Raw genomic sequence first — 71,856 nt, 5'->3', positions numbered from 1 at the left:
GTGAGGTTCCATTTTACATTCTGAGCTCCTTGGTCAGTGATCAAATGCCCTGATATTTATGTATTTTCTGTATGTTTGTAGGATCGGCAGACTTGGGTGTTTGCCTGCATACTTCTTCATCTGGATTAGACCTTCCGATGAAGGTACTAGTTCTTCGTTTGTACAGGACATAAAGCAGAATCTACCTAGAAGCTCTAATTAATTCTAATAATGCCATTCTAGTGGTACCTGATTAGTTCTCGTGCTTCTTAAAATTTTTGGCTTCAGGTTGTGGATATGTTTGGATGTGGGCTTCCAGTTTGTGCTGTTTCCTTCTCATGGTAAGCATGTGTTAGTGTTACATACTGGTAACCTTCATAATATCCAATAAATGAGTTTTCTGTTAATATGATATCTTATTATCGTAGTAATTTTTGCTATTTCATTATTTCAAAGCATTGAAGAACTTGTTAACGTTGGCAAAAATGGCCTCCTCTTTTCTTCATCTTCTGAGCTTGCTGACGAACTCTTGGTAATTTCTTCCTTCCATTGTGTCTGTTAAGTTTAATCTTCATTGAGAAGAACGTTGGTATTACTTCTGATTTAGAACAAATAAGAATGAGTAAGAGCACATTAAGCCGTCATGTCTACTTATCGTTTGTTTTTTAACTTCACCCAGATGCTCTTCAAGGGCTTCCCTGGCGAATGTGATGATCTGAAGTCCCTAAGGAACGGTGTGTTGGAAAGAGGGTCATCTGCCAGGTGGGCTGCCGAATGGGAAAAACACGCAAAACCACTTATTTCCGAGGCAAGTTTCATTAGTTAAAAGTCAGTCTACTCAACAGACACAGCACAGGATACACTGATTGCGCCATACTGGTGTTTAACAAAAACAATCAAAACTACGTATAAGGCTGTAGTTACAATTCCATATTATTTCAGTTTCTAATTTCCATCTGGGAGCTCATGACCTTGATCTAGAGCTGAACACGATGGAATATGTCAAAAAGTACAAGTAGATACCTTCAACCTGATGAGTTGTGTCAGAATCAGACAACCAACAACCATCAAGTCCCATAGCTTTTTAACAGTGGATTTCTTTTGTTCAGTTACTGCACATTGATATGCATATAGGAGTACTAATCATGGTGGGTTGAATTTGTTTTCCAGGTGATTTCTAGGAAATTTGATTGATTTCTGCCGAAATGAAGGAACTTCCCTGTTATCACTTCAAATAGGAGCAGAGTTCTCGCTTTCCTCGTTATAGTTGGAACTTCTCGATTCTCAAAATACAAGTCTGATATCAAGCTTTGCAGAGTGAATGGCAGGTGACATGGGGCTTCTGCAAACAGGAAAGAAAAATTTATATTCATATATATGGAGTCTCATGTTATTGCTTGCACTGTCGCGATCAAAGAATAAAGTGAATTATTTGTTTTATCTCTTAAGATTATGGATAGCTGCACACCTGCATATAATGGAAAGGGGAAAACGGAACGTTTTCAATAAAATTGTTTTACTCGCCCAATCCTTACCTAAGAAACTGAAGCCTGAGACAAGTTGATGGGTAATTTCAACAAAAAAGATCCCCTGGGAGTTCGGCCATTCTTTCCCAATATTTCAGAATTCAGAGTTTAAGATGACTAATGCTTTTCCATTCCCTTGTTTGAGAAAATTAGTCATTGGTTTGTAACGCCCCCAAGTCCCTGACTTAGTAGGTATCAAGATTTATTCCACTTTTGATACCTAGGTCCAAATCCGACGGTACGAGGTTTTAATCTTGGCAAAGACTCTATGAATCCACCGAAAAGCCTTCACATTTGCTAACCTTGACCCTACCCATTTATAGGTATTTGTCAATTTTTTTCTTCTTTTTAATGTTTACAAAATCTTCTGCTTTCTTTCTTGTCCAATTTGACGATGTCAATTCGGTCAGGAGACAGACAAGCAGGAAGGGAGCTAGTCGCGAAAACCGATATTTGCTAAAGAGGCGAAGCCAGAGAGCGAACTACCGTGCACACTTAATGCCCGACGACTGCCCCCATTCGTGCTCCATCAGAGTCGGCGCGCATTTAGCCCTCCCTGAAAACAAAAAATCACTCCAAATGAGCTAACTACTCACCAAGCCGACTGCTCCAGTTCGTGCTAACCTTGACAATACAAGACTATCACTCTCGTAAGAGATGTGAGACTACTAAAGATATTTGGAATGCTCCATGCCTTTATAGTTATTGATGTTGTCTCTTTTGGACCAAGCACAATTGGTACTTGATTTTTTTGTTTCTGAAAAGGCTCTAAGAACCCAATAAAAAGACCTAGATACTTACTAAGTTTGAACATGCATATATAATTCTGGTCCTGAAGACGCTCTCCCAAGCGATGTAGGATTTTGAAAATCTTCACGTTTGGAGACAAGTCTCCTCTCCTTTGATACTGCTTGTAATGTTTGAAGCCTTAGCAATTGTCAATATTTTGTCGACTTTTGATACACATGCCTAAGCTCAATAATTACAAATTTTTGTTCTTAGCTAAAGCTTCAATAATCCACCTAAAAGGTCTCGCCAATTACTAAACTTGAATATATATCCTAGGCTCTTGACGCTCTCCCCAGAGGGCTATCACAATGTGCAGGAAAGTTTATCTTCCCTTGAAGTTGTCAAATATACAAAGAAGTAGAATATATGGAATGAATTTTTCAGTCCTTGAAGAGAAGGTTATCTGTAGGTATTAGTAGCCTAGTAGGTTGATGTTCCTTTATGAAAAAGTCTCATTTCTCTTGTTATTTTGTTTGTCTTTGCTGTTGGAACTTTGTAATGGATCCCAGAAAGAATCCATTTGAAACTCCCCAAAAGTAAAAAAGAAAACAGACCTGCAATCAAGCAAAATTCTTTTGAGAAAGAAAGGGTTCTTTAAAAGTTATGTTTCATAGTAAGTGATGTCAAAATCATGAAAAGGGGTATCTTCTTGTTTCGTTTGTGGCAAAAGTATTCATGTAATTGTAACGGTACTTTACTCTCCTATAAACCAAGAGGCAGGAATCTGGAAAGCACTGTGGGCCAATCCACTCTTTTAATCAAAATATAATGAAGTCTTCTATCGTAGGGGTAATACTGTCGGTAGTTTTTAGCCAAACACGATCTAGGATATTGAAAGTTGTAAGTTCTTTATTATTGTTAAGTTTGTGGTCATCCAACTCGAAATCAATTGACAATGAGTGAAGATGACCTAAATATTATATTCTTCGTTGTTAGATAGACCTTTTCTCATGTGGGAACTATATTTTTTGTTACTTCATCACTTTCTTGTTCTTGTGAGATTATTTCGACACATCTCTTCATGTGTGGGTTCTCGATCAGTATTAAACGTGTTTTTTTGGGACAGTGTGTAACAAGTGTGATTTTTAAATCCTGTGATAAAGCTTCAGTGTCTAACTCAAAACAAATTAGTAACGAGTGGAAGTGGCTTAAACATTAGTATATTCTTAATTAGTGATCGCCATCTCGTCCGACTATTGTCACACGAAACATTAGATCTCTCCTAGGATAGACTTGGGCACTAGGAAGAAGAAAAAAAAGACTAGTAATGTTGATGACCAGAAGTATTTATGTAATCTGGGTACATATTTGCATCTTAGGCTAGAGTAAAGCAGAGGAGTTGAGGATATCATCATCAATTCTTACATCAAATATATTTTCAAACTCAAAAACTTCAAAAGAAAAAGTGAAGAGAGAGAGAGAGAGGGATTCGTGGTTTTGATTGAATACATGGAAGGAAGAGCCAAACAAAGACTGAAACCTGAGAGAATCTTATAGAAGCTGGTTAATTGTGGGTTTGAGGGAAAAGGCCGGTTCAAGTTCCAATCTCTGAAATGCTCTCTAATGCTGGTCTCCACTGATAATGATGTTGCCTTCCACCTCTATTGCTGTTACCTTCTACCTGTCCTTGAACATCTTCTTCTACCTGTAGTCATTAACTTAATTGTTTTATACTTAATCATCCTACTAATTATACTCATTATGTCGCAAAAAGTTGCAGCTTTTGTGTGGGATTTCACTAACAAAGATAACATTTAATGTAAAAAATTCACATCAGCTATGGTGCTCATAACAATAGTGATTAGTATAATGGTGTCACAAAAAGTTATAACTTTTAATAAGAATCAATGCATAGTTTTTTTTTTCCATATAGTAAGCTTGTCTCGACCCCTTGACCTCTAAGGTGGAAGAGTAAACCTCTAACTGCCCCAACAAAGGATTGTCGACAATTCGAAACATAGTTTCTCCAGCATAGAGAGAGAAACATAATTGAAATCAATTTCACAATTTTTAGTTAAAAGTGTGACTGGAGTAGAAAGACAAACATATTACAACTCTTATACCAGTAAATCATAAGTTTTCACTATTTTGCAGGAAATGAATCGGTAACAACTACCTAACCAATCTAGAACATAGTAAATTTCTGTCTGCTCCATCTATGGTTACTCAAGACATGGAAACATTTTTAATTCTACATTTTTTGTATTTAAATTGATTATGTTTGATTGAGAACACCATATCGATTAAAATCCTGGTAGTGGGGACTACAAATATTTTTTAGTGGTCACACTATTAGTTAAAAGACTCACCACCTTCCCCCTAGAAGAAAGATGCTTTCTAATGGACTTGAAGATTGATTACCAAACAAAAAGATTAGAATATACACCCCCCTGTCCAACCCGGATAAAGACAATATAACCTCCACACTAAATCACATAAAAACCCTCTCTCAACTCTCATAAACAGAATAGTCCCACATCAGAAGTGTAATCTAGTAACTAAGTATATAATGTTTAGGTTTCCAATTAGTTTTGAGTTAGATGACTACAAATTTAACATAACCTGCCCAAGAGATAATTTACTCCTAGTGGTAATGGGGTTTTTTCTAGTTACGTGTTTTTTTCATCATTTTGATATACCAATTAGTTGCATTTCTAGAATGTGAAATTCCATACCTTAACCAAAGTAGATGTCTCCGTTTTCGTTGACAATGATTGCTTAGAATCTCTTCCTTCTCTTCCTCTTCGTAAATGTTTTCCTTTGTCTCCCATGTTCCATTCTTTATCCTTAAGCAGCAATTTCCCCAACTTCACACACTTCTTTGCAGCAAATTCTTTTAATACCTCTGCCAAAATTAGTCACAACTTATCAAGTTAATTAAGTATATACTTAGGTTGTGTTTGAATTCTTAAGTCAGATATAAAATACGAGATTCTGAATTGATTCAGATGACTCAGATTCAGATTCAGATCCAGATGCTAGAATTTATACAAGTAATGTTTTTTCAAAGTTTACTACCTTCAAAACTGACGAGACGATAAACCTGACCGATATGTAACGTATCATCAGGGCGAATAAGCTTTAACTGCTTTAATGGAGTTCCTCCAGTTTCAGATCTTGAGATGACAATGAGAGCAACGTAATGACCTGGATTTGAATTCATTACTTCTTTTGCACTCACTGATTTATAAATCCTTTCTATTCTTTTTCCTTCTCCTGGATGTTGAATCAATACTGTCGCTGCTTCTGCTGCTTGACAGTTTCCCATTTTCTCTCTCTAAAACTTTATGAATTTTTTCTCCTACCTAGTGAAAGGCCTTATGAATTTGATTAGTTTCTCTCTCTAAAAACAAGTTGTTACTTGCACGAAACAAAAATAAGCGTCAGAACTGACAAAGTATTAATCTCTTTCTGTGAAATCAATAATTAAAGCTCTGGATGACAGAGAAAGAGGTTTTAGGTAAAGAAAACGATCGATTAAAACTTTGAAACTGAAGAACAAACAGTTCACTGTTCATTGAATAAATACGATCACCGATTTCGATTACGGATATGAAAAGGATCTTCCGAAATGTCTTGATCTAGTACTGATCGATCAAAAATGAAGAAGAAAGATGAAGAAATGAAATTAAAATCGCAGAATAGGATAAAGAAACAAGAGATGAAAATGAAATCATCATCAAAACACACAAAAAAAAAAGTAAAATAGAAGAACGGATTAGATAAACTGGAATAGTAATAATATGATTAGATGAAATTTACCAGAATATGATTCTTTCTAGTTCTCTGTTTGAACTTGAGGTGTTTGAAGGCGATCATCAACCTTTCATGGCGACTTAAACGAAGTAGAATTTAAAGAGAAATTTGACAACGATGAATAAGAAGAAGAAGAAAGAAAAAGATTTTAGAGAGAGAGAGAGGATTTTTGTGAATTTATATAAGCTGAGAATGAGTATAATGAAGTTTGTAAGGAAAGTTGGGTAAGAGAAGAAAAAAAAACTGGGGTTACTTTTAGAGTTAATTCCTATATGGCCCCCTACTTTGTGACCAGCTTCCTTTATGGCCCCTTTTTTTCGTAAATTCAAATATGACCCCCTATTTTCAAGTAAATGTCAATACTACCCTTCTTAATTCTAAATTTAAAACATTTAAAAAAACTTATTTCCACCTCACCCCTCTCTCTCCACCTCATCTCTCTCTACAACTCAACCCTCTCTCTCTCTCCAATTCACCTCTCTCTCTCCAATTCACCTCTCTCCTCTCTCTCTCCAACTCACCTTCATCTTCTCTGATTAAAGTCGCCGGCCGGAAAATTTTCCGGCCGGCGACCTCCAAAAAAAAAAAAAAATTTTTTTTTTCCTCTCATCTCTCTCTCTCTCTAAAAACTCCGGCGAAGGGGCCCTTCGCCGGAGTTTTTAGAGAGAGAGAGAGAGAGATGAGAGGAAATTTTTTTTTTTTTTCTGGAGGTTGCCGGCCGGCGACTTTAATCGGAGAAGATGAGTTGGAGAGATAGAGGAGTGAGTTGGAGAGAGAGAGAGGTGAGTTGGAAGAGAGAGAGGTGAGTTGGAAGAGAGAGAGGTGAATTGGAGAGAGAGAGAGAGGTGAGTTGGAAGAGAGAGAGGTGAATTGGAGAGAGAGAGAGGTGAGTTGTAGAGAGAGATGAGGTGGAGAGAGAGAGGGGTGAGGTGGAAATAAGTTTTTTGAAATGTTTTAAATTTAGAATTAGGAAGGGTAGTATTGACATATACTTGAAAATAGGGGGCCATATTTGAATTTACGAAAAAAAGGGGCCATAAAGGAAGCTGATCACAAAGTAGGGGGCCATATAAGAATTAACTCTTACTTTTATGTGAAAAAAAAGGTAATTGAGCGTCAATCTTGATCCCGAATTATTTCCCGAATCATGATCCAAGGTTCTAATTCATAGATAAAAACTCCTCGAGATTTCACTTACCCAAATCGACCGACCCGAATTGATATTATCCCGTACGGGGATATATAATGGGTAATAATAGTTGTAGTTTTTGTAACAGTATCCACAGATTCTGTTTTGGTGTTATTGGTCCTAATCTTACTGACCTTGGTTAAAATATCTCTTCAACCTCTTGGGCATTCTTCCCTCTTTGCGCCCCACGGATTGGAGCAATCCGAGGCCCACGAGGAGTGCCAAAAGAAGCATAAGCTTAGAGCAAAAGGATAGCGCGTCTTTAGAGGCGACCTTAATCTGCTAACCTGGAACCAACTAAGGAAATTGAGAACAAGTTTTGCTTAGATGCATGGAGGAGAAGAACTTGTTGACTCTAGCCTGATGGCTGACATAGTTGAGCAAGGGCCAAGGTGGACTCGTGCATTAGCTAGATAAAAGTTATGGCCGACCACGGACCCAAATCGGACTGAGATTAACCAATTTTTCCATACGAAGTATCGCATTAATTTATTAAGGGAGTTTATGAATATCAAAACAAAACGACCCTACTCACAGGAGCTAAACTTTAGAAACAATAAGAAAAATTGGGTTCAATTATCATGAATTAAGAAATAAAGATAAAATAGTTTATGCAAATCTACTATGAAGTATTCTACTGTAAAGTATAAATTTGACTTTCATTCGTTAAAATCTTTTTCATCTCTAATTCAACCGTATCATGAATTCCTGAAAGAAAGTATATCGATATGTGATCGAGTTGCATATAACAGATTAACAAGGTAGTTTTCTATTCTTTTGTACTTGTCCAATGTTTGTTATTATTAGATCAATTATAAGCTTTAGAGTGTTTAAGCAATATCTTTAGTTGGCAGTTCTTTATAATCTGAACTATAAAGCGAAAAGAGCATTACGGTCAACCAAAGCAATAAGCGCCACCAACCCATAGAGACAAACATTAATATACTCCATATTATATATTACATATTACATATTACAAATGACAAATTCTCCTCTATCATATTTTAATAATCAATTTACTAAATTGCAGCCCTCGTGCGAAAGTTAAGTTTAGAAAAGTAAAACATTAGCTTCTAAACTTTTCATAATTTTGGGTTGAGCTATTGAGTTGTAGTGCAAAATGAACAACCTTTCTGAATCCTGAATCAAACACAACCGCACTAGAACTGTGAACATTAAGTGTTGGATGAAATTATAACTAACTCATCAGTGGAATTGTAACTACTGTCTCTCTTCTCAAATTTCAACAGTTGGTGATTTTGTTCAAAGTTCCAAAATATTGGTAGTGAACTGGTTATGTTACTGTCGTTCTTTCACATAATATCAGCAGAAAATAAGTTTAATAAACAAATGCAAATTGTGATCAATATAACAATGACATAGTAAATAATTGAATATTTGTAAATAATTGTAGACCATCATAAGAAATCACGATTATATTTTCTATAACTGCGGTTCATTTTTTTAAATTATCGTTTATCCCTTTATGGCTTTATCTGATGAGTTACCGCAACCACGAGAGGAAATGTCTTTACGGAATCTTAGAAAAGGATTTAAGTTGGAGACCCACTGGCTTAAAACTTAAAAGATAAAACAATGGAGCTGCATCGATTTTGTTGGGTTGGAGGCTGATTTTTATACTTTTAACTAAAGGAAGGATCAAATTATTCAAAAGTGACATAAAACCCCACTTTTGACTCATAAATTAATGCATTGAAAACTTATCTTATTACCATTACTCAAGTTGGACGTCTAAATCTCCTATATTTTTGTACATGTGGGACTATTACATTATCTATATAATAAAATAAATGGGACAAACACCATCTTTTAATATAGGGCTAGGGTATATCCCGTGTCCTAAGGCACAAACACCTGTATCAATCAAATGTTACGAAATTTATTGTTAAATTTTATTGAGAGAGAAATATTTTTATTAGTTATTATCTTTTGTATTATTTTGATAACCCAAATTTACACTTTTTGTAGTGATACAAGTGATTTACCGATGTAGCAAATAAATCATTTTTTTAGTAGGAGAAGAAAAATACCGGGAGAAACCAATGAGTTGGTTCTAACTCAAATATTTGTTGAAAGAATGCAGATCATTTTTTTTCAGGGACTTAACCGTAAACATGGTATGGTTGTGGACCGAAGTGTAAATTAAGGGTTTTTGAGCTAGTATTAACGGAGGGACTCAACCGTAAACACGGGATAGTTGTGGACCTAGGTGTAAATTACGTGAAAGAATTTGGCAGCTATATTTTGCGGAGGGACTTAACCGTAACCAGGGTATAATTGTGGACCGAAGTGTAAAATCCAAACTATCTTACTAAAATAACGTGAAAAGACTTCTAAATTAAAAGGAATCGTATCACTTTGTAAATAATGAAGGGTTTCTAAGTAACATGCATAATTACATAAGGATGTTTGTCCCAGTCATCATTTTCCCTTCTGTTTTATTATATAGATATTGTTTGGAAGTCTTTTCCAAAATTTAAAATATAGTCATTCTTAAAATAAAATAATTTATGTAAAGAAAATAATAACAGTGTCTTTCTTAGCAATAAAATAACTAATTTAAGAAAAAAATGAAACAAAAGAAATTGCAAGGGTTAAAAAAGAAATATTATTTCTTAAATGGCCCCCTACTTTATGACCAGCTTCCCGAGCCCTCTACTTTATCGAAAATACCCAGATGACCCCCTTTGACCGTTACCGTCCATTTGACTGTTAACTTTTCTTCTGTTTTTTAAAAAATACCATGATTTTTAAATGTGCAATCAACTCTCCCTAAAATCTCTCACTCTCTCTCACTAAAACTTTCCCTCCCTGTCAAAAAATTGATTCTTCCTCTCTTCCCAAAAATCTCTCTCTCTACAAAATCTCCTTATCTCTTTCTTCAAAATCTCTCTCTGTAAAAAATCTCTCTCGAAAATCTTCATCTCTCTCTGTAAAATCTCTTTCTCCCTCGAAACAAATATCTTTTTCTCTATAAAATCTCTTTCCCTCTATCTCTCTGTAAACTCTCTCTCCCCCTCTATCGAAAAAGAGACCCCTTTGTGAGGGTAAGAAATCGCGGGTCAAGAAGTCAGCTGGACCGGGTCGTTGATCGGATGTCGAACCTCCACCTGTTAATATTTTTGCGGGCACCGACGACGTCTTTGGGTTCAACCTGTGAGAAAAGAGACAACAACGCACGTGACCGTGAGGTCTTAGGGGACACCGTGATGGTGCCGGTCTAAGGGGGCTCCGACGGTCAAGTCAGTAAGCTTGCAAGAGAAGTAGTCGAGGCATAAATGGTATCCTTAGAAATATTACCGTTGGTTGGATAATGGTCGGAGCTTAGGCACGGCTCGTAGAGTGGCCGGAACTCGCTCTCTACGGATGACTGACTTGTTTGGAGAGAGAATATGACAGCCTATGATGTTTGTCCTTGAGTGAAGCAGCCCTGGAGTGGTTTGCCTTATCCAGGGGTATGTATCGTAAATAAGTGGGAAGCTTTAAGGACCTGACCTTGTAAATATCGGAGAGCCTGACCTCCAAGAGAGATAAAGTAGCCTGCCTACTTGATCGTCAGGTAGGTCACCCTTCCTGGGTTGTTAAGTCGCCCAAGAAAGAGAAAGTAATGGTCGACCTTCCTTGGTTGTCTGGTAGCCTTAGAGAGAGAGAAAGTAATGGTCGACCTTCCTTGGTTGTCAGGTCGCCCAGGAGAGAGAAGCGTAGGCAGAACCTTGAGAAAGCCTTGTACTAGAAAGGGTCCTGCATCTAACGGGGGTCTTGTACTTGGAAGGGTCCTGCACGGTACCCAGGGACGGAACTAGGAGTAGTAGTCACGGGGGGCCGAACAAAAAAAAAAGTGAAAAATTTAAGTCTACCAGTGCTCGAACCCAGGTGTCTCACGTCTGAAACTCTGACCTCTACCATCTCACCCACGCTACATACATGTAATAAGTATGACTCGAACTTTATTTATACGAAAAACCAGAGAGCAATAAGTATTTCTAAAACAATTTACGGCAAGTCAAGGGGGGCCATGGCCCCCTTTGGCCTGCATGTAGATCCGTCCCTGCCTGCACCCGAATATCACATTGTAATTGTATTTAGGTGAGAGGAAGGAAGCTCGATGGTTGCTCAGCTCGCTCCGTGTGCGAGAGAAATTGGTGGGGTATGTTCGGCGATAATCAGGTGATCGGGTGTATTCGTCGGGTGTTGTTAGTATTGAGCCTGTACTCGATGTGTTTGCCTTGAATCAGATGCCCCGTATCATCTTTCTCTCGGTCTTTTTATAGTGTTTGTGGTCGATCGTCACCTGTCGTGAGCTGTCACCTTCAACGGGGTAACGCTTGGAGCTGTCACCATTAATACGAATATTGTAACTCTTTAACGGGTATATTCGGGATCTTCAGTGATCGTAACGTCTCCCAACGGATACGCGAAGGGAGGTCTGCTGGTGAGGACAGACCTCTACTTTCAGGGCGGAAATACTCGCGTGTCTTAAAATTGCTTCGGGGTGCCCGAAGATTAAATGGGTCGGGCCCATTAGCCATTAATTGGGCTTGGTCACCATGTCAGCCAATTAATCGTGAATTTCTGAGGACGCTCCTGGTGACGTATTTTGGCCCATACACCCTTCACCTTCTTTTTTTTCATCTCCTTTTCCTTCGCATTTTCCTTTTCCTTCTCTTTTCTGCTTCTTCTCTCATCCTTCTTTCTCTCTTCTTCACCTCTCTCTCGAAAAAGAGATTTTACAAAGATCGAGAGAGAGAGATTTTCGAGAGAGAAAGAAAGAGATTTTCGAGAGAGAAAAAGATTTTTGAGAGAGATAGAAAGAGATCTTACAGAGAGAGATTCCAAAGAGACCCAATCAAATATGGATTATGTCGATTGTTGAGACCCATGGATCGGAGCTGGAGATAGATCTAGTGATAATGGTTTAGGGCGATTGTTGTCTAATCGAACTAGATCTTGGGCTTGATGTCCATTAATGGAGGTTATATTGGAGTTTCATCCTCTATTTTTTTTTCTATGTTTTGTTGTGAGACGACATTGCTAGCTAGAATTGCGTAGGAACTTTTCCAATCAGATCGGCTACGACCAACTGCACCTGAGTTGGTATAATTTCCTAAATCGGATTTGGAAATGCATTGGATGAATCGAATTGGGGATCAATTAGATTGGAGTAAAGGTTGTCTAGTTTGAATGAATGGGGTGAGGTCTGAAATTGGGGATTTTAGGGTTTTGGATGGGTTAGTGGGATTAGTTGTTGCATAATTGATTGGGTCATTTCTAGAAAGAGAGAAAGTTAAAGAGAGAGAAAGAGATTTTACTGAGAGATATTTTCGAGAGAGAGTGAGAGAGAGATTTTACATTGAAAGCGAGATTTTACAAGTGAGAGATTTGACGGAGACTTGATTACACATTTGAAAAGGAAGGTATTTTTGGAAAATCAGAAGAAAAGTTAACAGTCAAATGGACGGTACCGGTCAAAGGGGTCATCTGGGTATCTTCGATACAGTAGGGGGTTACTCGGGAAGCTGGTCATAAATTAGGGGGCTATTTGGGAAATAACCAAAAAAAGAAAATGAAATCTCTCTCTCTCAATAAAATAACTAATTTAAGGAAAAAGCAACACAAGAAAATAAAGAATAAGTAGAACCACAAAAAAAAAATTAGAGTATCCAAAGTATATCAATAATAAATATGGAAAGTCGGGTGACATGTTTGGGGAAATCGCCTAGAACAATACCATGGGGAGCCTATAGAAGCACTGGGTTAAAAATTTGTCACATTTGATTGATACAACTGTCCTGCATATGCCCATGTTGTTTATGCATGACAATCATAGTAGAATTAGTATTGGAATTGATTAAAGCTACATTTCATGTCATGGAGTGGTTCTTTTATTCTTTTCTTTTTTTAATTTATGAAGGTCACTTGCCGGAGATTACCGATCTAGCTACAACTTAACGGTGTCAATTTTGTCGTCAGGTCAAACATTATTTAGAACATTGCCTCCTATACACACGCTGTGCTTAACCATTTTAATGATTGCCTTTATCAAATTTGTCTTTGATAACTTTGGACAAAGCCTAAAAAATCTTCTAAGTAAAGATGGTATTGTTTTTGTTGCAACTTCAAAATGATATTGTTGGGATGATGTATGTGCTTTTGGCCAAACTTCACTCATCTAATTTCACAATTGAGATCTTAAGATGATGTGGAAGCATTAAGTTTTAAGATGTCTCAACTAGAAACTCTATTTTTCAAATCTCTTTTGAGAGTCTTAAGTGTCCTAGTCATCAAATTTAATTTTTGGATCAATAGAAAACCTTTCTTTCTCAACTACTTTTTCCTATTAAATGTATGTGTGACATGTGTATCTGTTAGAAGTTTTTTAGAGTGTTGCATTGGAGAAAGACTTGAATTAGAGACACTCAAGTTAGTCACATAGGAAATATAATCTCAATTGAGACTCACCACATAAGAAAATTAGAGTTTTTTTTAAGTTTTGCATTGGAGATGCTCTTAGTTAGAGAAGCGAATTCTTGAACCCACTCCTAATGAATTGGATGCTAATGACTAGGATGCTAATGTATTGCATATGTTTGTATTTATTTTTATATTCAAAGGTAAAAAGTGTACATTGTAGTTTTTTTTTTAAGTTGTGTACATTGTAGTCGCTTCTCCTTATTAAAAATACATTAATACCCTACAATTTAGGCTATTTTTTTTTGTTTTCTTGCATTGATGAGCAGGTTCAATGGTCACGACAAGTTAGAAAGCAACAATAAAAATAAGTTATGGTATTTTTTTTTGTTGAACTAGCTTTCATATATTAAATAACAGCGTTATTACAATATTTATTAACTAAAATACAAGGTACATTCTTCCGAATTTTGCTCGCGTTTTTATTCCTTGCCCATTTAGCTAATCTGTCTGCACTGGAATTGAGTTCTCTTTTTGTATACTTGAATTTCACCACTTTGAATTCTTTTCTGCTTTCACGAATTTTGCGGATGTGGATTAAAGGTTGCCAGTGTACCGTGTGATGTTTATTGTGGAGATGTTTGATGAGATTGATATTGTCACTTTCTACGATTATATTCTTGAGTTATTAGCTGTCGCCCATTCGAGGCCGAGTAAGATTGCCATCGCCTCTCCTTCTTCACTGTTTCTAGCTCTAGTGGATTTTACATTCGCTTTTATGAATTTTGATTCTGCATTGTGAACAATCAAGCTAATTCCCACATTGGATGTTACATTAGTAAACGATGCATCTACATTCACTTTAATAAAATGTTTGAACTGAAATTTCATCTGGTCTCTCCAGACTGTTCCGCGCATCAAAATGTTCATCTGGAAAATCTGCACCAAAGCTCTCCCAGTTAGGGAAAGAATCGGTAAATATATCGACAATAATAATACTTGTCCCAACTGCACTAGTATAGAATCTATTGAGCATGCTCTCTTACACTGCGCTTTGGCTAAAAATATCTGGTTTAACTACAGTATCATATCTGAAAATATTACGTCCATATCTGACTGGATCTTCTCGTGGAAAAATCATAGTCATCTCTGCTACACCAGAGAAAATATTCACTTTGCGACCATTTTATGGATTTTATGGAAAGTGAGGTGTGACCACTGCTTTCAATATGAAATCAATGACCTTAGTGAAATTATCAGATGAAATTCCAGTCGGGAGAGACCAGATGGGTCTGGAATCATCTAATAAGTTATGGTATCTTGAGTTTTTTTTTTGATGAGAATGGTATCTTGAGTTCAAACATTTAAATGATATCAAGAGCTAATTCCCAAAAATATTCTGATATCGATGTTATATGAAATACACAATTGTTTCCTAAAGACTGTGCAAGTCCTTGTAAATCTTCCCCAACTAATTATTTGTGAAGACTAATATAAGAAACTCAAAAGCATCTCGGACAAAATACATTTTTCCAAAAATGTACAAGTATTAGAAACAAAATTTGCATTAAATTCAAGTCATATCATTAACTTATAAGGCCTTCTTCTTCACCAAAAAAAAAACTTACAAGGCCTAAGGATCATCCTTATATATTCTAGGGTGCGTCTATAGACGCCCTTTCCTTTTATTTTGGGCCTCCCTCTCGCCTAGCCTGATTGAGACAGTCGGATGGGCACTCAGACTGACTCAATCTGCATGCCTCAGAGTGATTAGTGTGAAGCCCATCGAGAGTGCCAAAAAAGGATGGCTAGATTAAGAGAAAACAGGCAGCCTTTAGAGGCACTCTATATTCCGTGTAGGCAAAAAAAAAGTGATGATGCATTTGGGTCCAATCTGATAAGAAACAGTAACCATGAGGGATGAAGTCAGTGAATTGTCAAATCTGAAGGTAAATGGAGTGTGGAAACAGAGAAACTCAGAAGTCGGCTTGAGTCGTCATGTCATTTCATATCTAAAATAAAGATTTGATGCATCGTACTTCGTGTACCATCAGATGAGCTCATCACATGTACTTTTTTCTTGACAACATTTCATCTATAAATCTAACTTAATATCACACACAGAAGAAACACTCTCTATCTCCTCTCTTCATGTAAACTTCTCTCTACTACTCTCTGCTCTCTACTCAGGACTTCACTTAATTGATTATATGATGCTGAGTGGAGTGATTGGAAGTTCTTGCTTGAAGGACACACAATTCCCTTCCCCGCTTGTAAGTGATCTTTCTCCCATTTCTACTACTTCTCATGACTTGAATAATACAAGTATATCAACTTTGTCTTAAGATCTATTTTAGTCGCTTAATCTAGGTTTCCTTTTCTCTTTGAACTATGATGTCTGAAAAATCCATTTGTTTTGAAATAATTTGTCAAAATATCCAAAGATAGACTTGTCACCCTAAAATGTATGTAGATATATTAGATTTTTTTTTTTTTTCAATTAGTGGTTGTTGGGTTAGGACTGAACTACATTGAAAGGAGTTGGTCATAATCAACCACTATTTTCAGTCCGACAGGAATACTCCTCTTCAGTGAACATTTGGAGTCAATTCAACAATTTTAAATGAATATTCATTTCATGCTGTGAGTGGCCGAATTTTATCCATTTCAATGATCTAAAGTCTTATTTTTCAGGATAATTTGACTATAATGATTTACTCTCTCAACTATTTCGCCTCGCCTACAGGTACGTCGTACACATTCTTTTCATTAACTATTTTTTTTAATTTAAATATTTAATGTTAATATAAGGGTGGAAGGATATTGTCTCTAAAATTATGAGAGGATAAATCTAAGGCCCAAAAAAGGAGTCCAAATAGAAAATCCAACCCATGTTTGAACATTAGTGTTTGTGTTGCAGCATTTTTATTCGCTTACTGTAATGTCCCAGCATTCCTTGAAATGTCCTAACATTAGAAAAGGTGACACTGTTTATTCTAAATTTTGCAGTACGAAGGTCTGGTTTAGTGACGAGATTAACGACATCTGTGGGAAGCAGCTCGATATGTTAATGATGAATCTCGAATGCGATTCACAAATAATTAACTGGGCGAGTTCCTTCCTCACTAATCACCAGAAATTGAAAGAAAAAAGTCTGTTATGCCTCCCATCCGAAATCTATGTAAGTTAAGTGATTAGGATGTTTTCCTATCATCTTTTATATGAGTGAACATTTTGATAACTTTGTGTTTATGGTACAGACAATGATAAAGGCTGAGGTAAATCAAGCTTCCATCGAACAAATGTTCAATCGTACATTGAGCAATAATGCTGGGAAACCGGAAATATTATTTGTGTGTGCACCCATCTGTCATCAAACAACGGGAGACACCGCAAAGGGGGGGCACTGGACACTCTTGATATATAATGTATTTCTCCATCGGTGGACCCATTATGATTCGATGTCATTTGATAAGAAGATGGCCAAGAAGTGTTTCGAAAATGCCAGGGAGTATGCGGCATATGTGGAGGATGTAATGGAAGAGGTGAAATTCATAATGTTTGGAACCCAACAAAAATATGCAGATGTTCTTGGGGAGCCAAAATTCCCTACACAGGGAGAAAAGTAAGTGTTATCAATCTTTATTTGTTCCAACATTATGATTAAATGTGAAAAAATAACTGAGTAAACTTAAAGTGTGTCGATAACAGGGTTAATGGTGTTTCAACATTTCAACTGAAAAAAAGTAAACAAAATACCTATCCCCTGGGAAAAAAGAATCGGCCCATGATTCCGGATTAAGGGATTGGAAAAACCTCTCCACATTGGTTCGTTCCACCCATCTCAACCATTTGTTCAATGGTTGCGTGATACTCACTCTCGGGTAATGCCCGTGCCGCCGTAAACATAAGACTCTGAAAATAACGTGACTGGCGCGCCCCGTTCCGTATTCTCAAGTTCAGATTACATCGTAAGTGCAAAGCACAGAATGAGTGATGAGCTGTGGGAAAAACATTCTTCACGCCTTTTAGAATTCCAGCATGTCTATATGAAATAAAGGTGTAACGTTTTATCGGATCCACCACTAATTTCAAATTTTCCAGAAACCAATCCCAATTATGATCATTCTCAATGTCCACAACTGCGTAAGCAATGGGGAAAAGACCTAACAAAATAAGAAAGAAATACAAAATTAGTTATGTTGATGCATAAAGCAATATTGCATTAGCATTTTCAGAAATGTCGACACATAATTGACGAATGAAAATTGACATATATAAATGATGCAGCATCGCACCGTCTGCCGCGACATTTTTGATAAACCAGATAAAATCTTGTGAAGTGTTAGCAGGAACATTAGAATGTTAACGTAAGATGTGAAAATGAAAACATATCGTCGTTTCCGTCCTTGGTAACCGCAGCTAAAATGCAGCCATTAAAACGAGTTTTTGCGAATGTTCCATCAGGGCGACAGTGTTGAAACCCAAGGATAGATGCGTGAAGGGCAATAAAAACTTGAACAAATCTGTTGGTAGTGGGTTCGATTTGCAAATCAATTCTGCTATTGGGATTAGTAGTCGCCAAAGCATCTACGCACCACTTCAACTTTGCATAGGAATCACCCTCCTGCCCAAATACTTTGTCCATCGCAACCTTCTTACCACCGTAAGAGAAGTAATAACTCAACTCAACACCGTAATCGTCTTGGAACTTTTCTTTAACTTCAGCCGTACTCCAATCTGGGTGTTTTCTGATGTCTTGATCAATTAGGCTGCCAACAAGTTTACTAGACAACTTGGGATCCGCAGGTTTGAGAACAATATCGGAACAATCGTGTTTCGGTTCGTACTCTTTCAACAGAAACACAGATTTACATCCCAATGGTGCAACCGCGTGGACTCTCCAATTACATCCGGGTTTGGAACAAACGGCAGTCACACGACCTGGTTCATTCTTGATATATTTATAGTTATTCTTTGTTGCAATGGTATATCGACCAAGAGCGTGTCGAAAAGCTTTGACACCACTGGGAAATATTTGCCCAATCTCAGTAAATACGTCGCCCCATGATTCACATACTAACTTCTTATCATTATTTTGAGATGTAGAAATTGACCTATCAGTTTTCATACTGCAAAATTGAATAAAATGTTATGAAAATATCGTCAAATGTCTTAACAGGTTGACAAATGTTAATATCAAATCGGAAATGTCGTATCATTCGGGTGAATGTTCACACATTCCTTTCACTGTCCTAAAAATTGGAAGAATGTTTTACCATGGTAAAAAATAGGGGTAAGCAACGGTCGATTTTTTTCGGTTTTGGCTCGAGCCGAAGCCGAACCAATAAGTGACGGTTTGACTAAATCGTCGGCTGAAGTCGAGCCGAACATTCGGCCGGTCGACATGGTTCGACTCGGTTTGGTTCGGCTCGGTTGAGTTCGATTGATCGGTTTAACCGATCACAATTTAGAGAAAATTGTAAACTAATGTCGTTCATTTCATTGCATACACCGAAAATACAAATTAAGAACTTATCATACTTTTCCACCATTACATATGCTGAAAATAAAAATTAAAAATTCATCGTACTTTTCCACGATTACAAAAATAAATAAATAAATAAATAGAAGTACGAATAGAAAATCTATAATTGTAAGTTATTAACTAAGAATAGGTTGTGGTAAATAGAAAATCAGTGAAGACTTACCTTCAAAACTTTTCAATCAAGTTGAATAGGTGGTTGATGAAGCCGACAACAACAACTAGGGAGGAGGACGAATAGTAGTATGGAAGATTCGATTAGGGGTTTTCTAATTTTTTTACTTTTTAGTTTAGCACTTTCTAACTTTACAAATTTATTATTTCATTTTTCCTTAAGGTTCGGTCGGTTCGGTTTGGGCGATTTCTAGAAACTCAAGTCGAGGCCAAACCAAGCCGAATTAGGGTTGTTCGGTTTTTTGGCCGAACCGAGTCGAACGGTGATCGGTTCGGCCTAAAAATCGGTCGGTACGGTTCGACTTGATTTGGTTCGGCCAATTGGTTCGGTTTCTGCTCACCCCTAGTAAAAAATGTTTGAGTTTCTGTGAAATTTTAAATTAACTGGAAAAATGGTGACATTTAACAAAATTTATTAACACATAATACAGTACTGTTAACATTTAACACAATGTTCTACAAATCTACACAATGTTAACACAAACTGTAAGGTTTTGTTACAAAAACAGGAAAGCTTTAGAGAAAATAACAAATAAACTGTACGGACAAATCAAAAAATGAACGTACAAACAAGAAATATGTGGTAAAATCATATGGTCCACACAGCAATGTCTGATCATTTCATAAAATGATGATCACAGTGATCATTATATAGCATTGCAACAAATATGTTAACACATTATAAAGTTAGGTTAACATTTAACAAAATGTTTTCAAAATCTGAACAATGAAAGTATAAAAACAGAAGTTGAGAGAAAAAACCCTAAACTGTACGGACAAATCATAAACATTGCGCACAAACCAGAAACTAATCATCACAAAAGAAGGATGAACAAATAATAAAAAGTTACCTGGTTTTATAGAAGAAGAAGATGATGACTGAAGTTTCTACAGAGAAGAAGATGATGAATGACGGTGATGACTGAACCAGGAAAACGTGAAAAGGGTTATCTCTCCTCGGCTGGGGTTTTTTAGAGAAGAAGATGATGAATGAATGAAGGTGGAATAGATTGAAGATGATGAATGAGGGTGGAATAGATGAAGTATGTCGGCTTCTATAGTCTACAGAGAAGAAGACGATGATGAAGGAAGGAGCAAAGTAGACAGAGAAGAAGATGATGAATGAAGGTGGAATAGATTGAAGAGATGGCCGGTGAGGTTAGAGAGAGAAGAGAGAAAAGAGGGTTTGGTGTTGGACTCGGTTAGGTAGAGAGAGAAAGTAAACCCAGATTATGGAAGGAAAGAGAGATATTTTGGTGAGGGAGTAGTAGTTGGATATATATAGGAGGGCAAACGAGGGATTAGAAGAAACCAATAGGTCATAGAGATACAAGTTGGGAAGAGACGGAGCATAGGGATGTGTATTTGGGTTTGATATGAGTTATTATTTCATTATTGGGTTTTGGGTGAGATAATAATCCTTGTTGGAGTTTTTTTGTATTTGGGGCCCAAAATTTGGGCCTTTCGTCAAAAAATTCTAAAATTATTAGGTCAGTGGGTTAGAAGCCTAAATATAATTTTAAAATGGGCTAGGATTGGGCCAACCGTCCAAAATGGACCGTGAAATGTGATCAGACTGCTCATCGTGTCAATTGCTGCAACTGTTTTATTCGACATGGGGGACTCAGTGCCAACCCATATACTAATTAACTTGCAGTCAAATGAATCAATTCAAAGTTTGTGTTGGTCAGTGGTAGTGCACTCGTACATGATTGATCGCATCAATTGGCACCCCAACGACCCACTACGAGCTTCCGGGTGCCTCATAATCCTGCCAGTGAGTATGTTGAAGATCATTTCAATAGAAACTCAACATTGAAGTGCCTGATTCAATATACAATTTTGTTTGTTTTCTTTATAGCTATGGTTTTGCGAACATATTCTCTGTTATGAAAGAGAGGAGAAGTGTAAGGATGAAGTGCCTAGGATTGTAAGGTGGTCTTTAAGGAATATAGCCGAAACCTTTGATGAGAAGCTTGCCAGTCTGAGAGCTGAACAGGTAATGCATACTACTTTACTTTACTGTGATTTTTTTGTACTGTACATAATATTAGAAGTATAACATTCAGATATTTACTAGGAACATGTTACTAAAAATAAACTAATTCTATGTATTGCACATTGAACCAGGTTAGTGAAGCGTTAGTTTTCCCAAATGATAAAGAAAGCAAGTTATTGTCAACAAAAAAAAAATGTCAAGCATAAGTTAGTTGCAAATCAAGATTGAACATCTTCAAGAAGAAAATGCACAACTTGAAAAAAAATGCATAACTTAAAGCAGAACTGTTGGAAGCTTGCGAACAATTCACTACTATCAATCTCGTGCCAAATTACAAAACAACCAAGTCCAATTTTTATCATTCTCGACATCAACCACAACATAGGCGAGAACTAACAATCTTGAGAAAAACAAGTAATTCGAATTCATTCATAGTAAGATTTTTGTAAAAAAAAATACGTATATAGGGGCAGGAAATTTTTTTCCTCGCATGTTCCTAGCGTAGTTATTTGGTTAAGAAATGAGGTAGTTCCCAGAAAAACAAAAGTTGTACGGGGCAGTAAAACTTGGCTTAACTATTTTTTCCAAAAATATCTTTGCTTAACTACTTACGTTTCAGTGTGTCTGTGTATTCTACATTTTTCTGTTCCCTTACCTTAAACTTTTCTCTTTTTTCAGGTTGCAAATTGATTTCTTCTCCCTCCTGTTATCTAATCCTGGTAAAAAATCTACTGCTCTTGTGAAAAGAGAACCTCTATGGTCTGAAAGTTGGCAAGAAATATTCACACATGTTGGCCAGGAATTTGCTGGAGGTGCTATTGCATTTCGTCATGTTAGTAGATACTCGATCAAACATGGGTACAATTATATTTTTTCGAAGAATGACCGAGAACGTGTAACTTGTGTTTGCAAAAGTGCTAAATGTGATTGCAAAATTCCTGCGGTTGCGCCTCTCAAGTCAAGGTCGATGTTTGTCTTGAAAGTCTATAACCTAGTTCACACGTGTGAAGACTTCATCACTGCTATACGTAAACCTCGACTATGCCCGAAGGTGGACAAAGATATGCAGCTGAGTTACAATGTGTCATGTAGTTGGATGTGTGCCCAATCCAGAGAATCTCAGTACGAGGTATTGTCGATGCCAAGCCATTCTGTTGACTTAGCCCAACGGACTTGCTCATGTCGTAATTGCAAGTGGAAGGAATTCCATGTGAGCATGCAATTCTCTATATAAAAATGAATGGAGGTGATTCATCGACATTTTTTGATGGCAATGTCGCCACCGAAGCATATTATAAAACGTACAACCAGTCTGTTAATCTGGTACCTACGTTTGACAAGCCCAAATCATGACCCAGACACGATGATTCTACCTCCTCTAACAAGGAAACGATCAGGTAGACCTCATACTGCTCGAATTGAAAGTGCGGAAAACTTTCCCAAAATACAGAGGGTATGTGGGCTATGTAATCAGTTGGCCAACTACAATCATGCATCTTGTAATGAACCAATATAGGGATGGGTGAACGTTTGTATTCCCGGTGCAAAAATTTCTTTACTGGTCACTCTACAATTTATGAAATGCATTTCCAATAATTGGTTGCCTTTCAGATATAGTAGAGAGTCTTACGTCAAATTAGTGAGCAAAGAATCCTACAATAATGTGTAGTGGAAGAATTTTCTTGTAAATTTGCCTCATGGAAAATATGAGGTTATGTCAACCAATTATTGACGTAGGACTCTCTACAATTTTCTTGTATATTTTGTTTGGATTGTAGCACGTATGATGGTTTGTCTTGAGGACGAAAAAGTAATTATATACAATCAACTTATGTACATTATAAATTGCAAATGTCAAATTAGTGAGCAAAGAATCCTACGATAATGTGTAGTGGAAAAATTTTCTTGTAAACTTGCCTCGTGGAAAATATGAGGTTAAGGCATTTGCGCCATTTGGTGGAACTTGCCCGTTTCCAATTCAGGTTAGTCGGGAGATAAAAGAGTTTGAGCTTGGCCGAAACCCGGAGTCAATAGCTTCATCATTTTTAGGCAACCAAAATAAGAGTGAAATTAGAGGTATTAAATAATGCCACAAATGTAATCCTCCCAAGTAGTACCCTATATATTGTTTTCTACTACACCAAAAGTAATAAAAACATAGGAAATGGTGAATCAATTAGCACCCTATTTCGGCACGTAAGTACTAATTATACATTGATGATGAAATAATTCAAAGTTCACTTTTCTCTAAATGAGTACTTGTCTTGCTCTCTTCTTCTTGACTACACAATTTTATACCATCACTTGGATAATCTTTTAATTCCTTATTTCCTCCTTCTTCAATTGTTTGGGACTTCTTATATTCTTCCTTACTTTTCCCCCACAAAACACAATAAAGTCCTCCAACCAAAACAATTCCTCCCAAAACACTGAAAAGAACAATTAGAATTTAAAAACATTAAAGAGTTAAAAATTTCTATCTCCTCTACTATAAATAATAACAAGTATATATGTAACTCGGTCTATTGAAATCTGTCGGATGCCACCTTAGAGGTCAATGGTTTGAGGCACACTGAACAATTCAAAAAACAAAATCTGTCAGATTTGTGCATGACTTTCCCATATTAGAGTGCATTTCCCATATTGCGGTGCATAAAGAGAGGCTACCATGGGAAAATAATTATTTGTTGAATACTTGAACAAACAAGAGTAGAATTTTCAACTCTTGCAAACACTTAGTACTTCATATATATATATATATATACATATATATATAGTTTTTGGTTTAGGTTTCGGTAATATGGGTAGCATTGCCGGAAAACAAATAAACGAACAAATGAAAGAAATATGAAAAGCACCTTCCCAAGCTAATGACTTCACCCAAAAGAAACGTGGAAGAGATGGTGGTGATGATCAAAGATAATGGCATGGACATAGCAACAAAAACTGGCCCTTTCTTCTCGATCACCCATGATTGAATATAAAATGCAAATGCTGCTACTACAATCCCCTGCCATGAATGAATGAAATACATATTCTGGAATTAATTAGAAGAACTCGAAAGACAGACTAACAAGAATGAAACTTAATTAAGTACTATTAGAGCATTAATTTTTAGAGATAAAGAAGAAAGCAATATTACAGTATAGGCAATGGCAAGGAGTCCAACATCGAAGTGTAGATGCCAACTATAAGGGTTCCTCTCAAAAGCAATTGCTATGATGAATGACTGAATTGAGCTTAGAAGACACTGAAGAGTTGCAAATAGAAGATGCGAGGGATAACTTTTCATTACTGGTACCTACATGATGGGTATATAGAGAGAGAGAGATCAAAATACACTTTGGCTACACAAAAGCCAAAAAGGTAAGGTATTACAATTAACAAAAGTCACATTACATGACTAATTTTTCTAGTAATCACATTTTTCCATGTGAATGTGTCAAACATGACTTCAATATGTTTGACTAAATCTCGACTGTTAAAAGATGAATGGTCATAAAGAGAATGGTCCAGATTCAGTCAAATTTTAAAAAGAATCTTGCCACATCATTTCGGCAAAAAATTTGTCAATTTTTTTTGTGAACCTAACATTCTCCGTAATTATAAGGCCGACATATATAGATAAATAAAGAGAGAGGGGGAGAGAATAACCTGCAAAATAAGCCATAAAGCCCATAATATGTTGGAGGTGAGAGCAAGAAGGCAACCTTTGATCCATTTCTTGCTGAAACTACTACTAACTTCATGGATATTATTAGTTGGATGGCCAAATAATGGGTGAGGCATAGTCTTCAAGTGTGGTCCCTTATACAAGGCAAGAATTAGTGCTCCACCCAAGCATAAGACAACCCCAGTGATCTTGGCAACTCCGGATATCCTCCTCAAGTTCACTACTTCCATCCTAAATCATTTGCAAATGCAAAGCCTCTTTTTATAAGACCACCCCATAAGGGCCTCAATAGAAATACACAAAAAAAATGGACCCAATACTTAATTTTCGAATTTTTATCATTTAAGAACACAACTACACAACTTATATTTTGTTTGATTGAAATTCCAAATACGATATAACCAATGCAAATATTTTTTGAAACCTTTTTGCAAAGTCAATGTTTTGGGAAAACAAAAATAGTTTCCAGGACACAAAATTTCACAGGGTGCGAAAACCACAAAATTTCCCTCGAACACATCCTTATTCATATATTTCTCTCCATTATCTCTGTCTCTCTCTCTCTCTCATTTTTCTCTCTCCATCCCTCTCCATGCCTTCCTCTCTCTATCTATGTTCCGATAAAGGGACCCCTTTCGATGGACTCTCACATCCAGACGAAGCAACCTTGTCGCCGAAACTTAGAGAGAGAAGAGAGAGAGAGAGAGAGAGAGAGAGAGAGAGAGAGAGAGAGAGAGAGAGAGAGAGAGAGAGAGAGAGAGAGAAGGAAGTGGAAAGAATATATAGAGAGAGAGAAAGATGAATAAGAATCATGATGACGGATTGAAATTTGACGGCCGGAGTTGATGATGGAGGTGTCGCCCGAGTTGATGATATGGAAGTGTCACTGGAGTTGATGGTGGTGGTGGGTGGGAGATATGGAAGAAAAAGAAACTTAAAAACATTAAGGGCGGGTGGTTTTTGGAGGAAAAAAAAGACTACAAAAGATTACAAAAAAGAAACTTTCGTTTTTACTCAAAAATTTGTAAAATTTGTATCCTGTAAAATTTCTTTGCTTCACCTAAACATCGACCTTCCGCAACCATTTCCAAGTTAAGAAACTACGTAGGGATGATCTAAAGAGTAGAAAAATTGAATGATCTTTTTCACCAAAACAAAGAACTCATTGGGAGTTTTGCCAAAAGTTACCATGCAAAGTCACTTTTATTATGTAACTCGGTTCTACGCCAAGAAAAGTCGAAAAGATAATGAGTTACCTGAGCAAAAGGGCAATGAGGAATGTGATGACTGGCACAGTATTAGAAATTGAAGCAGCCAAAGATGCGGAAGTGTAAATGAGTCCAAAGCCATATACGTTCAAGCATATAGTAACCCTAATTACTCGAGATCAAAATTAAAAATCAATAGCACATATATTTAAGTGAACTATACTTCTAACATATAAGCACTTACTATCTAAAGAAGTTCAAAATTTAAGTGATGAAATTGAACAATATTACCCAAACAAAGAAAGGAGGAAAAGCTTGCAGAATATCACTAAAGTTAGAGGTGGAGCTTTCTTCCTACAAAACGTGAATTTAGTGTCAAATCAAGCTCAAAAGAAGCTAAAAGTAGTTCTCATTTTGCTACTATACCATTCGAAAATAATGGCGAAAGGGATGAGAATGATAGTGGCAAGTGCCTGTCGATAGAAAACGAACACAATATTGCTCATGCCACCATTAAAGGCAGCTTTGGAGATCATAAACATGCCAGCATATATTGTTTGTATAATAAGAACTGCAAAATAAGGTTTCTTTCCATCCATTATAGATTGAAAGAGAATGAGAAATCAAATTTCTTTGCAAGTTCTTTGTGATTTATGTACTAATACCCATGTTTATATAAGTTTAATTATGAGTTCTGTTGATTGCTTTCTAATCATCCAGGAGCCATTAAATTCTAGGTAGGGCCAAATATATAAGCAGCATCTCATGCTGTTTTTTTATTTTTATCATCATTTATTATTTATTTTTGCTTTTTCAAAAGAAGAATCCTTTTGCAAATATCGAAAAATCAAGCATCAACAATATACGTAAACAATCTTGTAGTGTAGCTTTATAAAAATTAAAAAAAGGGAACAATTGACTAAATTAGGAATAATGAGATAATGGAAAAATATGTTTGTAGAATGAGCATAAAAACCACCTGTTTTTAGTAATAGGAGCAAAAGTGTTATTTTTGCCTTCATAATTAGTAACATATTTCGGTTTATACCGAACACTTGTTGATCGTCGCATCCTCGTTTTTTTTAGGCCGCGACTTTGGGGAATAAAAAAAAATCTCAAGGGCATAAAGACTACGGTCAACTAGACTTAACCTAAGGGGCATATTCATTTTGAGTCCCAAAATTGATTTTTTCGATTTTTGGTCTATAATCTTCATCTCCTTCCCTATTCCTTTCTCCTACTCATTATCTCTTATATTTCTTTGTCTCCTGTTGATTTTTATCTCTCACAGTTGCTCACTCTCTCTCTCTCTCTCTCTCTCTCTCTCTCTCTCTCTCTCTCTCTCTCTCTCTCTCTCTCTCTCTCTCTCTCTCTCTCTCTCTCTCTCTCTCTCTCTCTCTCTCTCTCTCTCTCTCTCTCTCTCTCTCTCTCTCTCTCTCTCTCTCTCTCTCTCTCTCTCTCTCTCTATATCTCATTTTGTAGCAAAAAACAAAAGACACATGCAATTAAGAATTAACCTAAATTTGATTCCTCCTATTCTTCCCAATTGCATCCGGCTTTTTAGTAAGGTGGTAAAGATCCCCAGGGATTCAACCCTAATTAATCACCAAAACAATGAACATATCAAAATTAAACAACCATTAAACACAGACTATGTGCCTTTAGGATACCCAATGCCTTGCTACCAGTAACGTTTTCATGATGAGAACCAAAGCAATAACGCCTTTTTGCGAATTCAGTCCAAACAATATAAACCTATTTTAGGGTTTTGTTACATTGCATTCACTATCAAAATGACAATGGAAATGATATGTTAGGATTAGGTTTAAGAGTATTATTACATCTCGAGGGGAAATCTTCAACCAGCTACGGCAAAGTCGAAGACATGATAGAGAAGATGAAGATTAAGAGGCGAAATTCAATCAAGTGAATTTTTGGACTAAACAACAAATATGCCACCTAAGTCAACCTTAATTGACAAAGTCTTTATTCCCCTGAGATTTTTCTTTATTCCCCGAAGCCCTGGCCTTTTTTTATCCGTCACTGAGTCATGTTATTCACGTATTTCATTTGCTTCACTAGTCCCTAACATATACATAATTTTTTAGTGGCGTGGCTAAAAATTGGAGGTCTCGTGCGAAAAAAGTTTTGGGGCTTTTTCCGATAAGGTTAAAACATAAATTTCTTTCATACTTCGAGATGATAGTGAATTTTGAGAAAATAAACAAAATAAAGGGAGAGAATTGATCCTGTGACCTGTTGCTTGTTGCATTAGGTGTTAACCAACTATGCTACATTCATTATTTGAACTACTTCACACTGTCAAATAATCGGTGCGGCTAAAGGCCCCCAGTCAAATTGTTGTAAGCTCCATGATTATGCGCAAATGGTGAGATGAGAGGTCTCATCTATAATCCAGGGAAGCTACAACATATATAGAAGTAGATAATGACATAATGTCTATTAATTTTTGCTGCTTCTATTTTAGGATTTCCATTGCAGGTTGCTATACAAGAGGCTATAAGGGATTTTTATCTACTTTAACGCTAGGAGAAAGACCCATGACATCCTAGTTTAAAAAGACATATTGGATTCCATTTTGGTATCTAGTCAAACATAATAGTGGTGTGTTGTTATTATATTAAATGGGAAATGATAGAGTGACTTAGAAATTGGTACTTAGAGGGTGACATATTTCCTCATTTAGAAACAAAAGCGGTCCCCACCGTAGTCAAACTTTGAAAAACTCTTGTCTTTTAGTGATTCCACATTAGCTGGGCATTAAAATGCCCAAAAATTTGGGCACTCTAGCATCTCCCATATTAAATTTCACTTTTATAAACTGATCAAAACAAAGATGAAAATGATTCCGAATTGATATTGAATTAATTTGAGAGGAAGAGCTGCATCTTAAGGTGATAGGGTGCATCTCAGGACGACAGAAGTATATGATTCTGCTACACGTGATGATACTTTTATAAAAGCTTTCTTTAGTCCAGATGAATTATACAGACATCACTGTTTGGGATTTATTACTCAATACATATTGAGATCATAAACTAACCCAATAAACGATGATCATGAAGAATGAAAAGTACTATCAACTGTTGTTTAGGGGTTGCTTACCTACGAACAAACAAAGGTCTACTGGTTTTATCAAACCGAATAGTAGGTGTGCCCTACTAAGAGTTATTATGTCGCGATCTTAGTAAGCTAAAAATTATTTTGCTATTTCTTAGTGTGAAACTGTGAATGATGATATTTTTATATTCGAATATTCCCCTGAAATTATTTATAACTGTCGAATTGTTGTATTTGTTGTACATGTTGCTGGTTGAATGTTTAAGAGTTGCTACAATGAAAAACACAAGAAAAAAATTTAGAACTCCATAATTGATAAATTCCTAAAATAGAGATATTGCTGAAATATTATTAACAGTGGCGTGGCTGAGAAAAACGGAGCCTGGTGCAAAGTTCTATTCGAGGCCCTTCAATAATATAAGACAAAAATAATTTCTTATACATATCATAGTTAACAAACAAAAAATTAACTTTGGTTACTAAATCTATTTTTGATATATTTTAGATGAATGTGAATCAGTATAACAATTGACTATGTTTGATGCTTCAAAGTATTTAAGATGATTTAAAAAAAATATTGACAAAATAACTTGTCAATCAATTATTTTTTTTCAAGAGAAAACACATTAATTTTAATTCTATACAAATGTTCAAGAGTCATTTTTGAAAAAAGAGGAGGAAAACAATAGTTATTAAACTTCCTTTGAATCATTAGCCTTTGAATCATTAGCCCAAAAGCATATATAGTATTTGTAATGGGTTATTTCTCAAATGGCCCCAAACTTTGTGACCAGCTTCCTGCCTGACCCCCTACTTTAGCAATAATTCCCGTATGGATCCCTTTTTCCGTAATCTTTAACTTTCCGTTACTCTCTCCTCCATCTCATTTTCTCTCTTTGCCAAGTCACCTATCACGCCACATCATCATCTTCTCCGGCATAACTCGCCGGCCGGCAAAATTTCCGGTCGGCCACCTTCAATTTTTTTTTTATTCTCTATCTCTCTCTAAATTTTTTTTATTTCCTTTCACCTCTCTCTCTCTCTCTCTAAACTCCGGCGAAGGGGGTTTCCCTTCGCCGGAGGTCTGTTGAACAAACCATTGAAGGTCTCTTCGTCATGAACAGACCAGGTCTGTTCAACAGACTTGATCTGTTCATCACGACAGACCTCCGGCGAAGGGAAACCCCCTTCGCCGGACTTTAGAGAGAAAAGTGAAAGGAAATAAAAATAAATTTTTTTTTAGAGAGAAGAGAGAGAATAAAAAAAATAAAAATTGAAGGTCGCCGGCCGGAAATTTGGTCGGCCGGCGACTTATGCCGGAGAAGATGATGATGTGGCGTGATAGGTGACTTGGCAGAGAGAGAAAATGAGATGGAGGAGAGAGTAACGGAAAGTTAAAGATAACGAAAAAAGGGGGCCATACGGAAATTATTACTAAAATAGGGGTTAGGCAGGAAGCTGGTCACAAAGTTGGGGGCTATTTGAGAAATAACCCATTTGTAATTGATATTTAGAAAGGACAAAAAAATGAAAGTATTGAGATTTGAACTCTTGACCTCTTCTTTGTAAAATAAGGAGGTCACCAAATGAGCTACAACTAAATATTGATAATGGTTTAGTCCTTCAAATGTTTATACCAAGATAAGTTATTCGAGGGCCCCCAAGTTCTTCGGTTTTTCTTGTCGTTTGAGGGGGGTCTGGTGCCGTCGCAGCCCAGGGCCGGTCCTGACACTTTGGTGGCCCAAAAGCGAATTGTTAGGATGTGGCCCCTATGCGGTTTAACTTCCATCATATTTATACGAACTTCAACCGTTTCTCATCCCTAATTATTTTGGAACTTAATGGAAATAATATATTTTTCGAAGTGGATAGAATTTCTTCTGAAAATGTAGTGGTCTCTTATGATTTTTTCTTGTTTTTTGTATTTTTTTTTTGTTGATACTTCTTGTCTTTGTGGTTAAGTGACCGAACAACATATTAAAAATAAAATATTATTTGTTCTTTATACTAATATTTTAAATATGACCTGTCTAAGATTATTATTCTATACAAATAAATAAATTGATTAGACGCATCTAAAAGAAGTGTTTGACGAAAGATGTAGCTTCTTGATCATGGATCTAATCTATAAATTGATTTGATGACTTAATTTTTGAATAGATAGAAAAGAAAACTTTGTCCATCAAAAAAAAAGATAGAAAAGAAAATTTATACACTAGTGAGAATATTGTTATACCAACCTAACATACGAAGACTATCCTTCATAAAAAAAAAAAACATAGGAAGACTATGATTATTATCCAACATTTTCAAGAAACAAAGTAGTTTTATGATTTCATGCCATCATTTTACTAGATATGGTGCTAGATACAATTAAGTTCTATAAAATTTGTCATTTGTTTATGAGAGTAGTTGTAGTTCATTTGGTTTGAGTATGAGATTAGTATTCGAATCTTACAAGCTTGGGGAAAAAAGATCAATATTGAGTGAACATTTGTAATTGGAAATTGTTTTCCAATGATACATAATAGATAAAAAAACTATAAAAATAAGGTTTCAAGGTTCTCGAACTCGTTCCACTTGACCTTACAAATGGGGCCCCAAGGTCCGAAGCTAGGTTTCGCCTGCTTTGGTCTCAGGCTCGACCCTGCGTCGCACCTATAGCACTCCTTCTTCCACGCCCCTATGAATCGACATTAGTTGAGCAAACAAGAATACCAAATTTGCTAAACTTTCTCATTATCATTCACATTCACAATTAAATACATCACGATCACTAGCAAGTGACTATGATAACAAGTTGTCGGCAAAGATATATAATATTAGTTAGAGAAAAAAGTGGGGCGAGCAATCCGTCGAAATACAAAAACAATAAAAAAAAAAGTTAGTTGCGAAAGATTACAACTTTTGTAGAAACATACCTACAAAGATATTAGAGTTTAACCAAAGATATTAGAGTGAGACTAAGAGATGCCAGTAGGAGAGGCTCGAAGAGTTTCTTTCACATTTGTAGAAAACCTATGAAAGAATCAAAAGAGGTAAACAATGGCCATTTGATGAACAGTTAAGATCTAATACTCATCTGAAGGGTAAAGGAGTCGGGTAGAAGTTTTACTCGAATCCGCCCACTAACGCCAAGCAGAAAGGCGAGATCTACCCTATTGGGTCGTGGTTGCCCAGTGGACTCTTGATTGGGTGCCTACGGGCAGGTGCGGACCCACAAATTATTTTCCCACCCGTCTTAAAGCATGGCCCTATAATTGTATTTAGGGAACTTAATAGTTTGCCACGTTTACTATGCGAGGTGGCGAAAAATATGATGAAGTGATAACGTTCATCAGTACCAATGCCATTAAGATCCCTTCTCTTCCGAAAAACTAAGAGCATCTCCAAACGTTCCTCACTTCTCTATATTTAGATATTATCCCTTCTAATGATTTCTCTATAATTTGAAGATTAGTAAATAGTGTGTCTCCAAATTGACTCAAACTAAAAAAGAATTGACTCACTATTCACATTTCTAGATAACTGCGATTTTGATAAAAATGTGTTTGTGGTCCTTTTTCTATATAATTCATATTTGGACACTTGATATGTCTTACAAACTGACATTTATGTCACACTTATAACTTAAGTAATAAATAATATTATTATTTTATATCATAACTAATAATTAATATTATCAATTAACATTCAAATTAGTAAGTAATGTTATATAATTAACTAAGTAAAGTATATCATACTTCGATCTTTGATATATTTTATATTAAATCATTTATATCCCACCACACTTTTATTATAAATAACTTTATTCATTAACATTCATATTAAGAATACGTTAGAATAAATAAATAATATTATTAACTAGTCTTTTAATTAATGGACATAGTTAATAATATTAATTGCTTTTAATTAATAGAAATATATTTATTGATATAGTACATTTGTTTTATTTATTTATTTGATACGTTATATATTTAATTTGTTATTATTTAAAATCTAATAAATAAGATAGTAAGTTTTAGAAAATAATATTATTAATCAGCATTTTAACAAATAGACACTATATTTAATTCATAACATTAATCGCTATAAATTAAAATAAATTATATATTCGTTTTCTTAATATAATATAGTTGTTTTTTATTTTGTACATTATATATTAAATTTAAATTATTAATTTAAAAATTAAATAAATAAAAATAGCAAGTAAGTAAATTTTAAATTAATAAAAAATAAACGTCAATATAAATACTTGAATAGTAATTTGCGTTTATTCCAAATGAGCTTGTCAAGATTTGCGTCTTAATAGTAATGAACATTTCTCTAGTAAAAAAAAGATGTCAACAGAAAAATAATAAAAAAGATAAAACGTCAATATAAAGACTCTGATTTATAAACAACATCAAATATTACTTTTCACGATTTCTCATTGTCTTTATAATATCTTAACCTTAATGTTATTTGGTTTGCACGGCCGTAATTGATGTATTAGGTGTTGGTGGTTTCATGTGGATTAAGGGGAAGAATTTTTTCATATTTGTTAAGCAAGGTTCAGTGGTTACTTTGAGAGATGAGTCTCAGTTGATTAGTGATCGCATAAAGGACCTTCTACACGAGGTCATTTCTTTATTTATTTAGTGTATTTCTTTTGTTATCCTCGATAATGAATGAGGTAGGATGTCCTAATTAATAAATATTATTAACTAATACCAAAATTAATAAAAGAATGAGGTAGGATGTCTCAATTATTAAAGATTATTAATTAATATAAAAAATAATAAAATAATATTATATTTGGATAATCCTTGATAAATTTTATAAATAGACATTTATATCACATCACTCTTGCATATTAATTAAAAAGTAATTTTGTTAATTAGTATTCAAGTTTATAAATATGTTATGATTAATAATAATATAATTAAATAGTATGTAATTGATAGCTAACATAAATAGTATATTTGTTTTTTCATATAATATATTTATTTTATTTCATATATTATATATTAAATTTAAATTATAAAATTATAGAAGTTAATAAAACTAAATATATTATATATTTTTAATCTTCTCTTTGTATCTAATCGTATTATTTCACTTAAAGACTCTGAAATCATCTTTTTTTAATACTTTTATATGCCATCACATAGACAACTCAATAAGACAATTTCCCGTATAAAGAACCCTTAAGACAAGTTTCAAGAACCCTAAACATTCATCTCCTTCTATCACTTTCATTTCAAGATTGAACATTTAATCTAGATAAATTTTACATTTGAAGATGATTTGAGATCATTGAATATTTTAGTTGAGCAGAAGAGATAGAGAGAAATAAAGAAATTAATAGGAGAGATCGAAAGAGATAAGGATGGGAAGAAGAAAACAGGAAAGAGAAAAACATTAGGAGATAAAGGAAGAGACATAGATGGCAGTGGTGGTTAAAGGTAATAGGAGGCAAAAGGGATGGGATTGATTCTCGTTAAGGTCTAAGATAGTATCCCCTTCTCTGTGGCGGAGCGATACTTTGGTGGTGGTGGCGCCGCCTCTCTTTTGATCTTCACTCTCTCTCTCTCTCTCTCTCTCTAATCCTTCCCATTCTCTCTTCTCTCGTTCTCAGTCACACTCTATCTCTCTCCGTCTCAGTCTAACAAACTCTCGCCCGATCCGGCGAAGGTTTCATCTCTTTCCCCCTCTATCTCTCTCTCTCTTTTACTGTTAATCTGTTCGTGGTGGTGCGATTTGATAATGGCAAGATCTGGTTGTGGTGGCGTATTAATGACGACGACTCTAGTAATTCTGGTGTCATATCAAATCGATTGATAATAAATCTTTCAATGGTTAATGAAAAAATATATTTTTTTCTTTACTTTACCCCTTCCTTCTATTTAGAGACTAGATTATTAGATAGATTAAAATATGTGAGAAGAAATCAAATAAATAAGGATATAAAAGAAAAGAATCGGGTGTTTTTGTAACATCCCATGTTTTTAAAGTTAGTTTAAGGACTATTCGACAATTGGGTCAAGTCAAAAGAGAGACCAAATCAGCAAAAAGGACAATTTAGGAGGTATTTTACGAACAGGCCAAAACCAGGACCAAACTGTAAATATGGCAGATTTTAAAAGCGGATAGATATGCTTGGTAATGGTGGGTGGTGATCATTGGGTTCTTAATTTGATTGGTCAATAAGTTTGAATTGGATTTCATCAAAAACAAAAATAAATAAATAAAAAAATTAAATTGGAAATGGGTTTATCAAATGTTGCCTTTTAATAATATTTTATTCATTCTTTAACCAAAAGTGTTTGAAAATTTTAAATTCATTTTAAGTGCACCACGTCACTAGCTGCATGCAACTCCACGTTGTTTAACCTACCAACCCCCTTAATACCTATTTTCTTTATTTCATAATTCATCTTCAAAACACAACTCATTCTCAAACACAGAAGCTGAGAAACGAAATGGGGTTTTAAAGTTATAAACTTAATGATTTTCTTTCGCCGATTTCTTCACGATATTTTGTCGAAATTCACTGAAACTTCTTCCAGGTAATTCTATTCGACTTGTTCTACGTATCTATCCGTTCAGAATTTTCAATTTCGTCCAAATTTGATGGTTATTTCGATAACTGTATAGTTGTACTAATTTCATTTGGGATCGAAATTTAGAGCTATTTAGACAATTATTATTCGATTTCTTATAATGATTTATGTTCAGGATCATGTTTAGAATGTTATGGACCATTTTGGGGTGACCATATATAGACGAGGTGCTGCCGAATTATTTTACGACTCAAATTTCAGATTTGGACTAGTTTTGGGAATGAATTGGAATAGAGATGGTTACCCAAATTTTGTCGTATTTCATATAAATGGACAATTTCGGTTATAGATTTATATTATAATGTTCATTATATGATTTGTCAGCTTATGAAGATTCTAACATGAAAAATATAATTTATGGGAAGTCGGTTGGTCGGTTGGTATGCATTTCAAGTATTCAGTGGACATGGCTATGAAAGTTAGAGATCAAATTGATTATTCGAAGTCTTCCAGCGTTATTGATTGTTTTCGTGTTTTAAGTTTTCATCGTTTTCTCTTTGATATTGTCTTTATTGTACGAAGGTTCTTCGTTTAGAACCTAGTGATTCTATCCGATTTTTTGGTTATTCTTCCTTATTCCAGAATATGCGAATGAGGAGGAATTAGGTCGTCTGGTAGGCGGGAGGTCTTTGGTGATGCAAGGACTGAGGTAGGGGTTCTGAATCCTTTATCCAGCATGGTTTTATAGATAATGAATATGCTAGATTCTATAGTTATATATGCGCCATTATAACTAGAGTTCAGGTAGCATGAAACTCGATTTATGTGATGAACTGAAATATGCTTGAAATGTTTTGATGCGATATGAGAAATGTTTTCGAACTGATTTTACGATGATTGTGAACTACTGGGGATTTTCTTGTATGTACCCGACTGCGGATTATGTCAACCTACGGGCATGTAGCCATTGAGGGTAGGATGACATGCGGACACGGTTGTGATCCGTGTGAGACCGGTGAGGTGGGCGACACTAGTCATGAGACCTGTGGGAGTAGAGTGCTTCACTTGCTGGCCATTGGTGCTCGTGCCTCCAGCTCGAGGCTCAGGGCCGTACACCCTGACCGCTCGACTGGGAGGTGACATTGATTGGGAATCCCTCTGCTTTGTGGCGATATGACTCTTGGTTGTTCCACTTCCGTGTTTGATAAGATAATGAATCGAATATGAAGATTGGTTTTGATAAATGAATGAAACTGATTTTAAAAGATCGCATTAGATGCATGACAGGGTACCGAAGAGAATGAGGTTCAGGTCCTTCCATGGTAATTGGGGGACGGCTCTCTTATTCGAACTCGGTGATCAAAAACGTATTTAGATACTTAAGGTATATATGTATCATGAGGTAAACTCTTCAATGATTGCGGAGTCCCTTAGTGGGAGAGAGGCTTACCGGCTAGGGGTAAGTTTCTTTCTCGAGGAGACGTAGTGCATTAGCTAGTGCCATAAATGGGCTGGTACTATCTAACGCACTCTAGGATCTCCTGAGGAACTCTCCTCTTATTGGGAGCGCACCATGGGTGGGCAGCTAATCACTGCTATTGCTTGCTAGATTAAGGAAAACGTTTTGTATATAGTATATACAGTAACTGGTTTGATAACTCGTTTTGTCATGATGTTTACAACTTATTAAATGAACCTTTGAAAATGTGATGGATTTTGGATTGGTCTTCTACCAGAATAATTCATGTCGGTGAGTATTCTGACCCCCTGCCAGTTGTTAGTGTGCAGGTGCTTGGTTTTAGCCTCGAGGCGGAGTTGTATTCCAGTCGGTGATCTTGTCTAACGAGGCTAGAGGTGTTACATCGTTTTCTTTGGTTTTCGTTTATTGGCTTCTCGTTATTTTAAAGTTATGTATTTATTGCAGAAACCAAACTCTAATATGTATATACGTAACACTTAGAGTTGTTTATAGATTGTATCGTTGTTTATGAGGCTTTTATATTTTTGTGGTTCGGGTTTCGATCCGAAACTGAGTTGAGTTTGTTTAGCTTCCGCTCGATAATTTATCTCTTTGTGTATGCGAATGTATGGTTTGCATGACAGGTTTACAGGTGCGACCGGTTCGATTTACAGAGGAGACTCTGTCGGATTTTTGTCTCGTCTGTGAGTTGCCGGGGCGTTGTCGGGTCTATTTTGGGACACGGGGCGTCACAGTTTCTGGAGGCCAAATTTGTTATATTATCTCATGATGGATCAGCGAATGAAATTATAGGGCCGAGCTGGATTTGAACCAGCGTAGACATATTGCCAACGAATTTACAGTCCGTTATCATCAACCACTCGGACATCAACCCAGGAAGAATCTTTTTTAGACTTGTGGATAATCCACGATCAACCTCCTTTCGTAATATCCTACTCCCAGGGGAAGTCGAATCTCCGCTGCCTCCTTGAAAGAGAGATGTCCTGAACCATTAGACCTGGTGGTGCGATTGGATTTTATGGCAAGATCTGGTGGTGGTGTGGTGGTGGCCAGGTTTTTGTGGTAGTGTTTAGTGATGGTGGTGGTGTGGTGGTGGAGAAGAGGGTGGTGGATAATGATGGTGATGGTGGGTTTTGTGGTGGTGTTTAGTGATGGGTGTGTAGTGATGGTGGTGGTGTTGTGGTGGAGAAGAGGGTTGTGGGTTATGGTGGTGATGGTGGGTTTTGTGGTGGTGTGGTATGTGGTGTTTACCGATGGTGGTGTGTTCCGGTGGTGGTGGTGGTGAGGAGAAAGGTAGAAGAGAGAGGTCATTTAGTATTTCTATATATTTAATACAATAAAATTGGCAGTTCCTCAGTGGTGGCGGCGTCTTCTTGGTAATGCCGGCGGCGACTCTCTCGGCTGGGGCACTTTCAGTCTTAGTTATATTTTGTCGACCTTTAGGGTCTTTTATTCTCGATCTATAGGGTCTTTTTGTTGACCTTTAGGGTCTTTAATTCTCGATCTATAGGATCTTTTTGTTGACCTTTAGGGTCTTTCTCTCCCTTCATGAGACACTTTACATTTGAAGGTATGTAACTCTCATGTAATTTGCAATGAATAAATTATCATCCTTGTAACATTGTGATGGTATCACTTATGAATGAAATTTGAGTTCACTTGGTCAAAAAATAAAAAATAAAAAATAAGTAAACCTTTTTAAACATTTTCTATCATAATTTATAACAATTGCCTTATCTTACATTAAAATATTTTAAGAAACTTATATGCTTATAAAATTACTAACGACATGAGGGTACTTGTTTTTTAGTTTATTTTTATAATAAGTACTTTAAATTTCACAAAGTACTTATTCAAATTTTTTTTTTTTGTTGAAATTGTACTTATTCAAATTAGTTAGTCTTTCTATACATACATTTGTTGTTACCGTCATAAATAAGGAAGTTCATCTCCAACCTCTAATTTATCAAATTCACCTCACATAATCAAATAGTAGATTGCATATAATCAAACGCATTGAATCCTCTTATGGGAGAGTGACAGTGGCGAGGCTGAGAAAATCAGGGTTCGGTGCGAAGTTCTATTCGGAGCCCTTCGATAATATAAGACGAAAATAATTTCTTATAAATATTATAGTTAACAAAAATAATTAACTTTGGTTACTAAATCCATTTTTGATAAATTTTACATGAATGTAAATGAATATAACAATGACTATGTTTGATGCTTCAAAGTATTTAAGACAATTTTAAAAAGATATTTAGGACAAAATAACTTGCCAATATTTGTAATTGATATTTAGAAAAAAAAACTGAAAGTAGTGAGATTTGAACTCTTGGCCTCTTGTTGTAAAACAAGGAGGTTACCAAATGAGCTATATGTAAGTTAGGATTATGTTATAGTCCTTCAAATATTTATACCAAATAAGTTATTCGAGGGGCCCCAATTTCTTCAATTTTTCTTGTCCGTCGCACCTATGGCACCCCCTCTTCCACGCCCCTGATTATTAATGAACTGAATTATCAAACTTGTAGATGAACCCTTATATATAGTGTAGGGTTTCTTAATCTTAAACGACTTAAATTAAAAACTACTATAGAAACGAAGGTGCAGAATATTATCATAATAACTAAAAATACCTAGATCTTTTCTTATTAAGTATAAGTTATCAAAATATTATGAGTATTAATTGGTCAAGTTTAAAATAATATGAGAAACTACTAATCAGGTCATTTTCTCTATTTTCCTTCCTAAAATATCCTTACCAATTAAAATATATTTTCTATCTCCAAAAACTTAAAAGATTTTAGGGTTTTTCATCATTTTCAAGCTCTCCTCTCTCTCTCCAAATTTTCTCCAATGGCGACAAATTTCAAAAAATATTATGTCAACAAAATAAGAGTTTACTATAAAAGGTCTTTTTTGAAGGCCTGGTAGATGGAAATTTCTGAAAGTGGTCCGACCTTGGCACAGTCTTGGTTCTTCACCGGAGCGTCTTTTTGCATCAATTGTTTTAATTTCGCATGATCCTGACACCCGCGGTTTCATTATGGCACTTAAGCCTCTTCTCTTTTATTTTAGGCTACATCAAATCTTTCCTTTCATTTATCAGTCAAAACCTCTAAAGTAAATAATTACATAGAATATAAAAAATTTACGTGGCTCGGTTTATTAGACCTACACAACGGCGAATAATGGCGCAATAATTTCTACTATGAATGAAGTACAAGTTACAAAGATATCCTAGGGTTGCAATTTATATAGCGCATTGAAAATCTTAATCCCACCGCCTCACCGCCTCAATTTTTGATAATCAATTTAATTAATTGATTTTCTTACAATCATTTGAAAATAGTAAATTTTGTTTATTTGTCTGTCAAGCAGATTAATTTTTAATCATTTTTATTTAAAATATCTTTTATAGAAATCATTTTTTTCACTAATAATTTTAGTATTGGATTATTTCTCTTCGAAATATACCCTTTTTCGGCTTGCGGCGGTTTTAAACATTGTTAACTCATGAAAGACAAAAATTAATTTAAAAGTGTCACCAACCGTTCAACCGTGATACATTTGAGTGGAAAGAAACTATTTGAGGAGACAAAAATTAATTTAAAGATCAATAAAATGAAATTTTCTTATATTGTTCTTTTCACTAAGATGATCAGTCAATCATATAAAATAACATTTTTTTGAGAATTGTTTTACTGTGATTTTGTATGGAAAAAATTGAGAGGGTAGATAATAATTTTTCACTGCGGACTGCCACCATTTTTTTCTCACTATTTCGGCGAAGAGAGAATTTCCTTCGTCGGAATCCTCCTCTGTCTTAGACGAAGGAAAAAGGGTCTCATGTGAAACACTAAAATTCTCGATGTTACTCCATGAATCTCTCAGTTTCTCTCTCCTAATTGTTGCGGCAAAGGAGAAGAGTTTCACTTGAAATCTTAAAACTCTCCATGCGGGTTACCAATAAGGGCATCCTTCCTTATTTTGTTGGAACAATGGAAAGATAGAGAGACATTGGTATGGTTCATCTAAGATTTTTCACACAAAACTTGAATTATCCCGATACAAAATGTTATTCTCCAACTCATCGTCATTAATTTAACATTCTTTTTTTACAACACTAAGCTATTTAGAATATTGATAGAGATTATTTTTTACTATTAAGATAATTTAATATTTATGAACAACTGAATATTTATTGATTTATTAATTTTTAGATTAATTTTTGTGTGAATGAACAGATGAATGCATAGAATTAAATTTTATGGTCACACTTTTTGTGATATATAGGTTTGTACACAAGGTTTATGAATTTTGTGAGTGTGGAGGTTTATGTGAATATGGTCAATGGATGTAAATAGGTTATTTTGTTTTTAATTTGAATACTTCTCAAAAATTGCAAAACTTGTGTTAGGAGCATTTGAATTTAAAAAATTAGTGTACACGTTCTTAAATATCCAAGAGTCAACAAACGTTAAGGATTTTTAGACGACGTAACTGTTTGAATGATAAAGTTAGTCAAAGTCAATTCTTGCCCCAAACTAACAAAAAGAACATATTCATGACCCAAACTCATCACCTGGTAGTTTATATTTGCACCTTTCGCAAAATAACTCTCCTTTTTTATCATGTTTTACCAAAACTAGCTCTTTTAAATTGGGGTAAATTTGTAAAGTCATTTCATTTTAGTGTGGATTAAAAAAAACAGTACCTTATTAGATTTTATTCTTTAAAATAATTTAGAATATATAAGGTTGAGATGCTACTTTGGCTTTTCATGAAAAAATGTTAGTGTGGTATGCCATCATACGATGAGATATATGCCTAGTTTGTGGTTGATTAATCGATATATTTTAGTCAGCCAAGCTGTTCAAGGAGAAAGAGGAAAGGAGATTCTTGCTCAACTATGGTAACTTGATCCTCAGGATGTCAACTTGGGAGGCCCTAATTAACGGTGCAGAATAATATAGGTTTAAGCATCTGAACTTAGAACTATCTGTAAGACAAAATAAATATGAGAGGGAGAGAAGAGTTGTATTGATAGTTGGATGATCTATTAGCTATTACATATGAAGCCTTTATATAGGCTCAAGGAACCAACATTAATAATAGCCCATCCAATGTGGGACTATTTAACATGACTCATATGACACTCTATTCTCTAACACTCCCCCTCAAACCAATGTACTTATCAAGATTGATAAGTGCAATGGTTTGATACAATAAAACTTCACTCATTACATTAACATTTAATAAAAAAAAAAAGGCAAAACAACTTTTGTTCTTCTCTTGAATCAATGATGATTTGGCTTCCTCTATAGGCTTCCTCCATAATATACTCCCCCTCAAACTTATGGGACTTGCAAGTGTGGAAGACCATGAGTTTGAATAGATTTCCCTTGATGATGCTTCAAATTCTTACTACTAATGTTGGTGTTGCTTTAATGTGTGTGCTTGAGGTAAATAAGATGTAGATTAGTTGTAGTTTTGGCCCACTTGGGCTTTAAACAAGAAAGAAGAAGCATGATAGCTAGGCCCACTTGAGAATGAGAAAGAAAGATGAAAAGAGAGAAAAGCTTAGCCTACTTGGGCTTAAAAGAGAAAAGAAAAAAACATAATAGATTGGCCCACTTGGGCTTGAAAGAGAAAAGAGTTGAAAGAGAGAAGCTTAAAAGCTTGGCCCATTTGGATTTGATAGAGAAAAGAAAAGCTAAATAGCTTAGCCCACTTGGGCATGAGAAATGGAGAACAAAAATAAAAATTGAATGGTTGACCCACTTGGGCTCGAAGAAGAAAGATATGTGAGAAAAGTAAAGTATGAAAATGGATTTTAGATGCACACTTGAAGACATAACCACACAACAAGACACATATAGGCACCACAATACTTAAGGTCTTTTTTTTTTTTTTTTTGAAAGCACCAAAAAGTTCTAGCATAATTCTTGAGAGCACACCGGGGAAGAAGCCAAACAATGTGAAACTTAGTCAACCGAGATTATATAGGCACCCACGTAATTAGAAGTTGAAACCCTAAATCTCCTCCCCCATTCTTTTGTTTTTCCTGATTCAAGGAGAGCCTTCTTCTACCCTCACTTTCTCTATCTAAAAACTCAATAAAATCATGGCTTCATGTTCTAATCAATCCGACAATTTCAAACCGGTTTTCTTGCAAGTATATTTCAAACCGGTTTTTGAGTAAAAATGAACACAAGTTCTTCATTCCTCCACAACATCTCTTGATCTAACGATTGTAGAGTTTCGAATCTATGGATTTTCGAACTTCGAATCTATGAAGTTTGATTGTAAAACAAAACAAGTTAAGAAGAAATTTGAACATTAAAAGAGTAGTTCATTATGAAGAAAGAGATGAGTTAGGTTAAGGAAAGCAAGTGTGATGTTTAGATTGATAAAAAGAGAGACAAGAGAGATTATAAGAAAAGATGAGATAAATGAAAAGTTAAGAAATAGATGAGACTAAGGAGAAATGAATACAATCTTTTCTTAGAACTTGATTTTAATGGATTGAACATGGATAAGAACTTTAGAATGGGGGTTTTAGAGGGAAAAAGGGTTTAGAAATTTTAAAGTAGAGAATGAAAGAGAAAGAAGCCAACATGAGTTTGAACATTGTTTTTTTTTTTTTTTCTTTTTTTATTTTGAGTTTTAAGAAGAAGAACAACATTTGGGAAAACAACTACCAAGAAGAAGATGTTCATGGTCATGGGCAGAGATTGATTTTTAAGATTGTGGGTTTGAAAGGAAGGCCACCATGAAAGTTGAACAAATATAGTTGTTTTAAGATTGTGGGTTTGCCCTATTCCCTGGTGCTCTCAATAATTATATATTATGGAGGAAGCCTATAGAGGAAGCCAAATCATCATTGATTCAAGAGAAGAACAAAAGTTGTTTTGCTTTATACTCTTTTAGATCTTCATCTCCTACTATTAATAAGTAGGGATAGATAGATCTAAGAGTTAAAGATTGATCTTCAATCCTTCAAACTTTAATGGTGAAAACCATTGTTGAAGACTTACATGAAGACTCAAAATCTTTGAAACTTGACTACTAAAATAAAAAAAATCTAATTTATTTCATAGAAAAAGAAAACTAGATAATATTCCGGCAATACTCCGGCGGACGGTAGCCATTGACGGACTACCGCCGCCGGTTAATCGGAAACCCAAGGATCTAACTCTTTAGAGTTTATAAGCTCTTGATACCATGTAAGACAAAATAAATATGAGAGGGAGAGAAGAGTTGTATTGATAGTTGGATGATCTATTAGCTATTACATATGAAGCCTTTATATAGGCTCAAGGAACCAACATTAATAATAGCCCATCCAATGTGGGACTATTTAACATGACTCATATGACACTCTATTCTCTAACACTATCATACATGAGAAGTTAACATATATGGCTCAATCTTGCAACAAATATATCTATATAACAAAACACAAAAGTTGTGACTAGGATAAGCTGACTAGGACAAAAAAGGAAGAAAATTGCCAACTAGATTGGAAAATGACAGCTTGTCCGTATAATCTACCCTAAATTAATTAGGAACCGTCAATGAAATCTATGGTCCTTATTCCTTAAAACCCTTCGTCTTCCTCTATGGGCGGTTTTGCGCCCCTTCCTTTCCTCACCGACGATTTTAAGTCCTGAATTGCACTTTAGCTTTTTTATCTTCTCCATTAAAAGGAATTCTTCTAAATACAAGAGGAAGTTTGTCGATGCAGTAGTAAATCAACCGTCCTTTCTCTCTCTATTGGGAGAAAATTTGGTCATGATGTTCCATGTTCTTCTTTGCCTAATGAACCATATTCTTCTTTTCATTTCTATTATTTTCTCTCCCTATTTAAGACGGCAGCAATTTGGAAAACAAGGTACCACCTTCTAATTTCTCTCAAAATGTAATCAAATTATCATAAAATCAAGTTTCTAAAATTCTTAATTTGTTGTTTTATAACTTTTATAATCATACTCATTTGTGCATCAACTTTTTTTGGGCAGTGGTATTGATTTAGGGTTTAAATTACTAATTTTGTGATTGAAATTGGTGGTTGGTAAAAGGGGTTTTAGACTTTTAGTTTGTAATGAACACATTTTTGTTTTAAAAAACTGGATTGAGTCAATCAATTGAACTTGTTGCAGGAAATGGGTTATATGATTCTCTGGGGCCTTACATATTCTACTTCATTTTCAATGTTTTCGTTTGCTAGAAAAATCATCAAGTTATCCTACTTGTACTAAAACTCCATGGAAGATTTTGTTTATGTTGTGCTCGGAAAACTGCAAAATATTACATCTTCATGTATGTATTCTTATTGTTCAGTGTTCTTCTTTTTGCGAGTTTTTTTTTTTTTTTGTCACCAAATCTCCAGTGGAGTAGAGAAATGTATATTGATCGTATTGTCTTGGTATAATTCATTCAGATGTTTAAGTTTATTAATTAAACATTTTCAGGGCGCGTCAAAGTAAATTTGTTAGTAAAACCGGTATTGGTATTGAGCTGCTCCCGCTGCCAAGTCTCCAGGTTTTTCTTATATACATTTTCAGGTTATTGTTAATTTATTAATCAATGGAGATGGAAACACTCTTATAAGAGACAATAAGAATCAATATTCCATCGAAACAATGTTCTGCCATACTCTTTTATAAGAGACAATAAGAACCAAAATCCTTGTGTCGCTTTACTGTATAATTCTAGAATTGGTGATGCTGACATAGGTCTTTATTTTCAGCTTGTGGGTTGGCTCTCCCCAGAAGAACTAATGTCTCCTACTCTTTTTGGTGCATTTGAGAACAAGAGTGCTTATGTGACTAAGGTAATAGTCTTTTATGTTCAACATCATCATCCTCTTTCTTATTCCTAAGAAATGACATGCTTGACTGGAACATTTTTTTGAACATGTTTATCCCAATTTGTCGCTAATGTTCTAATATGTTTTATCTTTATTGATTACGAGGGACTGTCATCTCATGAACTAATTCAATTTATCAGAATATCTTGTGGCATTGGTGGACTCAGAGTTGTAGGATAACATAATCTTGAAGTATATATTACAGGCTTAGGTAGTGATGGAAAGCCGATAATAAATCCTATATTTTACAACACAATTGTTGGAACCTTAATGGCAAAATCTGTGGTACAAATGATCCCGAGGACATTCTAAACCGTGGAGGATGTTAACTTCTTAGTGGGAGTTTTTGAGCTCGGAATACTAAGTTCATGGATTTGAAATCTCTTAGAAGATCCAAGATTTAGCCGCTCATGAACATAGCAATTCAGACTAACTTCTACGTTTGAGTGATTGAAATAAACTCAATCTGATGCTTTTATGGGGTAATGGTGATTAGTGTATTGTTCTGAATTTTTTTACTTTCATTAATTTAATAAATGGGACGAAAATGTTTCTCATTCTTTGAATATTTTGACACTTCTATATATACAGTAGTTTCTACTTTCAAATTGATTAAGTTTGTTAATTATTACGGACTCAACCACTATTAGTTTTGGGATAAATCGACTTCTATTTTAATGTTTATCAAGGTATTTGATTTGGTTTCTCTATTGAAAGAGGTTATCAAGTGCGTAATAACAGAAAACCTATTGTTTTACGAGTTGGTCAATAATAACAAATCCACCACTTTATAACATTTAAATTGTTAAAAAAAAATTTCTGTGTATAACAAACTGCAATTATTGTGAATAAACTTACATTTCTTCTAGAGATATATTTATTCCTCTTAAATTATTTCATAAATGTTCTCGAATAACTTATGAATATCACATCACGCAGCTTAGAAAATTTGTAAGTGTGACATTTGTTCTACAATTATTAGTGTTCTTTGAGGCCGATTTTTCTATTTTTTTTTTATTCCAACCTCTTATTTTATTCATTATGATATGGTGTTTTCGCAATGTTCTACACATGCAAATTAATTCTTATAGATTACCTCCCGCCACAACTGAAGGATCGAAACTATGGGGCGATGGTGTTTTCTCAATCTCATAATACTATTATTTTATACTATTTTTGTACTCTCAAATTGCAGTAGTTTAAAAGTAAGTCAAATGGTTTGTCATATAAAGTTATATAAATATGGTCGCCACATACACGTAAGAATAATAATAACTGACATCGTAAAATGTAGTAAGTTATTCAATACTTTCACGATTTTGTGACACATACGAATTTGTTCGTGCCGAAGGCACGGGTCATGCCTAGTCTATATTACAAAACAACTTGGTTGTGACTAGGACAATCTGACTGAGACAATCCTTTGATTAGGACAAGCTGACGGGGACAATCTTGTGACTAGGACAATAGCCAAACTTTACTTTTTACCGTAAAAACCTTTCATTTCCCACCCAAACTTTACCTTTTCTTTAAAGTAAAAAGCCTTCATCTTTAACCCACCCTTCACTTCCAACAAAAACTTTGTCTGTTTTACATTCAAAACAAGACATTTAACTTCCGAAATCAAGAATCAGTTACTGAAATTATTATCTACCCTCTCATTTGCCATCAAAATACTATCAAACTTCTCATCTTACTCTATAATGATCGAATCATATCAATTCTCACCTGTTTTAACTTCTCTAAGACTGTTAATTGAATTGTTATTTTCATCTTCCTCCACAAATGTCATCTTCCTCCCATTATTAGAGATGTCTTATTAATTTACTGCTTGATGTGTTATAGAAGTTGCTTTACTTTCCAATTTTTGTGAATGTCTCGAAATAGATTTGCGTCAAAGCCCAATTCCAGGAAATTCAAATTTGTGTTGTAAGTTTGATTCTATTTAATCTGTTTTTTTTTTTGGGAATGAATAAAAAGTAATGCATCCATTAACTAAATTAGTTCTTTTGTGAGAATATGATTCTTTGATTTCGGACTAAATCCTTGTAGGTAAAAAATTTGTTCAAACTTTTGAATTGTTTCTAGATTTCAATATTCATTTCTTAATCTGAGTCTAAATTAGTTTTTTCCGGACAGTAAAATCTTTAGTACGTAAATTCTAGGTTAATTTTTTTAGTTTACACATGTAAAGAATTTTCAGCTATTTATGTTTATTTGGTTGATCAATGGCTATGTTTAGTTTCTTGTTTTGAGTTTGAGTTGTGAAGAATTCATTGGCCATCGTTTTTTTTTTTGTTTTTTTATTGGACTTGTTTAGATGGTGATGATGATAGCGATCGAATGAGAAAATTGATGTTAGGCCGTGAAAGAAAACATTGTCATTAGTGACGCTTGAGGTGTCAAAGTCCCCTTACTCGACGCACTTCCTTCACAATTTGTAAGCTTCTCCGGCTGCTTTAAACAATAACTTTAAATGGAAAGGAAAATCCGGTCAGTCTTGCAAATTCTGAATGTCACATTGAGCAAGTTAGTCATTTCTTGATTGTTATCATTGTTTGTTTGAGTTTTATTCCTTTGAAGAATTTATTATCTTCTGATTTATATGTCTACATGATATTATGATTTATATCTCTACATGATATTATGATTCATATGCTTTGTCATAATTCTTTAGTGATTCTTCATAGTTGAAACTTGTAATTTGTTAAATTTCATTTCTTTCTTATGTTAATTATTGATTGTTAATTTTGAGTATCTGAGTTGATAGTTTAATATCTTGAAGGTTGTTCTCCAATTATGATAGATAAGCTTAGGAGCTCCTTCTCTTCCAAGAGAACCCTGATTTTGAGTAATTCAAATCTCTTGAAAAGGCTACTAACAGGGTAATCATAAGTAATTCGATTTTTTTCCCTTCTTTTGATCTTAGAATTAACCTCTTTTAATACGGTTTGCGATCATATATAGGTTTTAGTCTGATTTGTTATCTTTAATTTCAGTTTAACCAAGTGAGTACTTGTCTGATTTTTTTTCATTTCTCTACTTGTGCTTATATTTCTGTTCTATTTTTTTTGGTTTTATCAGAACTATGAAGCAAATAAAGCAAATTGCTTCTTCCGTTGCTGCTCATACTCTGAAACACTTGCCAAGCATTCATCTTTATGTAAGTTATTTAACTTTTTTTTTTCTGGTTATTGATTCAAAATTTACTTCTTATATATGTTGATTTTCATCTATTATGATTTTTTTTTCAAAGTGACAGACAGAGTTTAGGAAAACATTTAAAGAGGAACATCCTAATAATAATTCAATTACTTTACTAAGATTTTAATATCTGGCTCCATTTTTAGTTATTTACCTCTTCATGTTTGTCTCACCAGGAAAGAAGAAGTCTTATTGTGGTATATTCGATTTCATACATATACCTTCATTTCTTGTCGTTAGTAGCTATTGCTTTGGTGTATAGGCATGTCATAATCAACCATTACTTACCTTTATTTTTGAGTTTACTTAATGGCTCTATCAAGAAAGAGAAACATAATATGGGCAGCTGACCTACACATTTTTCAAATTCTGGAATTTGGAGTTATTTGCACTTACCCACAATCGGGTTTATTTTTATCTTCATATCCTAATGGTATCAACAAATAATGTCGTTCAATACATTACTTCTCTTGTATATTATGGTTGTTGTTAGTTGTCTGGTAATTGGAGACCATACTTGTTTCGTGTTGCTAATCAGATTATTGTCACAAGAATTGCGGTAAATCTTCAATAGTTGACACAAAGTGCAATATAGAGGTTAAGTTCACTTGAGCAAGACCTCTAACAAACAATTTAGCAGTAAAATATGTTGGCGCAAAGGACATGAAATAGCTCGTGCCGGAGGCACGGGTCATGCCTAGTATTGGAATAATATATTCATTATATTATATTGGAGAATATACCAATACTATTGGGATAATATTCCCATCATATTATAATATATGATATAAAGAATATTGGAATAATATACAAATCATATATACACATATATTGTATTTGTATATTATTACAATATCTATTGAAATAATATATTGAATAAAGCACAATTGGGAAGGAAGATCATCTCAAAGGATTGAAGACTATCAAACGGATCATGTGTCAGGATCCAACGATCACCAATACTTGCATATATTTAGCTTTCCAATACTTTGTATTTATCAATATTTATGTAAGATATTTGCACTTCTAATTATGTAAATAGGACCTATGTAAAGCCTATAAATACTTCATATTCAAGTCAATACAATTCACCTTTGAATTCATACTTCTCTCTTGTGTCTCTCTACATCTCTCAATTTAACATAGTATCAGAGCAAGGTTATTAGTGGGATATTACTCTCAAGTTATAAGGAGTTCCATTATTGTTCGGTTCGATTGTCTTACGATCAAGCAAAGGACTTTTATATACTCACTCATTACCACTCAAAGGTCAGTAACAAATTAAAAAAAAAAAATCTGATTTTTTTTTCATTTTTTTTTTTTCGATTTTTTTTTGATTTATTAGGCTTTTATTAAGCCAGAAAATCAATTTCACCCTGTTCTGGAATTAACTAAACCTAACTCAGAATGAGTTCTAACCCATCCAGACTAGAATAACCTAGTCCCGGTTTTGTTTTTCAAACCCGGAATAGCCTTATCCAATTTTTTTTAAAACTGGACAACACCATCCCGGTTTCTTCTAATACCAGGATAGACTTACGGACAAACCCAGAACCAAAATCTCAAATTGGTTCCCGACCTCATCACAGGAGAACTTATCTTCTCCGACGAGAACAACCACTCCGGCCAATTTCCGGCATTTTTTTCGATTCTAATCGCACTAGTTAACAATCTATAGGTGTTTATCACATATTAATGAGTTAATTACATGATTTCGGTGCTTATTTGGGATCCAAAAAAAACGACTTTACAGAGAGTTTCAAATTTGTTTCTCTCTCTAGAAATCAACAATAATCGGTTAGTACTAATCTAATTAGTCTCCCAAATCAGACTATAAATGATCTAAAAACCACGACCGACCAACCCTTTGTTGTTTTCTACGTTTTTTTTTCGTCGTCGATTTTCTCTTTTCGGCGGCAGAAACCTTTGTTCTAAGTATTCCTGACGTACCTATTGCGACTGTTCCCAACCGTCTCTGAGTTATATTCTGACGGTAATTACCGTCACCTTTAATATAATATTTATTTCCTTACCAAAAAAAAAAAAAATAAATAAATAAAAAAAAAAACAATATAATAAGCAAACAAATTAATTTCAAATAGCTTATTTTTTCTTTCTTCACAATTCCTTCATGGCCACTGACAACCCCACAATGGCGAATAACGATGTCTTCGACACGACTACCCAGAGTCCTATGAACACCTCTGACACATCACGCACTGTTAACCTAGTTTGCGATGAATATTATGTGCATCCTTCAGATACTGGTACTTCCGTTGTCCAATCTCCGGCTCTCACTGGACATGACTACGCGACTTGGGCTCATGGCATGCACAACGCCATTGTCATTAAAAACAAACAAGGATTCATCGATGGCTCTTTGCCCAAACCCACGGATTCCACCCATCTCCATGCTTGGATCCGCTGTGACACAATGGTTAAGAGTTGGATCCTCAACTCCGTCAGCCCTGACATCCGCAGTAGCATTATGCATTCGACTTCAGCTTTTGAAGTTTGGAAAGGTTTAAAAGAAAGGTATGCCAAATCCAACTCTCCTTACATGTATCAGTTGCGAAAATCCATTGCTTCCCTTCGTCAAGAAGCTTTGACTATTTCTGCTTACTTTTCCCAACTGAAAACTTACTGGGACGAGTTAGATTCCCTCCTCCCTCCCCAATCATGCGCTTGTGTTATTGGGAAGGCAACCATTGAGTACCATCACTCTGTCCGTACGATGGAATTTTTAATGGGACTGCATGAACGATTTTCACCCATTCGTAGTCAGATCCTACTTATGGACCCCTTGCCCTCTTTGGCCAAAATTTATAATATGGTTACTCAAGAGGAGCAACAACAATATATTGCTGCTGGTTCACCCTTTGACTATTCTGCTCTCACTACTAAGATCGCGGCTGCTGCCAAACAACATACGAAGAATTCTCAAAGAGGTAAACGACCACGCCCTTGTTGTAGTACTTGCAAAATGCACGGGCACTCCACTGAAAATTGCAACAAGGGTGTACTATGTGATCATTGCCACAAACCAGGGCATACAAAAGAACAATGCTTCCAACTACACGGCTATCCAGAACGTAAAAACATTCCCCACCGCACTCTAGCTGTATCCAGTTCATCCACCAACAACACGTCTGCAACTCCGATCTTAAGTCAAGAGCATTATGATCGACTTATCACACTTCTCGAAGCCAGTGTTGCCCCTGGTTCTAAGGCGACTTTAATGTCAGGTACAATTTTAATGTCTAACCCTTCTTCTTGGATTGTAGATAGTGGTGCCTCTAACCACGTTAGTTTTTCCCTAAGTGCCTTCAGCTCTTACGACTTGGCCCCCCCATCGTGTTATGTACAAATACCTGATGGGACCACCTATTTGGTGAAACACATTGGCAGAGTAGTTTTTTCAAACACTCTCACAATTGATAATGTTTATTACATTCCAAGTTTTAAATTTAACTTGATTTCTGTTAGCCAAATAAGTAAATCTTTACATTTGGATGTCAATTTTTCTCCAACTCATTGTGTTTTCCAGGAACACTTGACGACTCGGCAGATTGGTCTGGCTGATGAAATTGATGGCCTCTACATCCTTCGTAGAAATTTTTCAGTACTCGCTTTCAATAAGCCGCTCGACATTTGGCATCGTCGACTTGGGCACCCTAGTTTAGGACGCCTTAAATTTTTAGCTGAACAATTTAATTTTATTTCTTATGAGAAATCGCATGAATGTTTTGTATGCCCTATGGCAAAGCAACAAAAGTTACCATTTAATAAAAGTACTTCATTGAGTAAATTTTGTTTTCAATTAATCCATGCCGATATTTGGGGACCCTTTTCTGTCCCATCTTTAACCAACAAACGGTATTTTCTCACCCTTGTAGACGATTTCTCCAGATATACTTGGACATTTCTTATGGAATCCAAGTCTGAAACTAAGAAATACTTAGATTTCTTTTTTAAATTCAGTACCAAACAATATCACAAGACTATCAAGTCTATTTCTTGCAATCAGACTACAATGTCTTCAAGTCCGATTGAAATTTTTCGTTCTGATAATGGAACCGAGTTCCTTAGTAAGGATTTACAATCTTGGTTTCACTCAAACGGTATTATCCACCATCGTAGTTGTGTCTCGACTCCTCAACAAAATGGGGTAGTTGAACGCAAGCACCGACACTTACTTGATGTGGCACGTGCTCTTCGTTTTCAAGCACATGTTCTACTCACATTTTCGGGTGAGTGTTTAAAAACAACAACTTATTTGATTAATAAGATGCCAACTCCCATTTTGTCATATAAATCGCCTCATGAAATTTTATATGAGACAATTCCAGATTACAAGAACCTCCGCATTTTTGGTTGCCTCTGCTTTGGCCACAATGTCAACATAAAAAATAAGTTTGATCCTAGAGCAAAACCAGGTGTTTTCGTCGGTTATCCTCCGGGTAAGAAAGGATACACAATCTACGACCTAGAGTCCAAATTACTCTACGACTCCCAAAATGTAACCTTCTTTGAAGACAAATTTCCCTTTATGATAAAGGACAATGTTCATTCGTCTACTGACTCTTCGATTCTCCCTCCTTTTAAATTGGACGATTACACCCTCCATCCAACGACGCCTATATTTTCACCATGTCAAGACGAATATCAGTCACCATCTTGGATGGAGCCTCTGGTTTCCTATAATGCCACTACTCCTTCCACCATTTCCCCTATGGTGGAATCTCCATCAACTTCTTACACCCCGATTACCTCCGACCCAAACCTCAACGATGGGAACGACCCTTCACCATCCTTATCTTCCCCTTCGATTGAGCCTTCTTCGACTAATCAAAATCTTGAACCCACAACTACTTCACCGCTTCCGCACTCTAACATCGGCTCTCCGCCAGTGACACAACCAGAGGATGAACAACCACTTCCTTCTCGACCACTTCGTACCCGAAATCCGCCACCTTACTTGGCTGACTATCTTTGTTCGTGTACTGTTACACCGACCTCCTACACACCATATCCATTAACAGACTACATTGGTTTCGAGCGTTTTAGCCCTTCTCATAAGGCATTTCTTACTTCGATCATCGCTACAGAAGAACCAAAATCTTATACGGCCGCCAAGGAAATTCCAAAATGGCGTGACGCTATGGCTAAAGAAATCTCAGCCCTCGAACAGAACAACACGTGGGATCTGACCCCTTTACCACCTGGCAAGAAACCCATTGGTTGTAAGTGGATTTACAAAATAAAATACCGCTCTGATGGTTCAATTGAACGTCATAAAGCGCGACTCGTTGCCAAGGGTTATACCCAAGTTGAGGGCATCGACTATCACGACACCTTCGCCCCAGTCGCCAAATTGGTCACTGTTCGTGTCTTACTCTCTCTTGCTGCCATCCGAGGATGGCCACTCCATCAATTGGATGTCAACAATGCATTTCTTCAAGGTGACTTAAATGAAGAGGTGTACATGAACATCCCACCTGGTTTTGGCAAACCAGGCAATAATCAAGTATGTCGCTTGAACAAATCTCTCTATGGTTTGAAACAAGCCTCCAGACAATGGTTTGCTAAATTTTCTACCGGTCTAAAGGCCGAAGGGTTCAACCAATCTTCCTCCGACCATTTTCTTTTCTGTTATTTTCATGGTTCGACTGTAATTTACATTCTTGTCTATGTTGATGATATCATCCTCACGGGCAATAATGACAAGGCGATTCAATCTCTTCGGCAGCGTCTTGAACAACGATTTTCCCTTAAAAATCTAGGACGCCTCCAATACTTTCTTGGAATTAAAGTTTCTCGTTCGCCCAAGGGTATCTTTCTCTGCCAACGAAAGTACACCTTAGACATTCTTCGAGACTCTGGTCTCCTCGGAGCCAAACCTGTTTCATTCCCAATGGAACAACATTTGAAATTGCTACCGACAGACGGTACACCTTTAGATGACCCCACACAATTTCGTCGTCTGATTGGTCGACTTCTTTATGTCACTGTTACGCGACCTGACATTGCATTTTCGGTCAACTACCTTAGTCAATTTATGCAACACCCCCGCACTACCCATATGGATGCGGCGACTCGAGTTCTACGATACTTGAAAGGTACCCTAGATCATGGGATTGTCCTTTCATCGTCCAGCTCTCTCACCATTTCTGGCTTCACTGATTCTGATTGGGCCAGTTGTCCTATTACTCGGCGTTCTACCACCGGCTACTTCACTATGTTAGGTGCAAGCCCATTATCTTGGAAATCCAAGAAACAACCGACTGTTTCTCGATCCTCCGCAGAAGCAGAATATCGAGCCCTTGCTTCTCTAACAGCAGAACTTCAATGGTTGAAATATCTATTTCAGGACTTACGCATTCTAATTCCTGAACCATTTCAGGTTTATTGCGACAATATGGCGGCAATACACATTGCGACAAATCCTGTTTTTCACGAACGAACTAAACATATCGAGCTCGATTGTCACTTTGTTCGTGAGAAACTTGAGTCCGGTCTTATTAAGACGACCCACATCCGCTCTTCCGAACAAGTAGCTGACATTTTCACAAAGCCGCTTGGTTCAGACCCGTTTCACCAGTTAGCATCCAAGTTGGGCTTGTATCAAATTTCTTCACCTGCTCCAACTTGCGGTGGGGGGGGGGGGGGGGGGGGGGGGGTATTGGAATAATATATTCATTATATTATATTGGAGAATATACCAATACTATTGGGATAATATTCCCATCATATTATAATATATGATATAAAGAATATTGGAATAATATACAAATCATATATACACATATATTGTATTTGTATATTATTACAATATCTATTGAAATAATATATTGAATAAAGCACAATTGGGAAGGAAGATCATCTCAAAGGATTGAAGACTATCAAACGGATCATGTGTCAGGATCCAACGATCACCAATACTTGCATGTATTTAGCTTTCCAATACTTTGTATTTATCAATATTTATGTAAGATATTTGCACTTCTAATTATGTAAATAGGACCTATGTAAAGCCTATAAATACTTCATATTCAAGTCAATACAATTCACCTTTGAATTCATACTTCTCTCTTGTGTCTCTCTACATCTCTCAATTTAACACCTAGTATATATAGCTCAAAGGTAAATAAAGGCGTCTCTAGAGTGTTATTGGCGCCACTTTCTTTCACAATCTCACTCTAAAATTTGTTTTGAGCGGAGCGCCAATAACACTTTAAGACATTGTGTTTAAAACTACCGTAGCAAATGTAGCCCAAATCTCTCTTCCTTTTTTTTTCAAAGAATCCGTGGTATCCATCCATTCTTTCATTCCTAATCCGTCACATTCATTTGTCATAGTGCTCAACATTGAATATTTATTTACAAAGAAATTCAGACCAAATCAACTACCCACGCCCTTTACATCTGATCTATATGAGATTACAATATTAATTGAAAAGATCTTTCAATGGCACAAGTGACCCTTCTTCTGCTGCAATATTAGAATATAAATATCATAAGAAAATATGATCAAACAAATATAAGCTATACCCAAATTACCCAAATAAAAACCAACAAAAGTGAAACTATTTATTGAAAACTTTTCCCAAGACCGTTGGTATGGTTTCTTAACATTCGATCGAGTTGCTTCTAAACTGTTCGACTAGTGAAGCTTTTATATCGCTTAAGATTTTGAAATTCGATCGAGTAAATTCCCAAGTACTGGTTGAAGAGTACTAATGGTGTGTTTGGTAACCTATAAGAATCCTAGAATTCTTGTTTCCTTCATCTAAAATCCTTTGGCTTGTTTGGCAAACATAATTGGATTCTTACAAAATAAGTTTTTAATTAAAATAATACCTTCATATTCATGAATAATATCCAAAAAAGAAAATCTCATCCAAGTATTGTCTTAAAAATAAAAAGTAAGTACTGGTAAAAAAATAATGTCATCTCTTGTCCATGCTAAAATAATTTGCTCTCGATCCACATAAGTTGTTCATCTGGTTCCATTGTTAAGAAAAACCTCCTTCTTTCAACATCAATATGATGGAACCATTCCAAGCAATTGATCTTTGTCTCTGTATCTAACTGGAGGGTGTCAAGTGCTTTCTTTACTTGTTTCTAGCAATTGTCGTCCATGTTGTTCCTTTGGGCCATTGCATTAGCAACATTTTCAATTGCGAAACGTACTCCAGTCATCTCTCAAAGTTGCTGAAATAGAACGATTACGCTTATTGCGTGTCTCTAGAACGGAGCCGCCACGTTTAGATGAAGAGGAGCGACATTGATCACCGCCAACATCAAAAGAATCGCAGTCAACATCAACTTCGGTAGAAGGAGCTCCTTCATTTGTGTTAGACTCATTATCGGTTGTAAGATTAGTTGTTGTTTCTTTATCCCCAACTGTCGGTTCGTCTCCAAACACTTCAACCATCTCTAGGTACAAGTCAACGGACTTGTTTCTTAAAAATTTCAATTTTGGTCTTGCCTACAAATAATAGAGAGAAAACCATAAGAAAACCACAAATAAAAGCTAGAATCATAACTCTATAACAAAAATGCATGGAAGTAAAGTAATTCACTGCTATAATATACAACCTGAACCATAAAATAACTCTAGTACATAACAAAAATGCGCATGTTTTTGGAAACAGATTGAAGGCAAGTACCCAACATGAAAAAATGATTTCATTAGAGATATGTTTAGTAGAGAAAGTGGGTTTTGGGCAGGACTAACAGTTGCCTATCACCTATAGCAATTACAATTCTTCCATTACAAAATCTATAGCAATTAATGGGTGTTATACGAGTATAAGGATGAAAAATAAGTTTCGTACGAACCATCAAAAGATCTATAGCAATTACAATTCTTGCATTCCAAAATCGAGAGTTTTTATAATTTACTGAACAAGAGTTAAATATCCCTCGATACCTATAACTTTTCTAGTCAGTACTGATCACTATCATTATTTGTGTTCTTATCTAAGATTCAATTTGTAATCATGTAAACTGAAGCTTAATAATGTCAACGACATCGGTAAGTCGAATCACTCGAACGCAGGTACTAAAAATGCAGAAATAAACTAAAACATGAACCAAAATATATCACAATAGCAATAGAATTCATATCAATATCAAAACTTTTTCTCACTAGAAATGACACAGACATTTGAGTTATTTCATTGTTAAACTATGTCTGAGTCATCTTTACGATCACACTGTAGAAACGAAAACTAACAAACCCCCATAAGTTGCCCACTGTAGAGTGCTAATATGGAAATCTAATAAAATCACCACAACCACCACCATGACCAAAAACATAAGATCGACAGTCATAATCATTTGTGACAAAGAAGAAGAATAGTTGCAACTATTTAACGATTAATCACAACAAGATAAGGATGGTTTGGTGGGTCAGAGCAAAATCAAATATTGTTATAGACGGAATCAAAGTATAAAAACATAGTATATTGTTCATTGTTAAATTACCAACTCAAACATAGTATCTATTTTCGGCTAAAATTCAAGAAAAACAAACTCTAGTTGTTGTAGCTGTTGTAACTGTTACTCAAAAAAGTGGGTTTTGGGTAGGACTAAAAGCTGGAATCATAACTCTATAACAAAAATACTCAAGTCTGTCTCGTTAGGTCACCTTAGTTGCCTATCACCTTTCATCCACAACCCCACCACCGATACTAACCCAATTCATGAAAACTCATAGACAGAATGATTTCGAATTTGATATCCTATGTTTGACAAATTCATGATATCTATGTTCGATAAATTCATGATAGTGATAAATTAGCTAGTATTAGAACTTGAAAGCATTCTCATAACTCTTGTGATAAATTCATGTAAGATAGTCATTGAAGGTATTTAACTTACTTGTATAAGTTCATCCCATACTAGATCCTCAGCAATAACCATATTCCTACTAGAGCTCTAACCGAAGCCGCTAAGTTTCAGAAGTTCTTCCACACCTTTTTTTGACTTCTTCATTGTTTTTATTCGATTTTGAATGTTAGCTTTGCTGATTTTTTGTTGACATAAGGGTTGAACAACATTTGAAATAGCAACAAAAGCAGGTCCTTTCCAACCGGCATTACCACCTTTACCTTTGTTGCCAAGAAGAGTTTGTTCTCTTAAAGTGTCAAGCATCGCTTTGTCCATTGGAACAGTCCATGTCACGTTCTCCTTTTTTTGCGAATCAACTTCACTCATCTCTAATAGTTCAACAAAATAAGCATGTAAATAAAACAAGTACAAATTCATAATTCATATCATTCTGAAATATCAATGACATATCATTCTAAAAATCAAATACATATCGTTCTAAAAATCAATGACATATCATTCTAAAAATCAAATACATATCGCTCTAAAATATAAGTTCATATTATTCTAAAATATAAGGAGATTTGTGAAAAATAATATGAACTTATATTTTAGAGCGATATGTATTTGATTTTTAGAATGATATTTCATTGATTTTTAGAACGATATGTATTTGATTTTTAGAATGATATGTCATTGATTTTTAGAACGATATGAATTATGAATTTGTGTACTTGTTTTATTTACATGCTTATTTTGTTGAACTATTAGAGACGTAAAGAAAGCACTTGACACCCTCCAGTTAGATACAGAGACAAAGATCAATTGCTTGGAATGGTTCCATCATGATGTTGAAAGAAGGAGGTTTTTCTTAACAATGGAACCAGATGAACAACTTATGTGGATCGAGAGCAAATTATTTTAGCATGGACAAGAGATGACATTATTTTTTTACCAGTACTTACTCTTTATTTTTAAGACAATACTTGGATGAGATTTTCTTTTTTGGATATTATTCATGAATATGAAGGTATTATTTTAATTAAAAAACTTATTTTGTAAGAATCCAATAATTTTGCCAAACAAGCCAAAGGATTTTAGATGAAGGAAACAAGAATTCTAGGATTCTTATAGGTTACCAAACACACCAAAAAAAATTATTTGGATTCATGAATCCATGGAATCATGAATCATTTGGATTCATGAATCCGTGGATTCATGATTCCTGCATCCAAACACACCATTAATTTCTTCTCACGTTCAAGGGTCTGTAGTCTCTTTAATCTGGTCCTGATTTTTGGAACCGATCACTATCATCCGACACTAGATGTATGTCTTTCTCTCCCCCTCTTCTGCGAGAATGATGCATCTGGGGTCAGTGCTCTTCGTTGATCTTGCGACGTCCTTCTTCGACTACTATCAAGGTGTGTACCTCGATAATCAGCTTTGCCTCTTAAAGTACTAGGTTTCGTTTTAGCTATCTAGGAGTGCGTTTTTTACTCCTTTCTCCAGAGCATCTCTAGCTATATTGTTGTTGATATAGGGAATCAACACCATCTCGTTTTTGAACCTCGCCATTAATCTTTAAATGTCTCTTTTCTACCCAAAACCAAGTTTAGCAGGTTTTTTGAATTCTTTTCTGGCATTTTTCTACTGTAGAGTACCGTGAAAAAAGTTGTGGATAGTTCTTCAAAAGATTTGATAGATTCTGGCTCCACAAAAGCATACCAGGAGTCCTTCTGTTTGTTAGACTCATCAGAGTTATGCAGTCATAGATGAATGTTTCTAGATTGACAGACCTATCATAAGGCTCCAGGACACGACATTAAACTCCCTTGGTCTTCGACATTCAAGATTTCTAAGTTCAACGAAAGTGGAGATAGCTTACGCAACCAGTCTCCTTTTCTGCTACCTTTTGTTTCATTTTCGCAAGTTACTGCACCATTAGTGATCCGAAAAAAGGCCTTTCATCTTCTCTTTTGTAACTCTAAACATGAATTATTCGAACTCGTGACGACCTTTTCATTCAGCAGCTGAGGCTGCTTCCTCGTGTTCTTTTGGAGCTTCTTTATTTCTCTTTGTTTTTCCTCTTGCTTTTTTTCTTGATGTTTCCTCCTTCTGTCGAAGTTCTCTATGGCTACTAAATCTTGTCATTGATGCAAAAGGGACATGATCGTTCAGTGTAGCAAATAAGTTTGTGAAGAGAGATTGAAGAGGTTCTCTTATTGTCGCAGTCTCTTTGCTTTCTCATTTGATCCATTTCTTCTTCTACGCTTAACATGTTTGTTTCTTTCATTTATAATGCACCAGCATCTCTCATCTTCTCTTCTTTTAACGCAAACAATTTATGATGCTAGATTTTCTTCTCTAGACATGGTAGTTCAGATTCGAGTTATAGAATATGTTGTGATTGAATTTGGTAAAATGGAGTGCTTAGAATTGCTGAATTCGCGTTCCACAAACGTTTAAAGGTTGCTAAAGTGACAACCCATTCCTCTAGCGCCAAAATTTTGATGTTAGAACGTGATTTTTCGGGCATCTCCGGGAAAATTGATCTAGTGATTCTCTTTAATGTCTTTCCTTAACTTGTAACAACCTGATATGGATGAACCCGCAAAAAAGGCACTCTGACACTCAAGTCAATCAAGTGTTTTTAAGTTAAAGAAGTAATTCAATGAGAGTGTGTAAGAATCATTTCCCTTTAAGACAAACTTGATATGCTTATATAGGTTTAAAGACCACTAGCAAAGCATCAGCTGAGATGATGTGGTGTGATAACACCAGCTTGATGACAACCACGTGTTATTGGTGTTAGAAGCTGTTAACAGAAGGTATTACATGAAGAAGATGCTAGGTTTTCGAACAGAAGAGAAGAAGGGTTTCGAACAGAAGAGAGGCTAGGGTTTCGCATAGAGAGAAAATGAGTTAGGGTTTTCTCTAGTATCCTTTTATATGTGGACCAGTCAAGACATTTTGACTATTAGTCAAACCCTGGTCATGGTCTCCTTGGTCAAGTCAATCCATGTCTGAAGGCAGCCACAAGTCAGCAAGTCACAATTGTCTGAAGGCACTCACGAGTCAGCTGAAATACAAATAATAAAGATTAGTTACTAAACTGAATTAGTTTGTTAAAACTAAATCTGTTATTATAACTAATTCTGTTATAATAACAGATCTTCTCTTTCTCTTCTTCTTCTTCTTCTTTACTAGTATAAATACAAGTTGTAATCAACATTTTAGATTGAAATAAAATTAGGGTTGGAGAATTTCTTACATGGTATCAGCTTCCAGGATAGATTTTCATCAAGCTTTCTCCCAAACTCAACAACAATCTCAAATTTAAGATCAAACATCTCGCAAAATCAAACATTTCAAGTTAAAATTCGTTACTACAACACAAAAATCATCAATCTAACAGTGATTATCAAAGAAAACTTACTGTTTTTTCAAGCTTATTCATAGCTTCCGCAAATCAAGGTAATCTTCCTCCCATTTCAGCAGTAACCAGCTTTATTACTGAAAAGTTGGATGATTCCAACTATCTTATATGGAGAGACCAAGTCGAAACAATGCTTAATACCTATGAACTCATAGGTTTTGTTAATGGTTCCATTGAAGAACCACCTCAATTGAAAGTCATTCATGGAGTTGAACAGATAAATCCAGATTATCAGCAATGGAGGACAAAGGAAAGTTTTGTCAAATCTTATCTCAAGAGCACACTGTCAAAATCAATCTATTTTGACATCTATGGTCTTCAATCTGCTCAAGAGATATGGAATTACCTTGATCTCACTAACAATGAAGGTTTAGAATCAAGGAAAGATCAACTAATTAGAAGAAAACTTCAAAACATTAAAAAAGGTGATGCCTCTATAGCTGAGTATCTTAGAGAAATCAAGCTTATTTCTGATTCACTCTTGTCTGTCCATGATAAAGTGACTGAGTCTGAGCTAGTTCGAATTGCAATTCATGGTCTATCTTCAGAATATGATCAGTTTGTTATTGCCTTAAGAGCAAATAATGAATCTCTTTCTTTAGCTCAACTCAAGTCAAGGCTTGGTCAGCATGAGCAATGGTTATCTACCAAAGATTCTGCTCATGAAGTCTACTATGTCAATAGATCAAGTTACAGACAAGGTTAGAAACCAAAACCCTCTCCTACTTTCTATAGAAATCAAGCTATTACTAAGAAGGAAGGTACTGTTTTAACTTCTTCAAATAATCAATATAGAAATCAAAAAGCAGAAGACTTTGATTTTTCTACAGTACCTTGTGGGATCTGTAAAAGGTGGGGTCATGCTGCTGGAGTATGCTATTTTAGGTATAGGCAAAATAAGTCTCAAAGTGCTAATACCTATCGAATGTGCATCTTATGGCACTAACAAATCTTCTGACAGTAATGGCTCACGAGTGAAAAGCAGATCTTTGGTACCATTTGAATTTCTGCATACCTATTATTCTCTTCAGGCATGGTAGAGATTAAGGTCTCGAGCTTACTCCTGCAGACCTCCCTACTTTGTCTTTTTATTAGAGCAGAGCTCTGGGGCCAAGCTAACTCAGAATCACCTCTTCGGTTACTTCGAGGCAGAGCAGTGCCTAAAGTGTCGAGTTGACTTCCGTAGACCTCCTTGTTTTATCTCTCTAACTAGAACAATCCTCAGGGGTAAAAAGCTGACTCGAATCCACCTCACGTTTTTTTCGAGGTAGATCAATGCTCAAGGTGATGAGTTAACTTCTGCAAACCTCCTGACCATGTTTGAAGACTAAAGTAAGGCATGCACAGGGTTCCAGGTGTCTAGGCTGACAAGAAAAAGGGTTTCTAAAGAGATAAATCAGTGAGATAGATAGACTTTCTTCAAGTCCCACTCTCGCTTTATCAAATATGTTAGAACTGAAAGTCGCGGAAGCTATCGAACCTATCCTAGAAATTGATCCGATTTACCACCAACCATGTCATCTTCATCGTCCCCAAATATCTTCTCTAATAGTTTGATTCTTCTTTAGGATACTAACAATGTCACTATTTCTGGAGACGCTTAAGCTTTTAGGGATTCATAATACTTAGACTTAAAATATCATTACATTCGTCAGCTTGTGAAGGACAAAGAAATTGATGTGAAGTCTATCACTAAGTCATTGAAGATTGATTCATTCTTCAAGTTGAGGATCATGATGGGCATTATACCGTTTGAGTTTAAGAAAGGGTGGTATACTCGTGTAAACTCAAATTTAGTGAGGAGACTAATTAAGTAATTAGTTGGTTTATTTTGGGAAGTATATTAACAAAGAAACTTGCAGGGTTGACAACCGTTTGATGTATTATACAAATATAAAAACATTGTGGTTTTTCTTTCTTTTGGTATGATCAGGAGAATAACTTACAAGGTAAATTACATGACGATGACTCTATATTGACCTAATCAAATGAAACGACATCTTTAAGTTTTAATAGACTTGTCTAACGAGATACATGAATAACGTGACAGATAAAAAAAACGAATGTAATGCATCATACCCACAATTGTGGTGACTATTAATACATTGATTTGTCGTGGATGTAGGACGAGATTATGGAGGGATCTTTGATTGAACCACTTTAAACCATTGTATCGACTCTGTGAAACGATAAATACCTTTGTGAGTATAACTCGAATTAAGTCGAGTTATGGAGGAGATGATCTGGTGAAAGCCGAGAGGGATGATAACTTGGATAGCTCTCGGTTGAACCCGAGGAAGATGATGATGAGTGACTCTCGGTTATAACCGAGGTTGGCAGCTTGAGACTCTCGGGTATGACCGAGAGTTTGATGATATCACTTCTCGGTTATAACCGAGTGTAGTGATGGAGATATACGGGTAAGCCGAGAGAAGAAGATGATGGTGAAGAGTTGATCGTGAGAGAGAGAGATAGGTAAATACCTTATTTATTCACACTTACAACTTATGTTTTACATTATGTATGGATCTCTTTATATAGGTTTACATCGGAGAAGTTTTAGAAATATAAAACTCTTTAAACTCTATCTAATACAACAATCCTAATAGCACTAGGATTCCTAATTACACTAGGAATCCTTTTCCTAACTATGGACTAATCCACTCGGTTTAGCCGAGTGGAGTAAACCTTCTAACACTCCCCCTCAAGTTAGAGCGGGAATGGAAGTAACGCCTAACTTGCCAATAATGTTCTTGAACGGTTCTGCCCCAAGTGGTTTTGTGAAGATATCCGCTAACTGATTATCTGAACTGGTGAAGCGCATGGCAATGACGTTGTCTTTGATCTTTTCACGAACGATGTGGCAATCTATCTCAATGTGTTTGGTACGTTCGTGGAAGACGGGGTTGTCAGCAATGTGGAGTGCGGCCCGATTGTCACAGTAAACTGTCATCGGATCAGAGTGATCAATTCCAAAGTCAAGTAATAAATACTTGAGCCATTGTAATTCACATGTAAGAATGGCTAAAGCTCGATATTCTGCTTCTGCCGAAGATTTGGCAACTGTAGGTTGTTTCTTTGATTTCCAGGAAAGAGGACTGGACCCAATCATTGTAAAGTATCCTGTAGTTGATCTACGGGTCGAAGGACAACCAGCCCAATCTGAATCACAGTATCCTGTAATGTGGAGAGAGCTGTTTGCGGATAAGAAGACTCCTTTATCAAGTGTACCTTTCAAGTATCGTAGTACGCGATGAGCAGCGTCTAGGTGTACTTGACTAGGTGTTTGCATGAATTGACTGAGGTTGTTTACTGCAAAAGTTATGTCCGGTCGTGTGACCGTTAAATAAAGTAGTCGGCCAATGAGACGACGGTAAATTGACGGATCGGCCAATGGTATCCCGTCGGTTGGAGAGAGACGGAGTTTTTGTTCCATAGGGAACTCCGAAGGACGTGCAGCGGTTAGTCCAGAATCTTTTAGAATATCAAGTGCATATTTTCGTTGACATAGAAATATGCCTTGAGAAGAGCGAGATACTTCAATTCCAAGAAAGTATTGTAGGCGGCCCAAATCTTTTAAGGAGAATGCCTTATTAAGAAAAAATTTCAACTGGGAAATAGCATGATCATTATTTCCCGTGATGATTATATCGTCTACGTAGACGAGAACATAAATTTGAGTGGAGTGAGAACGAAAAGTAAAAAGGGAATAGTCACTCTTAGATTGAGAAAAACCACGTTTGATAAGAACGGATGAAAATTTAGAAAACCATTGACGGGAGGCTTGTTTTAGTCCATAAAGGGATTTGTGGAGGCGGCATACTTTAGACTCCCCCTGAGAGGAAAATCCGGGGGGAAGTTTCATGTAAACCTCTTCATTCAAATCTCCTTGAAGGAAAGCGTTATTGACATCCAATTGATGGAGAGTCCAGCCTTTGATGGCGGCGATGGAGAGAAGGACACGAACAGTAACTAGTTTAGCGACTGGAGCAAAGGTGTCATTGTAATCTAATCCTTCGATTTGGGTGTAGCCTTTGGCTACCAAGCGTGCTTTATAGCGTTCAATGGAGCCATCAGATTTGAATTTGATTTTATATACCCATTTACAACCGATGGGTTTCTTGCCAGGTGGTAAACTTGTAATTGTCCAAGTTTTATTTTCTTCTAAGGCCGAAATTTCTTTGGCCATGGCGTCTTTCCAATGAGAGGACTTCATTGCTTGAGTGAAAGAGGTTGGTTCGGTTGTTGTTAAAACCGAAGAGAGGAATTGTTGATGGGAAGTGGAAAACGAGTTAATAGAGAAATATTTTTCAAGTGGATACTTGATTATACTCGTGTTGGAACATATATAGTCCGCAAGGTGGGCTGGTGGCCGGCGAGCCCTCTTGGGTCGACCGGAGTTCTCGTCGTCGGAATCTGAAGTGGGAGCGACGGTCGGTGATGGAGACGACGAGGAGGCGTCAATGGGTAAGGAAGGGACTGATGATGAGGGCGCTCCTGGACCAGGGAGCTCATCAGTGGAATCTGCAGGCATCCCCGAAGGGGAGGTGGTCTGTAGAGAACCCGAAGAAGGACTAGCAGGGGTGTCTGTAGGCACCCCTGTTTCGTTAACCTGTCCAGAACCGACAGGAACAGCAGCTTCGTCCGAGCTGCTGTTCGTCGTCTGGACAGTGTGCTTAGGGACGTTCGCCGGAAAGTCAAAAGTGCCATTGTCATCAATGGACAGGTGTGACGTCGGACAAGGAGAGGACGGTGCTGCCGGAGGAGAAGATGACATCGGAAACCGAGTCTCGACAAACGTTACATCTCGTGAAATAAATATTCGTTTTGTCGAGATGTCGTAAATACGATATCCTTTCTGTCCACTAGGATAACCAAGAAATATTCCGGCGGAAGAGCGAGCATCCATCTTTGTTTTGACCAAAGGAATTCGGGCAAAACAAAGGCAACCAAACACACGAAGGTGGGAAAGATTTGGAGGAGATCCAACTATAATTTCATGAGGAGACTTACCTTTTAGGTTAGGTGTTGGTAATTTGTTTATCAAATAAACGGCCGTTAACACACATTCCCCCCAAAAAAGGAGAGGAAGATTCGCTTGAAGGCGTAAGGAACGGGCCACTTCAAGAATGTGGCGGTGTTTGCGTTCAACCACCTCGTTTTGTTGAGGTGTGTAAGTACAACTACGTTGGTGTATGATTCCTTTATCAATGAACCAATTTTGTAAATATGTGTTCATGAATTCGGATCCATTGTCCGATCTTAAAGTTTTGATTTTGCAATTGAATTGCGTGGAGATATAATCAAAAAAACTAGTGATGAATTTGCTAGCATTAGATTTGGAACTCATAAGAAAAATCCAAGTACAACGTGAAAAATCGTCGACAAGGGTTAAAAAATATCTACACCCGGAGGTGGATGGGACCGGAAAGGGTCCCCATACATCCGCATGAACTAACTCAAATATATGAGAGGAAGAAGAAGTACTAAGTGGGAAAGGTAACCTAGTTTGTTTAGAAAGTGGACAAATATCGCACGGTACTTTATTAGATAAAAACTTCAAATTTAAACATGGAAGTTTAGAATTGAAAAATTGAAAACGACTAAAAGATGGATGTCCCAAACGGGAATGCCATAAAAGAAAAGACTCATGACTAGAACTATCTAAACTTGAAACCGAAAGGATGGGACGCTCCGTGCGAAGGAAGTAAAGGTCATCATGAAGACTACCATGCCCAATCTCCGTCCTCGTTGTTCGGTCCTGAAAAACACACAAATTGTGGTCAAAGAGGACGGTACAACGAAGTGATTTAGATATTTGAGAAATAGATATGAGATTAAATTGAAAAGATGGAATATGAAGCACATCTTGTAAATAAAATTTATTTGTAAAATAAATTGTACCAATGTGATCAACCTTGATTCGGGAACCATCCGGTAATCGAACATAGAAGTCCGGTGGTGCAAGGGAATAAGAAGAAAATCGGGAAAGATTTGAACAAATATGCTTAGCGGCTCCCGAATCAATGACCCAAGGAGGATGAAAAGAGGAAGAATACGTACCCGTTAAGTTGACAAGAGGATCTTGTTGGTGCCGTTAGAGTGGTCGGTGGGTTGTCTATTTCGGTCCAATAATGCCAAAATACCTTGATATTGCTCATTAGTAAAAGATGTTGCTGCAGGCACCCCCAAACCGTTGGGGTTCATGGCCGAACCATTGTTGTCTAAAACCGAGGCAGCCACGGTATCTTGTCGTGTTCGGTTCCTACTACGTTGACCATAATTGGGTGGATACCCATGTAATTTGTAGCATGAGGAAACATCGTGTCCATGAATTTTGCAATTTTCGCAAAAGGGTCGAGGACGTTTAGTACGTTGTCTATCGGAACCATTGAAACGATTTTGTGAGTAATCGTTGGAACCAACGGCAAGAGCAGCCGTATTGGAGTCAACATTCATGGGAGTAACGAGATTTTGTTGAACCTCTTCTTGCTTGATAAGCGAATGGATTCGAAGAATCGAAGGGAAGGGTTCAATTAACAAGATTTGACTCCGAATTGAGGAGAACCGGTCATTAAGACCTTGAAGAAATTCCATGGCTCTATCTTGGTTGGTTCTTTCAATCAAAGAGCGACCATGTCCACAAATACAAGGCTCGGTGATTAGCAAGGAATTGAGTTCATCTTGAAGAGTCTTGAGATGTGTAAAATACGTTGAAACGTCTAAATTCTCTTGTTTGAGACAAGAAATAGCTCTCTTTAATTGAAAAAATTTAGGAGCATTGGTTTGATGGAATCGATCAAAGAGATTCTTCCATATATCGGAGGCCGTCTCATCATATAAGATAGATGATCGAAGAGGTGGGTCTACCGAATTAATAAGCCAACTAGAAACGAGATCGTTGCATCGTCCCCATTGTTCTAATTCATTAGGATCGGTGGGTTTATCGATGCTCCCATCTACGAATCCTAGTTTGCCTTTGGCTCTTAAGGCCTTTGACATTCCTCGAGACCATGAGGAGTAATTATCACCGGTGAGAAGTGGTGTGATGAGGATAGTAGTAGGAGAATCCGAATGGTGAACATCAAACGGCCCACTATTGACGTTAGTGTGAACTTGAGAAGTTTCCGGAGTAGTCATGATTCAAGTGAAAAAAAAATATATATAGGCTCTTATACCATGTGAAACGATAAATACCTTTGTGAGTATAACTCGAATTAAGTCGAGTTATGGAGGAGATGATCGGGTGAAAGCCGAGAGGGATGATAACTTGGATAGCTCTCGGTTGAACCCGAGGAAGATGATGATGAGTGACTCTCGGTTATAACCGAGGTTGGCAGCTTGAGACTCTCGGGTATGACCGAGAGTTTGATGATATCACTTCTCGGTTATAACCGAGTGTAGTGATGGAGATATACGGGTAAGCCGAGAGAAGAAGATGATGGTGAAGAGTTGATCGTGAGAGAGAGAGATAGGTAAATACCTTGTTTATTCACACTTACAACTTATGTTTTACATTATGTATGGATCTCTTTATATAGGTTTACATCGGAGAAGTTTTAGAAATATAAAACTCTCTAAACTCTATCTAATACAACAATCCTAATAGCACTAGGATTCCTAATTACACTAGGAATCCTTTTCCTAACTATGGACTAATTCACTCGGTTTAGCCGAGTGGAGTAGACCTTCTAACAGACTCTTTCAATTTATTCTCTGATTGTCACATAGTTGTGAATTTAACATTGTCTATGGAGATAGTATATCTGAAATAAATTTTATCAGAGAGCAGAGGCCGCCCAAAAAGTTTAGATCAATAACACCATCACCATCCATAACATGAGCAAAATCAACAAGCTTAATTTTTCCACCTGAGCATTTTCTTCTTTTTCCTTCCTCTCCCATCCCATTTTCATAAACCATAAGAATTGAACAAGAGTTGAAATGATACATAGTTTGATCTTCCAACCACTTTTTAAGTACCAATAATTGTGCCAAAATCCCATTTGAACCGCCATAAATTATTTTAGCAAATAAACAATCAGGCTCTGACTCTGATGATGGATTAGAAGATACAAATTTCCTCAAAGCTAATCTAGTATCATCTCCATTATAATTCTTCACAATATTCATCCTATCAGGTTTCCAATAACTCGATTTACGACTTTCATAAGTTTGTAAGCCTGAAATTTTGAAACCAAAGAGCTGACTTGTGGATTCTTGATCTTTCTTAAAGGATTTCTTGATATAGTTTTCTGAGGCTTGTAGGTACCAAGTTCTTGATCCCATTTTGATGTCCATTACTGATGGATTTTGGAGATTTGAGACAATGTCTTCTAAAACAAGGTAAGGGTGACGGCCTGACCCAGTTGATGTTTTAAAAAGCGTTCCGTAATAACAAGGGAAAAATCCGCGGATATGGGCCGGGATATTACGATTGAAAGAGAATGAAGAGTAGAATGATTGTTCTTTCGTTCCACGGTCACCGTCCTGGAGAGGCTTATAGAATCGGCCGGAATCGTCTATGAGTGGACCCGGCATTCCATTATGGGCTTGGTGTCCTGCTACTTGATGATCAGGGGCCTTAAACATGGTCTTATATACTGCAATTACTATATCTTTGGTTTTCTCTTATCTGCGATGAAATATCAACAATCAATTTGAATGTTAAGACAAGAAAAAACTACCATTTAGCGATAAATGATTTCATTAAATAACGGTAAAAACTTTAATTTCACGAGGCAATGCACGACTTTTACCTCTTGGAACCATTACCAGGTACACTTTTAGTACAAAACAAATATAAGTAAATCAGAGCCAAAAAAAAAACTTGTTTGAAGCATTTTTTAAACTAGCAGTTGCGGGCTGGCTGGGCCGGGTACAGGCCACGGGAGGGCCCAAGTCGACTACTTTATTAAATTTAGGAGGGTAGCCTTTTAAGCTTTGCCCGGCTCGATTAACTCCACTATGAAAAAACAGAGTTGGTGAATATTGCTGCTTCGATGCAGCAGCCACTGTGAGTTTTCCGGAATTGTGAGTAGAGTTTCACCCTGTAACCTACCCTCAACAAGTAAGCAAAACAAGATACTAAAAGTGAAAATGAATGTGGAAATGATTTATATACC

The 71,856-nt window shown here is 36.0% G+C and overlaps 4 protein-coding genes, 3 long non-coding RNA genes and 1 pseudogene across 10 annotated transcripts in view; 5 read left to right on the top strand and 3 right to left on the bottom strand.

The window, feature by feature from the left end:
- LOC147532488 (UDP-glycosyltransferase TURAN-like) overlaps positions 1-1,507 on the top strand; it is a 6,644-nt gene extending 5,137 nt beyond the window's left edge. For both annotated transcript variants that reach the window (XM_086646849.1, XM_086646848.1), the window contains 5 exons: positions 82-143; positions 268-320; positions 436-511; positions 659-787; positions 1,150-1,507. In XM_086646849.1, the coding sequence (XP_086502975.1) occupies positions 82-143; positions 268-320; positions 436-511; positions 659-787; positions 1,150-1,173 (344 nt within the window). In that variant the 3' untranslated portion in view covers positions 1,174-1,507. The remainder of the gene's footprint in view (positions 1-81; positions 144-267; positions 321-435; positions 512-658; positions 788-1,149) is intronic.
- A 2,073-nt stretch (positions 1,508-3,580) lies between these two features.
- On the bottom strand, positions 3,581-6,302 carry LOC147532487 (DUF4228 domain protein). Of its 3 annotated transcripts, none has more exons than XM_086651057.1 (4): positions 6,057-6,302; positions 5,313-5,599; positions 4,970-5,139; positions 3,581-3,939 (listed from the first exon to the last, which is right to left on the bottom strand). In XM_086651057.1, the coding sequence occupies exons 2-4, from the start codon at positions 5,560-5,562 to the stop codon at positions 3,829-3,831; spliced, it is 531 nt and encodes a 176-aa protein (XP_086507183.1). In that variant the 5' UTR covers positions 5,563-5,599; positions 6,057-6,302; the 3' UTR covers positions 3,581-3,828. The 3 variants fall into 3 exon arrangements, with proteins under 3 accessions (XP_086507183.1, XP_086507185.1, XP_086507184.1); XM_086651059.1 differs by having other exon boundaries at positions 5,313-5,592; positions 6,057-6,276; XM_086651058.1 differs by lacking the exon at positions 6,057-6,302 and having other exon boundaries at positions 5,313-5,881.
- Positions 6,303-15,788: 9,486 nt separating this feature from the next.
- On the top strand, positions 15,789-19,924 carry LOC147532486 (uncharacterized). The gene is made up of 7 exons (XR_015227726.1): positions 15,789-15,941; positions 16,363-16,414; positions 16,678-16,849; positions 16,929-17,096; positions 17,148-17,293; positions 17,380-18,951; positions 19,735-19,924. It is a non-coding gene; the product is annotated as an uncharacterized LOC147532486 (long non-coding RNA).
- A 3,504-nt stretch (positions 19,925-23,428) lies between these two features.
- Positions 23,429-26,992, bottom strand: LOC147532485 (WAT1-related protein At5g64700-like). The gene is made up of 7 exons (XM_086648337.1): positions 26,694-26,992; positions 26,559-26,621; positions 26,316-26,432; positions 25,041-25,290; positions 24,529-24,687; positions 24,245-24,396; positions 23,429-23,815 (listed from the first exon to the last, which is right to left on the bottom strand). Exons 1-7 carry the CDS (start codon positions 26,864-26,866, stop codon positions 23,617-23,619), a joined length of 1,113 nt encoding a protein of 370 aa, XP_086504463.1. The 5' UTR covers positions 26,867-26,992; the 3' UTR covers positions 23,429-23,616.
- A 9,533-nt stretch (positions 26,993-36,525) lies between these two features.
- LOC147532484 (uncharacterized) lies at positions 36,526-37,931 on the top strand. Its single transcript, XR_015227820.1, has 2 exons — positions 36,526-36,602; positions 37,668-37,931. It is a non-coding gene; the product is annotated as an uncharacterized LOC147532484 (long non-coding RNA).
- A 7,187-nt stretch (positions 37,932-45,118) lies between these two features.
- Positions 45,119-46,863, top strand: LOC147532483 (uncharacterized). Its single transcript, XR_015228245.1, has 4 exons — positions 45,119-45,273; positions 45,854-45,923; positions 46,132-46,215; positions 46,357-46,863. It is a non-coding gene; the product is annotated as an uncharacterized LOC147532483 (long non-coding RNA).
- A 4,744-nt stretch (positions 46,864-51,607) lies between these two features.
- LOC147532482 (uncharacterized) lies at positions 51,608-53,037 on the top strand. Its single transcript, XM_086649963.1, has 2 exons — positions 51,608-52,700; positions 53,003-53,037. Exons 1-2 carry the CDS (start codon positions 51,608-51,610, stop codon positions 53,035-53,037), a joined length of 1,128 nt encoding a protein of 375 aa, XP_086506089.1.
- Positions 53,038-70,435: 17,398 nt separating this feature from the next.
- Positions 70,436-71,372, bottom strand: LOC147532481 (inositol polyphosphate multikinase beta pseudogene; annotated as a pseudogene).
- Positions 71,373-71,856: the final 484 nt, after the last annotated feature.

The sequence above is a fragment of the Eschscholzia californica genome, unplaced genomic scaffold (assembly GCF_041429995.1).
Source record: "Eschscholzia californica isolate CP2 unplaced genomic scaffold, dmEscCali1.0.p SCAF_6, whole genome shotgun sequence".
Taxonomy (NCBI): domain Eukaryota; kingdom Viridiplantae; phylum Streptophyta; class Magnoliopsida; order Ranunculales; family Papaveraceae; genus Eschscholzia; species Eschscholzia californica.
This window is presented reverse-complemented; position numbering and strand designations above follow the sequence as displayed.

Bases quoted from the DNA above. Each gene is read 5' to 3' on its own strand.
- LOC147532487 (XM_086651057.1), bottom strand. From the start codon at position 5,562: ATGGGAAACTGTCAAGCAGCAGAAGCAGCGACAGTATTGATTCAACAT. The intron at 5,140-5,312 runs GTAGTAAACTTT...TAATTTTGGCAG, and splicing joins TCGTCTCGTCAGTTTTGAAG to AGGTATTAAAAGAATTTGCT. The intron at 3,940-4,969 runs GTATGGAATTTC...TAATGACTACAG, and splicing joins AGACATCTACTTTGGTTAAG to GTAGAAGAAGATGTTCAAGG.
- LOC147532485 (XM_086648337.1), bottom strand. From the start codon at position 26,866: ATGGATGGAAAGAAACCTTATTTTGCAGTTCTTATTATACAAACAATA. The intron at 26,622-26,693 runs GTATAGTAGCAA...CACGTTTTGTAG, and splicing joins TTCGCCATTATTTTCGAATG to GAAGAAAGCTCCACCTCTAA. The intron at 26,433-26,558 runs GTAATATTGTTC...TCGAGTAATTAG, and splicing joins TTCCTCCTTTCTTTGTTTGG to GGTTACTATATGCTTGAACG.
- LOC147532482 (XM_086649963.1), top strand. From the start codon at position 51,608: ATGGCGAATAACGATGTCTTCGACACGACTACCCAGAGTCCTATGAAC. The intron at 52,701-53,002 runs GTACAATTTTAA...TGTGTTTTCCAG, and splicing joins TAAGGCGACTTTAATGTCAG to GAACACTTGACGACTCGGCA.